At 54.2% G+C, this 69,646-nt stretch overlaps 3 protein-coding genes across 3 annotated transcripts; all 3 read right to left on the reverse strand.

Moving 5' to 3' along the window:
• Positions 1-19,634: 19,634 nt before the first annotated feature.
• LOC111151303 (keratin 16) lies at positions 19,635-22,317 on the reverse strand. The gene is made up of 8 exons (XM_022509196.1): positions 21,772-22,317; positions 21,246-21,328; positions 20,965-21,121; positions 20,710-20,871; positions 20,487-20,612; positions 19,965-20,185; positions 19,825-19,871; positions 19,635-19,720 (listed from the first exon to the last, which is right to left on the reverse strand). The coding sequence occupies exons 1-8, from the start codon at positions 22,315-22,317 to the stop codon at positions 19,635-19,637; spliced, it is 1,428 nt and encodes a 475-aa protein (XP_022364904.1).
• Positions 22,318-28,490: 6,173 nt separating this feature from the next.
• LOC111151304 (keratin 17) lies at positions 28,491-33,463 on the reverse strand. The gene is made up of 8 exons (XM_022509197.1): positions 33,032-33,463; positions 31,881-31,963; positions 31,325-31,481; positions 30,550-30,711; positions 29,785-29,910; positions 29,471-29,691; positions 29,350-29,375; positions 28,491-28,585 (listed from the first exon to the last, which is right to left on the reverse strand). Exons 1-8 carry the CDS (start codon positions 33,461-33,463, stop codon positions 28,491-28,493), a joined length of 1,302 nt encoding a protein of 433 aa, XP_022364905.1.
• A 2,164-nt stretch (positions 33,464-35,627) lies between these two features.
• On the reverse strand, positions 35,628-42,190 carry LOC111151355 (keratin, type I cytoskeletal 42). Its single transcript, XM_022509317.1, has 8 exons — positions 41,666-42,190; positions 39,788-39,870; positions 39,503-39,659; positions 38,184-38,345; positions 37,470-37,595; positions 36,980-37,200; positions 35,848-35,897; positions 35,628-35,725 (listed from the first exon to the last, which is right to left on the reverse strand). The coding sequence occupies exons 1-8, from the start codon at positions 42,164-42,166 to the stop codon at positions 35,628-35,630; spliced, it is 1,398 nt and encodes a 465-aa protein (XP_022365025.1). The 5' UTR covers positions 42,167-42,190.
• Between the last annotated feature and the right edge of the window lie 27,456 nt (positions 42,191-69,646).

Here is a 69,646-nt window from a genome sequence, read left to right on the forward strand (position 1 = left end):
AAAGCTCTCCGTCTGCACACTTAACCTGATTCGGTGGAACCCAAAAGAGGTTCCTTCCTTGCCAGCCTCCAAGGGAAATCTAAAAGTTGAGAGGGATAGGGAACCGACGACTGACAAGCTCACACACACAATCTAAGAAGAGACTTTTGCCAGCCCTCCTTGCCCCTACAGACCCTGGAACCCCAGCATGGAATAGAACTCTGATCTCCTCCACCTCCACCCTGCCAGCACCCAGGATTAGAACCCTGGCCTGGATCGTGGGACTAAGCCCTACAGACATGGAACCAGGCACAAATGGTCTAGTCTGGCGGTCACGACATTTTGAGGAGAGGCCGCTTTCGGGGGCAGCAGGAGTTCATGGGATGGGGGTTTGTCTGTTGGGCGCTGGACTCCTAGACAGGCTCTGTGTGGACACTGGTACCTGGCCCTCACTCTGGCTGCCCCAAGAAGGAGGGGGCAAAAGAGAAATCTAGGGCGGTGTCTCCTGTGGTTAGTGAGTCTCCCTGCCAGCCTGCCTCTGGGGACCAATGCCAATCCAAACAGGTGGGGTGGCTGAGCCAGGCAGCCCCCCCAACAGAGCCCGCATTGTGTACTGAGGATGGGCTGGGCACCCAGGGGATGGGTTCCTTTTTTTTTTTTTAAGACTTTATTTATTTATTTATTTATTTATTTATTTAACAGAGAGAGAGAGAGAGAGAGAGAGAAAGAGAGAGAGCAGCAGAGGGAGAAGCAGACTCCCTGCTGAGCAGGGAGCCTGACACGGGGCTTGACCCCAGGACCCCGGGATCACAATCCAAGCCAAAGGCAGAAGCTCAACCAACTGAGCCACCCAGGCGCCCCAAGGGGATGGGTTCCTAAGGAAGGAGGAGACCTCATGATATCCCAGTTCAAGGAAAGAGGCAACGCCCCTGTCCTCAGAGCCCAGTCTAATGGAAGAGACAGTCCCTGCCACCCGGAAGCCCCCAGCCTACAAGGAAAAAGAGGATACACATCAAAATTACTTAAGATGTGGACAAAGATAAGAAAAGTACAATCCCTAGGTATTAGTATCCTGGGACTGCCATGACAAATCACCACAAATGTGGGTTCAAGTAACAGAGGTATATTCTCTACTGCTCTGGAGACCAGAAGTCCAAAATCAAGGGGTCAGCAGGACCACCCTCTGAAGACTCTAGGGGAGAGCCCTTACTTACCTCTTCCAGCTTCTGGTGCTCCTTGCATCCCTTGGTTTGTGGCTATAACACCCCAATCTCTGCCTCCCCATCTTCACACGGCCCTTTATGTCTGTGCCTGTCTCTCTGTGTCTTTTTCTGTGTCTTCTAAGGACACTCATTCAGGGGAGCCTGGGGGGCTCAGTCAGTTAAGTGTCTGCCTTCGATTCCGGTCTTGATCCCAGAGTCCCGGGATCGAGCCCCACATTGGGAAATCCCTGCTCAGCGGGAAGCCTGCTTCTCCTTCTCCCTCTCTCTGCTGCTCCCCCTGCTTGTGCTCTCTCACTCTCTGTCAAATAAATAAATAAAATCTTTAAAACCAAAAAAATAAAATAAAATAAAAGGACACTCATTGGGTTTGGTGCTCACCCTAACCCAGTATGATCTCACCTCAATTCTTACCATAATGACATCTGCAAAGACCCTATTTCTAAATATGGTCACACATTCCAAGTTGCTGGTGGCCATGACTTTGCAGGGGACACTGTTCGAAGGACCCACTATACGTGTAACAGACCAGGACCTGTCCACATTGCAGGAGCAGGGGTGGACACTTGGTGGAAGCATGGCTGTAATGAGATGTGAGCAGGGCCAGTCTAGAAGGCTTCTGGGGACAGCTGGGAGCTCAACATAGAAGGACGCTATGGAATGGGGCAGCAGAGATACAGAATTTTCAGGTGTCCAGGCTACATTTCCACCACCCAATTTCTCTAGGCCCTTTACACACAGACAACTACTCTGGGAGAGAGCTCTTTTTTATATTGCTTTTAAATTTTTTTTAAAGATTTTATTTATTTATTTGATACAGAGACAGAGAGCGTGCACATGCACAAGCAGGGGGAGGGGCAGAGGGAGAAGCAGGCTCCCCGCTGAGCAAGGAGCCCAAGAAGAGCTCCAGCCCACATAACCTGAGCCAAAGGCAAATGCTTAACCAACCAAGACAAGCAGGCACCCCTGCTTTTAAATTTTTATTTTAAAATCATTAAAGTTGAGAAAATAATACAGAGAGTTCACAAGCACCCTTCACCCAGCTTCCTCAATAGGCTCATGTTACATAAATATTGAGCAACAGATGAATGGATAAAGAAGATGGTGGTATATATACACAATGGAATACTATGCAGCCATCAAAAGAAATGAAATCTTGCCATTTGCGACAACGTGGATGGAACCAGAGGGTATCATGCTTAGCGAAATAAGTCAATTGGAGAAAGACAACTATCATATGATCTCCCTGATATGAGGGAGAGGAGATGCAACATGGGGGGGTTAAGGGGGTAGGAGAAGAGTAAATGAAACAAGATGGGATTGGGAGGGAGACAAACCGTAAGTGACTCTTAATCTCACAAAACAAACTGAGGGTAGCTGGGGGGGGGGGGGCGGGGAGAGGGGGGTGGGGTTATGGACATTGGGAAGGGTATGTGCTATGGTGAGTGCTGTGAAGTGTGTAAACCTGGCGATTCACAGACCTGTACCCCGGGGAAAAAATATATTATATGTTTACAAAAAATAAAAATTTAAAAAAAAATTTTTTTTAAATATTGAGCAACTGTCAAAACAAATAAATTAACATTGACCCAATGCTATTAATTAACTACAGACTTTATTCAATTTTCTGGCTTTTCTACTAATGTCCCTTTTCTGTTGCGTGAAGGCACATGCCATTGGCTGTCAGTTCAGCTTGGTCTCTTCTGGTCTGTGACAGCTCCTCAGTCTGTCCTTATATTTCATGACCTTGACAGTTTGGAAGAGGTTTTGTAGGACCAAAATATCCCCCAGTTTGGGTTTTCCTGACAATTTTCTCATCACCGGATTGAGGTTCAGCATTTTGGCAAGAAAACCACAGAAAGATGTGTCTTTGTCAGTGCAGTGTCTCAGGTACAGAAGACATATATTAAATGGGTTTATTGATGTCCATTGGTTAAGGTAGTGTTTGCTGGATTTCTCTGTGGTAGCATTACTATTTTCCCACCGAAATTAATAAATACCTTGAAGAAGATACTTTGAGACTGCAACCATTCTGTTTCTTCTTCAAAAAATTTTTTTTGCATGAATTCTGTGTCCATTAGCAGTGGGAAAGAGCTCTTGATACCCAGTGAGCTTGAGAACCTCATTTTCCCTGGACTCCTTGAGGGACTATGACTTTTAAGAAACACTTCAGGGAAGGGGGTCCAGGCCCAAGAAAGGACTCTTTCTTCCTCTCTCATTCAATCCCAAAGCCCGACTGGCCCTCCCCAAACCCTCTCTGTACCCAGGCCACTGTCCTTGAAGACATACTAGCTATTTCTCTTTTTTTTAAGATTTTATTTATTTATTTGACAAACAGAGACAGAGAGAGAGGGAACACAAGCAGGGGGAGTGGGAGAGGGAGAGGGAGAAGCAGGCTCCACGCTGAGCAAGGAGCCCAACATGGGGCTCGACCCCAGGACCCTCGGATCATGACTTAAGCTGAAGGCAGATGCTTAATGACTGAACCACACAGGTGCTCCCATACCAGCTATTTCTGTAGCAATTGAGGTCCAGAGTCTTTTCCTAGGCCCCCACCAGCCTGGAGGAAAGAGGGGACAGTGTCTTCCCAGTGTCACAGGTAGAAAGTCCCTTTCCCCACCAAGTCCCAACCTTCTGTCTGCTTGTAGCAAGGGTAAAGTCTCCTAGAACTGAGGGCTGTCACTTCTAGGAACGATATACTGGGGCCTGAGCCTACCTGGAGCTCAATTTCTGCCTCCAGAAATTGTGGGTTATCATGGGGACAGGTAGAATTGCAGGCACAGGAGGTAGCTGGGAGCCTGGAGCACCTCCTGGAGGCCCCATGTCCCTGTTCCCCTAGAAAGGTCTGCCACCCACTGGTTTCCCAGGCCAGCCTGCCCATCTGGGCCTTGTCCTTGTGAGAGCCTGTGCTGACACAACAGATGGGCTGAGCCAAGTGTTTCAGTGTCCATGGCCTTGTCTGTACCTGCCAGCAGCTAAAGACGACAGGACAGACATCAACTGTCCCACATTATGGATGCAGGAGGCTCAGAGGTTGAGGTAATTCCCAAGGTCCACAGAGAGGAAGCTGGTCAGCCAAGATTCAGTCCCAGCTCTGCCTGGCTCTGAGCCTCTCTTTTCAAGGACCAGTCCCCTCCTGATAAAGGGTCCCTGAAAGTCGAGCCAAAGGTGGCCTCAGGGGACATGTAAACCAGCCTCCTAACTTTACAGATGGGCAAACTGAGGCCCCAGGAAGGAAAAGGTCATGTCCAAAGTCACACAGAGCCTGCTTTGCAAGTGCAAAAGGTTTAACAAGTGTTTCCCAGAAATCAGAGCTAGGTATGTTGCGAATACGTTGGGTGAAAAGAGCTGTGCCTGCACCCCAGAGTCACATTTAGTTTGTTAAGAATATGAAGGGTTAGGTAGCCAAAGCCCAGCAACAGATGGGTTCAACTAACCACCTATTAGCTACCTACTCACGGAAAGTAAGACTTAGATTTTCTAGCCAATTTCCCATAATGCTCACTGAAAACTAAGCTCCACCCCCTACAACCCAGCCCCCTCACCAACCCTATATCCCCAGCCATTTTTCAGCCTCTGCCTAATTCCTACTTCTGTCCTCTCTTCCTGCCCAAATTCTTCATGTTCTTTAAGACCAAGCCTCAGTTCAACATACAGATTTAAGATACGGTTTCTGAAGACTGTGTGGCATAAAATAGAGGAGAGATGAACAAAAGGGAGGGATAAAGGGAGGGAGAGGGGAACAGGAAATTGGTAAAGGTCTGTGAAAGGATGCATGGGATAGATGGGTGGATGAGTGGATGGGCGGATGGATGGACGGATGGATGGATGGATGGATGGATGGATGGGCAGATGTACAGGTGGATGGATGAGCAGGTAGATGGGCATATGGATGGATGGATGGATGGATGGATGGATGGATGGATGGATGGAGAGATGGATAGGCAGATGTACAGATGGATGGATGGGCAGGTAGATGGGCAGATGGATGAATGGATAAATAGATGAACTGGCAGGTGAGTGAGCAGATGGAAGGATGGCATGATTGAAAGGAAGGACAATGGAGGGAAATAGAAGAATGGAAGGTGGATAGATAGTGGGTGGATAGGTGGAGAAAGGATGGATAGAAAACAGAGGAAAGGCAGTCATCCCACCCACCCCAGGGTGGGAAGCATCCTGCAGGATCTCTCAACTTAGCTGCACCTTGGCAATGAATAGATGCTGAGCAAGAGAGGAAGTGAGGAAGGACATCTCATTTGCTCACCTGAGCAAAGACTTGGTGGCACGAAATGCTGGTTGGAGGAAAGGACAGCACCTAAGCGTTGCTACAGCACGGAGCTGAACTGCCTGACGGAACTGAGAGCAGGTCGGGGGGATACAGGTGGAGCTGAGGATCTCGGACTTTCTCCTAACAACACTGGGGGGACCGAAATTTCCACACATAGGAGTGACCCTGTCAGGTGTGTTTCATAAAGACCCCTTTGGTGTCCACATAGAACATACTCTGGGAGAAGGGACAGAAAAGGGAAAACCAAGAAGATGTTGCCTTGTCATTATCCAGGTAAGGGATGGGGTCGGCTTAGACCTCTCCTCTGCCTGGAAGGCCCATCCCATCACCTTGGATCACCTGGCTTTCCCCTTCTCAGCCTTCCCACTGCCTCTGGGTTGTGTGCCAGCCCCCAGGAGAGCTTACTATAGTGCCTGAGGGGGCCACGAAATGTCTCTCACGTAGTAGGTGCTCAGCATGTTAGTTTACTATAATTACTCCAGCCTGATGGCGGAGACAGAGCCCTTGTCCTTGGAGATGTCCAGTCTGATGAGGGAGGGCAAATGAGTGTAGAACTTTCTCTACTCTCCAAGGGGAGCCTGGAGCCGAGGAGCCACCAGGTGGGGTGGGTAGTACATAGAAGACTTCTTGGAAAGGGTGCGTTTGACTCAGGTTTTGAAAGAAGGAAGAGCCCTGCATGGGTGGAGTGGGGAGAGGGCAATCCCAGGCAGGGGCGTGGCTGTGGGAACTCCAGTGCCAGCGGTGAGTCGAGAGGAACGTCAGCACCTCAGCTGGAATGGCTGTGTCAGGAGTCCTGAGCTACAGGGTCAGCAGAACAAAAGGCAAGGGAGGGAAAGGAAAGCAGTCCCCCAGTAGTTCCAGGACTCATGAGTAGAAAGAATAAGACCTCCACCAGACAGAGGCTGGGTAGTAATCTCAGTGCCCTACTGCCCTCCCCCAGACTGAGCCATCATGTGGGACTGGGGAAGGTCCAGGGTCTCCCAAGACAAGGTTTCCAGGCAGGGCTCCCCCACTGCCCAGTCATGTGACCTTGGACAAGTCACTGCAGCCCTCCCAGCGAGTTTCCTATCAAATGGGTATAGGAGTTCCTACTTTGCAGGATTATTGAGAGGACTAGATTACTCATGGTAAGTGACCAGCATGATGCTTGGCACAGAGTAACAATTTGGCAAAAAGTTCTCTTAAAGTAAGCCCTAGAGTTTGACCAATGGGAGACAGGGGGTAAGCTTAAATGGAGAACAGGTGTCAAAACTCAGGCAAAGACAGAATCCAAGAAAAATGAGGGGCCCAGGATAGTGCTGGGCAGTGGAGGAGCAAGAGGAGGGAGGCCTCAGGGGAGCTGCTGAGGCCAGCAGGCCCAGGTGATGAACTGCTGAGTCTGTGAGGGCCCAGCCAGGGTGGAGTCTATGGGAATGGGCAGGCCCGGAAGCCTGCCGGGAAGAGTCATCAGGATGGTTTGGGTGTGAGGGGAGAAGGCATGGGAGCTGCTGTAAGGCCCACATTCTAAGGATGGAGGCCCAGCACTCCCTCCCCTGCCTGGAAATGAAGGGGACAGGGAAGCAGCAGCTCAGGGATTCCACTGAGGCCCCGAGGTCTCCAAAGCCCCACCAGTCACTCAGCATCACCCAGAGGCTGGTTCTTCTTCTCCCAGGCCTGCCTATCTGTGCAATGGGGCGACATCTGCATACACACACATACACACACACACACACACACACACACACACACACACACACACACACCATTATTTCTGCGTCACTCACCTCCAAAAGAGGGGGCTGGATCAGCTGATGATAAAAGACACGTGTACAATAAAACTGAAAATATCCAGCAACAGTCGAAGACAAATCAAAATTAGGTAATAGGGCACACTGATAAACATGTTTTGGTTGCAAGCAAAGGAACTTGAATTCGTTTCAAAAAGAGGCAATTCATTGACTCATTGTTCTCTCCCACTCTCCCCTCCAGCCCCAACACATACATACAAACACACGCATACACACACAACCCTTGTCCTTGATCTGCCTCCTGACTTCACCTGCACACGCCAGCCACCCCCGTGAGGCCGGGACCATAGCTGAGACAGCCCTGAACTAACCCTTCAACCTCACGGTCAGAGAGGATCAGCTCAGGACCCTGAGATCATGACCTGAGCCGAAGGCAGAGGCTTAACCCACTGAGCCACCCAGGTGCCCCTTGCACTAGAGTTCTCCCTCCAACCCCAGGGAGGGCTGATATGGAGAGTGGCCAGAATCTTATATGACCAACCCAGCAGGCGACCTGCCTTCTGTCCATGACCAAGGAAAAGGGATCTGGCATCAGAAGTAGGAAGGCACAGATTTGGCCCCTAACTTTACAAGCTAAGCAGCTACCCCAATGCGTGTCTACCGCCAAATTCTACGGAGGTAGCTGCTATCCCCATATGTCTCTGGGTTTCTTGGCAGCCAAGACAAACAGGAAAACATAATGGAATATGAAGCCTCACTCAGAAGGAAGCATATTTGAGCGTCCAGAGACAAAAACGTCTTCTACGTTCTGAGGTGTGAGAATAATCTATCTTCAGAGATTCTGAAGGATGTGAAGAGCTTCTGTTTACTGAGTCCCACTCTGTCAAGCACAATGCTAGACATTGCCACTGATACTCTCATTAAATCCTACAAACCCCCTTGGGGAAGGTGTTGCTGAATCTCTGTTATAGACTTAGAGAGGTAAAGGCAGGGAAGCTCCACTGGGAGCATATCCCGTGAATAGGTAGGTGCCCCCAAAGGTGCTGATGTGCTCCAGAAAGTCAGGTTCCCGAACCCTGGCAGCATGGCGGCCTGCCTCCTGTAAGCACCAAGTTCCGGTCCCTTCTCCTGGGTACTCACTGGCCAGAATTCCAACTGTCAGCACCGAAGACCTCTGCCTGGGGGCCTTCTCTGGCCACCAGAGCCCATTCTGCCTCTGCACAGGGCAGGCGGTAGTGCTGGAGATTTAACACCCCTCCCCTGCCTGACAGCCCCCTCAGCCTATCAGGATGGGAGGATAAACACCCCAGCTCCCTCGTCCCCTGGGAGGAACTCTGAGGGGGTTTTACTTCACTATCCCTAAGAATTACACTACAGTGGTCCACAGTGTTCGCTTGCTGGATCACACACCCTTATTAGCTCTCTCCCCTTCCCTGTCCCACCTACCCTCTCCCTAATGGTGTTTCCTGAGACTCCACCCAAAAATACTTTTCGCACTTGAGTTCTTTTTTTTTTTTAAGATTTTATTTATTTAAAAAAAAAAGATTTTATTTATTTATTTGACAGAGAGAGACAAGTAGGCAGAGCAGCAGGCAGAGAGAGAGGGGAAAGCAGACTCCCCGCTGAGCAGAGAGCCCGATGCAGCGCTTGAGCCCAGGACCCTGAGAGCATGACCTGAGCCGAAGGCAGAGGCTTAACCCACTGAGCCACCCAGGCGTCCCTCACACTTGAGTTCTTGTTTAAGGATCTGCTTCTGGAACCCAAACCAAGGTACCTGAGAGGGGAAATATATATATTAAATGTGATATATTTTGCTAATAGATAAAATATATTATCTTATATACATTATAATAACATAATAAATACTATAAATTGTACTAATATAAGAATATGGAGCACTTAACTTACAAAGAAGAGTACTCTTTATCATAAATTGCACATAGTCCATCCTTCATAGGATGCTTTCATCGATTTTTGCCAAATTCTTACAACCTGTAGTGGCAATCGACAAGGAAGTTTAGTTCTGACATGAATGCTCATTGAAGTTTTTATTTATGTTGAAGAGGAGGATCAAAGAGAAACAATACAGACGTATGCCCCAACTTGAGCCATTCATCAATGATGTGAGTAACCTCTTCGCTGAACTAGATTTCAAATACAGAAAGCAAATTTTCTTACAATTTTTGCCATTAACAATGCAACAGCTAGAGGCATGACACTCTTTTAAGATTAGTCTGTGTTAAATTGGTGCAGCCACTTTGGAGAACAGTGTGAAGATTCCTTAAGAAATTAAAAATAGAGCTTCCATATGACCCTGCATTTGCACTACTGGGTATTTGCCCCAAAGATACAGATGTAATGAAAAGAAGGGCCATCTGTACCCCAATGTTCAGAGCAGCAATGGCCATGGTCGCCAAACTGTGTAAAGAACCAAGATACCCTTCAACAGACGAATGGATAAGGAGAATGTGGTCCATATACACTATGGAGTATTATGCCTCCATCAGAAAGGAAGAATACCCAACTTTTGTATCAACATGGATGGGACTGGAAGAGATTATGCTGAGTGAAATAAGTCAAGCAGAGAGAGTCAATTATGATATGGTTTCACTTATTTGTGGAGCATAAGAAATAACACGGAGGACATGGGGAGATGGAGAGGAGAAGGGAGTTGAGGGAAATTGGAGGGGGAGATGAGCCATGAGAGACTATGGACTCTGAAAAACAATCTGAGGGTTTTAAAGGGGAGGGTGGGAGGTTGGGTGAGCCTGGTGGTTGGTATTATGGAAGGCATATATTGCATGGAGCACTGGGTGTGGTATATAAACAATGAATTCCGGTATACTGAAAAGAAATTTAAAAAATCAAAAATTTTTAAAAAAAAGATTAGTCTGCATTATTTTTAACATGTTTCCTTAAATTATTTAAGTCTAGATTTTCTTAAGTCTAGACAATCAATAAAACACAACATATCTAGCCCTGATTTGTAGCATTTACCATTTCCAAGGTGTGAATATCCTACTGCTTCACTTTGTGGGGTGGGGAAGGGTGGGCAGGAAGAGGAGGGGTTGTAGGGGGGCTGCCAAGGAAGAGTTTGACCACAATAGGCATGCGCACAACTCAGTACAACTCCAGGCCCGGAGCAGCCCCTTGTGGATGCGGGCTGAGTTCACTCTGCTCCTGCAGGAACTTGCCCTCTCTGCAAACTTGCTAAGAGTGAAATAAGTCAAGCAGAGAGAGAATCAATTGTCAAAAGGTTTCACTTATTTGTGGAGCATAACAAATAGCATGGAGGACAAGGGGAGATGGAGAGGAGAAGGGAGTTGAGGGAAATTGGAAGGGGAGGTGAACCATGAGAGACTATGGACTCTGAAAAACAATCTGAGGGTTTTGAAGGGGCAGGGGGTAGGAGGTTGGGGGATCCAGGTGGTGGGTACTAGAGAGGGCACGGATTTCATGGAGCACTGGGTGTGGTACAAAAATAATGAATACTGTTACTCTGAAAAAATAAAAAATTATAAAAAAAAAAAAACAGCAAGGCCAGGTGTCTGCTCCTCTGGAAAATCACCACAGAGGTAGCAGACTCCCTGATAACCTACCTACCAGTCATGCACCCTTAAGGAGGTCGCCCAGCCTCCCTGAGCCTCCATTTCCTCACCTGTAAAATAGGATGAATATGGTGCAGGGACATAGCAAGGAATCTTGGCAGAGAGGAGGCAGGAAGGAGCCATTTGCTCCTTAGGAGGAAGGACACTACCGTCTGTCCCCAGCCTTGCTGCAAGAATCAAATGTAATAACGGGTCCCCTTCAGGTAGATACTAACACCCTAAATTCACCAAAGGAACTGAAATTCAGCGATGAAGGGATCAGCCAAGGTCATACTCCAGGCTCAACCCCAGGTTGACCTCTTGCCTCCTTCCACTATTCCACATTACCTTCTGCGAGGGAATACAGTCTAACTTTAGGGTTTGTTTGTTTTTTCCCCTTTTGGTTATCACTTTTGATTTGTGTAGTCATATTGCTATCTAAATACAAAGTTAATTTAAAATCTATTAGATGGTATCACAGGCTACAACACAAATGAACCTTAAGGAACATTACGCTATGTGAAATAAGGCAGTCACGAAAAGGATTAATACTGTGCGATTCCACTCATGAAGTACCTAAAGTAGTCAGAAGCATAGAAACTGAAAGGAGGAGGGGTGCCTGGGTGGCTCAGTGGGTTAAAGCCTCTGCCTTCGGCTCAGATCATGATTCCAGGGTCCTGGGATCAAACCCCATATCGGGCTCTCTGCTCAACAGGGAGCCTGCTTTTCCCTCTCTCTTTGCCTGCCTCTCTGCTTCCTTGTGATCTCTGTAAAATAAATAAATAAAATCTTTAAATTAAAAAAAAAAGAAACAGAAAGGAGAAAGTTTGTTAGCGGGGGGGAGGGGCAAGGGAGAAAAGGGAATTGAGGTTTAGTGAGCATAGAGCTTGTGTCTGTTGTACAATATTGTGAATATATTTAACATACTGAGCTCTATACTTAAAAATTATTAAAATGGTAAAAAAAAAATCTACTACATGGTAATATAAAATTGGCAGCCAGGATATTGGTGTGTACAATCTGGTTTTTTATTCTTTTTCTTAAAGGTTTTTTTTTTTTTAAGATTTTATTTATTTATTTGACAGACAGAGATCACAAGTAGGCAGAGAAGCAGGCAGAGAGAGAGAGGAGGAAGCAGGCTCCCTGATGAGCAGAAAGCCCAATGTGGCGCTTGATCCCAGGACCCTGGGATCATGACCTGAGCCGAAGGCAGAGGCTTTAACCAACTGAGCCACCCAGGCACCCCTTTCTTAAAGGCATTTTAAGTAATCTCTACACCCAACACAGGGCTTGAACTCACAACTCCAAGATCAAGGGTTGCTGGCTCTTCCAAATAAGCCAGCCAGGCGCCCATGTTTTTAACTAGGAAACCAATGTGGTATTCAACAAATGAACTGATTTTCTAGTTCTTAAATTTTTTTATGTACTTTTTTTGTTCCTATACACACACAATTTTATAGATACGTGTAAAATTGTATGCACTCTTTTTTTTCTTTCCTATTTTCATGGATCTCTTCATTCCCTCTACTATCCATTACACCCACCTAGCCTCCCACTCTAACCCCAAGGTAACCTATGTTAATAACATATGCACCCTTTCATATTTGCAGTGCTCCTGTGTATGTACACACATATGCATTCACATAAATTCACACGTAAGTGTGAATACATACATATTCACACAAGTGAGGTCAGCATACTACCTGTTCTTTTCTGTAGCCTGCGCTTATTTCCCTTTCCCCCAAAACCTTGAAAAATCTCTTCTTGCCATCCTACACAGCTCCAACTTATTGACTGTGGTGGCTTCTTAATACTCCGTAGTATGAGCGAACTCCTATGTACTCAACTGTACACTACCTTTGTTTTCCTTTTTTGGTCACTGTAAATAATGTAGTGATAAATATCCTCACACCCATGCCCTTTTATTTCTATTTTTTTTATTCATTTAATAATGAAGCCCTTTGATCATTTGAAAGTCATCTTGGATGTGTACTCACACGCAACGAACCCAGAAAGGAGCCCGAGAGAAGAAAAACTCTGGGAACTGAACAATGGATGAATGTGTTTGGTTTTTGTATTTTTTTTTTTTACATTATCACACTATCCATAAGGCAGATAAAAGCTACCTGTTTTATGTGTAACTATCCTATAATCATAGGACAGGAAGGGACCCCGCGCCCCAGGGATGTGTTTACAGGGAGTCGAGTCAGAAATGGACTCTCTTTCTAAACAGCTGACATCTTTGCTTTAACACCTCTTGACTTGCTCCAAGCCCTGAGGGCGTCCTGGACTGTTGAGGGAAGGGGGGCACAGAGCTACATCCGCCCATGGCAGTGACCACACAGCACATCAGAGGAAGCCTTGGTGCCTCAGCTCTGGCAAGACCAGGCTCCCATCCTCTCACGGCTCAGGAAGAAACTTGCTTTCTCTTCCATGCAGCTCATCAACACCTACCATGGTGGCTGCCTTGTACCAACATGACAAAGGGCATGTGGAATCCAGAGAAGCCTGTCCTCAAGAAACATGCTTCTGGGGAACCTGGGTGTCTCAGACAGTTAAACGTCTGTCTTCTGCTCAGGTCACAATCTCAGGGTCCTGGGATCAAGCCCTGCATCCTTGGCCCCTCCCTCCTTGTTCATGTGCATTCACTCTTTCAAATAAATAAATGAAATCAAAAGAAAGGAAGGAAGGAAGATAAGGGAAAGGAAGGAAGGAAGGAAGGAAGAGAGAGAGAGAGAAAGAGAAGAGAAAGGAAGGGAAGGGAAGAGAAAGGATAGGAGAGAAGAGAAGAGTAGAAAAGAAAAAAGAGAAGAGAAGAGAAGAGAAGAGAAGAAGAGAAGAGAAGAGACTTGCTTCTGAGTCCATGGAAACCTGAAAGAGCAGAGGTCTGCAGTCCAAATCTAAGTCCTGACTCCACAAATCCTTACTGTGTCCCAGATGTGCTGGGTGCTAAGGGTTGTGGGGACCAGCAAAACAAAAAGCTTCATTTGTGTTTATGTCTCAGGGAACTGTCAGAAGGCCTTAAACAACAAGCCTCAGAGGTGGGAAGACAAACATAAGAAATGACTTATCTCAGACACTAGGAGGGACCCTGTGCTTTTTATAGCCCTTGGAAACAATGGGCCCAAAGAAGGCAAAACCTGACGCGCTTACCACTCATTTATTTACATCAGCAGATACACTTTATGGGCTATCATTAATTCTCACTCCAGCCATTGTTTTAGCTCTTTATGCAATTATCTAAAAGAATATTTCACAAACTTTGACACTAACTCAAGCCTAAAGAATCTGAGGGTGTGTTCAAAATAAAGTTACAAGGAACATTCGGGAGCACACAACCTCCTCATCACAGGTGCCATGATCTTAGGAAATGGGAAAGGCCAGGCAAGAGCAAAATGCTGGTCTGATTTGGAACTTGAATCTGAGCTTGGGGAATCCAAGCAGCAAGTCATTTCCAGAGGGCAAAGCTAGTTCCCTTCTTGAAGGAGAAGCTCACATTTCTGCCTTGATGCCTTCCTTTAAAAAGGGTTCATGTTTTGGGGCACCTGGGTAGCTCAGTGGGTTAAGCCTCTGCCTTCAGCTCAGGTCATGATCCCAGGGTCCTGGGATCGAGCCCTGCATCGGGCTCTCTGCTCGGTGGGGAGCCTGCTTCCCCCTTTCTCTCTGCCTGCCTCTCTGCCTACTTGTGATCTCGGTCTGTTAAATAAATAAATAAATAAATAAATAAATATAAATAAATAAAAACCTAAGGGGCGCCTGGGTGGCTCAGTGGGTTAAAGCCTCTGACTTCAGCTCAGGTCACGATCTCAGGGTGCTGGGATCGAGCCCTGCATCAGGCTCTTTGCTCAGCAGGGAGCCTGCTTCCCCTTCTCTCTCTGCCTATCTCTCTGCCTACTTGTGATCTCTGTCTGTAAAATAAATAAATAAAATATTTAAAAAAAAAAACATTTTAAAAGGAGTTCATGTTTTGTCTCCACACGATACGACAATGAAAAGGAGAAACATGCTTTCTTCTCAGGTAGTTTTACTAACTAGCTAGGAGACCCTAACAAAGTATTTTTTTTTTTCCCTTAATTAGTTGAAGCCTCACTTTCCTCATCTGTCAAATGGAGGCCTTTATTTCCAGAGTTCCACCAGTTCACTGGTGGCAATAGGCACCATGAAGACACAGACACAGACAGCTTTTTTAGCTAAAGGGTATTCTGCATCCTCTGCTCTGACGTCTTATTACTGAACAACTCATAAGCATGTGATCTAGTTCAGGAGTCTTTTAGCAACCAAGACCAGGACTCTATCTCTATGTGAGGGTCCTTTCATAAGGTCACCTTTGAAAGGGACAGATGAGTTCATTAACAACAGAGATTTTTTAAAAGATAATACTCCAATTTGGCGAGCAGGTTTTGAAACAGGTACTCTCATTCCCTGCTGGTAAATTATGTAAAGTGGTACCACTTCTCTTGAAATGAACTGGACAGTACAAGTCAAGACCCTTGAAATAGTCGTTATTTTCTCATCTAGTAATTATACTTCTGGGAATCAAGCCTAAGAAAATAATGCAAAATATTTATAAAAGCTTTATGCAGAAAGAGGTTATTGCTGTAATATTTTAATTTACAGCAACAAAAAAAAAAACAGTGGAAACAGCATTGAAATGTGGAACACTTTTAATAATATAGGAAAGTACTTCTCTTAAAATATTAATAAAATTGAATACAATGTGATATAGTGTGATTGTAGATGGATAGATAGATAGATAGATAGATAGATAGATAGACAGACAGATAGACCTGTAATATATATATATGACAGAAACTCACCAAAATGTCATTAGTGGTTGCCTTTGGGTGTTGGAATTTGGGGTTCAATCTGAGTCATAACCTCACCTATGGCCCAGAAGACAGTATCAATGACCATAAATAAGGACACATGTTTGCTGAACAACCAACAATGATCATGCATTACAGAGTGATGAATCAGGCTCAGCAGCCTTGAAAGATGAAAAATATTTTGCCAGGTATAACAGGGACTTTGCATCATTTATCACCACCCCTCCAAACACCCCTAAAATTAGTGTAAGTGGATAAAACATGTATTGGACAAAGAGAATAAGAGAAAGGATTATAGTAACAATATTTTGGGATCTAGAAAACAAACAAAAAAGTGTATTGGTACTTTTCCAGGAGAAGCCAGGAAGCAAGCAGATTCACACAACAGGACCCTGGGAAGCCTCTGAAATAAGAGGCACCAGGCACCTCTGAAGGTGAGGGCAGGTGGGCTAGAAACAGGAGGATAAATGGGTCAAAAGTCTGTATAAAAATTAGGTATACCTCCATAGCTCCTTTCTACCCCAACCCTACCTTATGCCAACCACTCCTCCTTTACCCCAGGAGAAACTGGAGGTGTACTCTGGAGTATTTACCCAGAGGGACTAAACCCTGAGGGACCAAGCACAGCTAGGGGTGGGGTAATAAACTGATTTAAGTCAGATTAACTGAGACTGAGACCCTCTCAGTCTCCTTCCTCCACATAGCTTCCTGAAAGCTGGTAGGCCAGGCAGAAAATTAGAGGCATCCTTCCTGAGGAAGACCCTACCCAAAAGAAAAGGTCTACATATACTGACATTTGAGGTTTCCCAATAAAACAACATAATCTCCACCAGATTGCTCTACAGTGAGACTCAGCAAGGGAAAAGCCCCTTACCATGTCCACACACACACACACATACACACACACACACTCACTCACTCACTCACATTCCAATCAGCTTCTTAGTACGTACTCTTAAATATTAACCAAAAATCAAGAAACACAGACTTTGAGGGAAGCTTCTGGCATAAATGACAGAGATAAGACAAATCAGGAAAAAGGCAGCTGAGAAGAAACTGAAATGATGATGGAAATGAAAGAATTATTAAAGCCATGATCAATAGCTCAACAAGGTAAAAGGAAATATTATGTCTTTTTTTTTTAAGATTTTATTTATTTATTTGACAGAGATCACAAGTAGGCAGAGAGGCAGGCAGAGAGAGAGAGGAGGAAGCAGGTTCCCCGCTGAGCAGAGAGCCCGATGCGGTGCTCGATCCCAGGACCCTGGGACCATGACCTGAGCCGAAGGCAGAGGCTTTAACCCACTGAGCCACCCAGGCGCCCCAGGAAATATTATGTCTTGAAACAACAACAAGAGACTATTTTTAAAAAGCATCCAGAGTTACTAAAATGTATCCAACTTTTTAAAAACTAAGTAATAAGATTGGATGGCAAAGTTTAGGGAAAGCTCAGAAAGTTGAAAAAAAAGAGAAGTTAGATGAAAAACAGAATGAAATACATAGCAAAAAGAAGAGTTCCAGAAAAATGGAGGGGAGGAAATTGTGCAATAAATAGGAACATGAATTTCTACACTGAAAGATGCTGTCAAGTGCCCAATCCAACAGATCCAACACAGCCACAGGGAGGCAGAACATGTGATAGCGCAGCCAGCTAGAGAGCAAGAGAAGAGCCTAAAAGATCTGGGGGAAGGGTCAGGAGTCAGATAGCATCAAATATCTAGAATCAAAACAGCATTAGACTTCTCAGTAGCAACACTGGAAGCCAGGAAATAGTGACACAATATTTTCAAAGTGCTGAGGGGAAAATTCTTTGCAACCTAGAATTCCATACCCAACCAAACTATCCATCAAGAATGGGAGTTAGACTAATGATGTTTTCAGACATGAAAAGTTTACACATCCTCTCTCAGGAAATTGCCAGAGGATGTGTTTCATGAAAATGAAGAGGGAAGAAAAGAAGAAGGGAGTCATGGGATCCAGAAAGAGAGAAGCAACACAGAAAGAAGGGATGTCCAAAAGGACAATGAAGGAAGATTTCAGGATGACAGGAGGCACAGAGAGCACCCAGAACTTGCTGGAGCAGGACAGTGGGCTCCAAGAGAAATACCTTCAAGAAGATAAAACTGATAGAATATTCAGTGTTTTAACATTTTAGGAGATCTATACTTCTGGCAGTGAACAAGGGAATACATTTAGGTTAGGTACACAGAAAACCTCAGCAAGTTAAAAAAGATATTTATTCCAAAGAAATGTAAAATAGTATAAAATATTTTTGACTATAAAGAATAGCTAAATAGTCATGATAATGTAAAATTAAACATTTCTCTAGTGAAAATATGGATATATTATTGAGAGAGTAGGAAGAAGGAGGGAAGGGCAATGTTGCATAAGAGCTGAATCCCCCTCCTTCACAGCAGGAAGTCAAGAAGTTAGAAGCTAAATTTGAGGGGCCCCGGGTTGCTCTGTTGGTTGAAAATCTAACTCTTGGTTTCAGTTCAGGTCACGATCCTAAGGTCATGGGATCAGTCCCCACATCAGGCTCCAGGCTCATCGTGGAGTCTGTTCGAGATTCTCTATCTCCCTCTCCCATTGATTCTCCTCCTGCCCAGACCCCACTCTTTCTCTCAAAATAAATAAAATCTTTTTTAAGAACTAAGACTGAAAAAAACAACCAAGAAATGGTTATATAAGCCTGGGATTTAGAAATAAGGCCAATGCCTAAAGTAATAGCTAGGAGCTGAAAGTGGAAGGTGGGAACAGAGGCACATGACACAGCCTGAGGATGGTTCTTTTCCATAAAAAGACTTATTATGTGACACATACATAACTTTGATTTTGTTAATTAAATTTTTTAAATATAGAAGGCACCCATAGCGAGTGAGAAGTGTGGGGCAGGATGGTTGACTACTGTGTGCAGAGCAGGAAATGATGGGAAAGCACCACAGTGGGTTGAAACAGAGGGTCAAGAGGTAAAAGGAACATCATGGGTGGTTAAACAGAGGAGTCCTGATCAACATCCTTGCTCTTGATCTTGACTGTATTCTTGCTAGAAGGGCCATCAAGCAGAAATGGGAATGAGAGAGATGGATAGCGAGGGGCCTGCTTAGGGGGCCGTGCCTAGTTCTTGGGAGAGAGGAAGCGGGTCTGAATGTGGGGGTGGTCATATGGGGACGAAGAGGAGGGCATGAGTGACAGATGTTTCCTAGGGGGCTTGTTGGCCTCGGGCCCCTGTCCAAGGGGAATGAGAAAGAAGAGGCTAATGCGGGTGATGAAGAGGAACAGGTTGGGAGAAGAAACTTCCGTTCTAACCATGGACCCCATCACAAAGAAGAAGACTCTGTTTCCCACCATCCAACACAGAACTTGTTGGACAAGTGTGAGGGGCCAAAGGGTAGAGTTAAGAGCTCAAGCTTTGGAGTCTTTGGGATAAAATATCTAAAAAGAGTGAGTGGCATTAAAAAAAAAAAAAAAAAAGCACAGCCTTCTTAACCAGACAGACCCAGTGTGAACAACAGTCACCTCTTACTATCTGCATGACTTTATGCAAGTTACTCAACCTCTCTGAATGGCAGGGTTATCTCCATTCCAAAATGGGCCTGACCACACCCACCACCCAGGGTCGCTGTCTGCTCCCGGGAGCTCCTTCCTGTCCTGTGTCCCCACCTCCCACGCCCTTGCTAGCAGAGGGCTTTTCTAGGAAGACCCTACTGATGCTTCTGAGTGTTGCTGTTTTCTGGACCCCTCGGGCTGTGAGGTCCCAGAAGGTCCCTGGGAGACACCTTCAATCCCCCTCCCATTAGGACCTCCCAATCCCCCTCCCAAGAACAGAGACCACACAGGTTTGCATCAACCAGAAAGTCAGCTTTATTAGCCCACCACCAGCGGAGGGGAAGGGGAGACAGCAGGGCATCGCACTGGGAGAACAAGGCCCTGGCCCAGGCCATCAGGAGGCGGGGGCCGGCGGGGGGGCAGGAGGCTCTGGAGGAGGCAGCTCAGTGCTTGGAGGCCTAGCCCTGGTTGAAGCTGGATGAGACCTGCTCCTTGAGGATGGGCCTGGTCTGGTGGCCGGAGGAGGAGGAGGAGGAGGAGAAGACTGTGGGAGAGAGATGAGGGGGTGAGAAGGGCATTGGGAGCTAAGAGGCCCCACACAGGGACAGCTGGGGTCTCTGAGGGGCCCAGGACCCTCAGGAGCCTTACCATTGTGGGAAGAATAGGAATGGCTGGACCCTTGTTGGGAGGAGAGGCTGTGGGGGAGACAAGACAGAGCAGTTAGCTATGCTGGGAACCGCTACAGGGCTAAAGGGTCTGGGGGACGGAAGTTGGGGGTGGGCACTCACTGGGCGTCCTCGCCCTCCAGCAGGCGGCGGTAGGTGGCGATCTCCTGCTCCAGCCGCGTCTTCACGTCCAGCAGGACCTGGTACTCTTGGCTCTGCTGCTCCATCTCACAGCGGAGCTGCGCCAGCTGCTCCTCCACGTTGCCGATCAGTCCCTGGATCTGGGACAGCTGCATGCAGTAGCGGCCTTTGGTCTCCTCCAGGCTGCCCTCCAGGGATGCTTTCTGTGAGTGGGAGAAAGAGAGTCAACAGAGGTGGTCACTATTGTCCCCCCAGGCCTCTGGGCATGTCTCCTGAGAGGTACATGGACTGTGACTCCAGCTGGGCTACTGATGGGCCAGACAATGTGGAGAAAAGTTACTCCATTGTTCTGGGCCTTAATTTCCATGTCTATAGAATGGATAGAATGATCCCTCTAATCCCACTCCTGGGTTGAGAGAGGCAGAACTGTACCTTGGCAGTGTTAAGGGGCTGGTGGCCCTTACTGGGGACTTGGGGTTGGGGGCTGGGCGGGGTCCTTCATACCATGCTGAGCTGGGACTGCAGTTCAATCTCCAGGCCCTGGAGCACCCTCCGGAGCTCAGTCACCTCACTGCGGCCACTCTGCACCAGCTCACTGTTAGAAGCCACTTCTTTGTTCAGTTCCTCGGTCTGCAAGAGCAAAGAAGAGCAGGTGGGAGACACTCCAGAGGTGCCCCCTGCTTGGGGCTGGGCAGTCCTGCAGGAGGATAGAGGACCCGAGCCCCACCTTGCTCAGGAACCAGGCCTCCGCATCTCTGCGGTTCTTCTCTGCCATCTGCTCGTACTGGTCACGCATCTCATTCAGGATGCGGCTCAGGTCCACGCCAGGAGCAGCGTCCATCTCCACACTGACGTCCCCGCCAGTCTGACCCCGCAGGGCAAGCATCTCCTAGGAAGGGGAGGCGGGAGGTGGTCAGCTCAGCTGACCCCTTTCCTGGCTCCTGAGCCAGCCCCGGGCGGCCACACCAGCAGCAGCCCTCACCTCCTCGTGGTTCTTCTTCAGGTAGGCCAACTCCTCCTTCAGGCCCTCGATCTGCATCTCCAGGTCGGTCCTGGCCAAGGTCAGCTCGTCCAGCACCCGGCGCAGGCCGTTGATGTCGGCCTCCACGCTTTGGCGCAGGGTCAGCTCGTGCTCGTACCTGGCAGGACAGAGGTCAGGGCATCAGGCTCCATCCAGGAGGCTTCTGAGGCTCAAGGCCAGTGGCCCCAGCGCTTGCCTCCTGTCCTCTGCCCCACACTCAGCCCGCCACGGTGGTTGCTCACTTGGTCCTGAAGTCATCCGCCGCCAGCCTGGCATTGTCGATCTGCAGAATGGGCTGAGCATTCTCGATGGTGGCAGCGATGATCTGCAGACAGGGTGGAGGGACAAGCCTGTCAGCCAAGCCTGCTGCTCAGGAGGGGAAGAGCAGAGAGGGAGGAAGGTATCTCCCCACTCTCGAGGGTTGCCCGGCTGGCAGGTGAGGTCCTCCAGCCAACCTGGGTGTCTTTTCCACCCAGCTCAGGGTGTGTGGAGGGATGTCCCCCAGTCCCTCCACTGCCCCCCGCATCCTCCATCCCAGGATGAGAGAAGCTGAGGGTGCAGAGGGGATAAGAGAGTCAGAGCTCCAGACCCAGCTCAGACATCTCGATGCTGCCACCAATTCTGAGTGGCCTGTGGCCTCTCCCCCGAGGTGGGTCAGTCTCCCTGTTTGTAAAATAAAGATGCTAGAAAGTGGCTTCTTAAGGGCCACTGCAGCCATGACCTCTCTCAACGCTCCACCTCCCAGCGCCGCCCACCTGCCCTGCACACCTTGTTCCGCAGGTCCTCGATGGTCTTGAAGTAAGGGCTGTAGTCCTTGACCTCACTGGGCCGCTGCCTCTGGTACCAGTCCCGGATCTTCACCTCCAGCTCCGTGTTGGCCTCCTCCAGGGCCCGCACCTTGTCCAGGTAGGAGGCCAGCCGGTCGTTGAGGTTCTGCATGGTGATCTTCTCATTGCCGGAGAGGAAGCCGCCATCGCCACCACCAAAGCCACCACCAAAGCCAGCACCGAAGCCAGCACCAAGGCCACCACCAAAGCCAGCACCCAGGCCACCACCATACCCTCCACCAAAGCCGCTACCCAGGCCCCCACCAAAGCTGCTGCTGCTGCTGAAGCCGCCACCGTAGCCGCCCCCCAGGCCACAGGCACCCCCGGAGGAGTAGCGGGAGGAGGAGACCGACAGGCCCCCGTAGGCGCTGGGGGCCCGGCAGGACCCTCCGGCCAAGACAGAGGACATGCGGCTGGAGCCACCGCCGATGCCACAGGAGCCCTTCATGGAGCTGGAGGAGGTGAACTGGCGGCTGCAGGTGGTCATGGTGCTGAGGAAGGAGGTGAGTGAGGGAGCGAGCAAGTCGGCAGCGAGGAGAGAGAGGTGATCAGGAAGGCTGGGAGGATGCTGGGGCTGCTCAAACCCCAGGAACTTTTATACACACCGGGGCAGGCGGGGCCTCCCAGCTGCTGACTTGCGGGCTCCCCTCCAGATTTCATCACTCCAGGTCCCATCCAACTCCCCACTCCGGATCAGGATTATTCAGCCCAGGGTCGACTCACTCCACTGGGTGCCGCTTGAGTTCCCACCCAGCTCTGGGGGTGTGGGGCCGAGAGAAAAACACACAAAAGCGAGTCGGTCGTGACTCAGGCTGGGTGGCGGGAACCCGGCTCTCGTTCCTGGAGCCTCAGGGCCCAGCGGGGCCTTGGCACAGCCTTGTGACCGCCGCGTCCCCAGGCTGTGAGTCAGCCCAGAACAGACTCCCTGCCCCACAGGACAGCCTTGACAGCAAAAGGCCCCAGCAATCAATGCCGGCCCAGGGTGTCTTGGAATGTGTTGTGGGGGTCCTACTAGCCCAGCTCTGGACCGGAGAGCTGGGGTGCTATTCTCACTCTGCTTTGCTCACTGTGTGACCTGACACCCCTTGCCTCCCCTCTCTGGGTCTCTGTTTCCCCTCAGGGAAGTGACAAAGCTTGGGCCAGGTGATCACAGAGACTTCTCTGATTGTAAAAATTCTCTGACTCTCTTTCCCTTATTGGATCCAATCCCAGTTCCAGTGGCTGCCTTTAAGCCCCCAGGATCCTCAGAAGTGTTGGGTACCATGGAACCAGCATGTGCCATTGAGTCAGATAGGCAGCGGCTCCCCACACTGCCCCTTACAAACTACACGGCACAGGCAGTCCATCTTGTAGCCCCTCTGGGCTTCGGTTTTCTCATCTGTAGAAGGGGAAGACACGCCACAGAAGAACATGCACACAGGACCCCCCTGGCTACTCCCTGATGGTGGCTCTGCCCCTCAGCTTCCCCATCCTTCCTTTGCAGCCAGCTGCCCCCTTCCTTCCCTCCTCACACCCACCCCTGCACCCTGGTACCTCCCTTCATCTATACCCCAATACTCCCATCTTTTGAGCAGCACACCCCCAATGTATGCCCTACTTAATCATGGATGCCCACCACAAACAGCAGTGGGAGGGAGTCCCCATCCTACCAGTAGTGCCCTGTGTGACTCCAAACCCCAATGGGGGCCCTGAGTCTCCACACTGGATCCGGGGTTCCATTCCCAACAGTTTTGTTTCGAGGATTCACAGATTCCGGGTTGGTCATTGAGTGGAGGAGAGAGGTGTCATATGGAGCCCTATGTGTGTACCACATGGTTCCAGCAAGGGAAATATTCCCACCACAGGTTCATAGACGAGGCAGCTGGGAGGTTAAGTGGGCTTCCCAAGACACCAGTCAAGGGGGAGTTGAGGTTTGGACCCCTGCCTATCTGCTTGCCCAGTCAAGCCCTTCCCGCCATCCTGAACCATCTTCTCTCTCTATGCATCGCCAACATGCATGATTGTATTGAATTAACCCTGTGAAGTGGGGAGGACAGAGGAAGAACCAGAGGGAGGGAGTGGTTCGCCCAAAGTCGCTCGGCTTTAAGCTGCGGAGCCAGGACTAGAACCCCAGACTCAGGGCATCTCCACTTGCCCATGATGCCTTGCAGGCTGGGACCAGGTGTGTCCATTCTCATTCACCTCCCCACAGCACCAGGAGTAAGCTCTGCCCACGGTGGGCATGACCTTGGCCTGAGGGCTGGAGACAGGATTGGGGGCATCTAAACCCCAAAACAAAAGCCACCTCAGGGCACTCTAGGGGTAACCCACAGAACGGCCACTGTCGCTGCTCTGACGTGCCTCTGTGGGCTTGCCTTAGCCTGGGTGGGGCTGGCAGATACTACGGGAACCAGCAGACAGGAAATGCTCCCAGAACATCGTGCCCTGTCGGTCACTCGGCTTGTAGGAACAGGGCCCAGAGATCTGAGCAGAGCAGGTGCCCAACACACACCTCCAGGGCCAGTCTTGGGAGACAGAACCCAATGCTCCCCTCTCCCAACCCCCAAAATGGGCAAATTGGGTCCTAGAAGCTTGGACAAAACCCCTAGTGTCAAGATGGGCCTGGAGTTCGGGTCCAAGCACAGACATATCACGCTCAGAAATAAAAAGGACCTCTGAGGCCACTAAAGACTACCGAGCCCCAAGCAGAGAGAGTGAAAAAATGTTCCGGGTTAAATAGGACAGAAATGGGAGCAGAAAATCAAACCGGGTTCCTGAGATTCACAAGTACTCTCCACGGGGTCTCTGGGAGCTCCTCCTTCTCTGCCCCAGAACACTCTCCACCTCCCTCCCTTCTGATTAGAGCCCTGCCCCTTCCACTGTTCCTGGGGTCCAGGTGGCAATGCCAGCAGGCCCGGAGCTGATGGCTGGGGATCCACGTGGGCTGAGAAGCTACGCAAAGTAGCCGGCCAAACCATCAAACCACTCAGACAACACCACAGACCAAGCTCCCACTGTGTGCCCAGCACCCGGGGCGTGGAGGTGGGGAAGATGGAGCAGGGCCCCTTTATTCCATGCCGACGAAACAAACCTACTTGAGGTTGCTGAGAGCCGGGATTGCTAGGACTGTGGGCACAGGGACTCACAGCAAACTGGCATCTCTCCTAAGAATGGGTTCCTTCCCCCTTCCCAGGCCTCTTTCCTCTCTCCTTCACCCGCCCCATCTCAGGTCTGAGGTCATCTCATACCTGAGTTGGCTGGGAAATATTATTGGCACGCCTCAACTCGCAGTGATTCCCCAACCTGACTGATCACCGGGATCCCCATTTAGATTCCCAACCTGCTCTGACCCACTGTCTCAGCATTGCCCAGGACAAGCCTGATCGTGGGGACGTTTTACAAGCTCCTGGGGAATTCTGCTGACCAGCCAGGCTTGGAAGCAGGATGCAGCCTAGGGGGAGGAAGATGGGGGGGGAGGCCCCCAAGGAGACTGAGAGGAGAAAGGGGGCTGCTGCAGGGCCCCAGCCCATGGAGCTTCAGGGCAGGGTGAAGAAAGAGGTCCCCAATGAGCCAGGACAGAGCAGCAAGCAGGAGCCAGATCTGGGCTGGACACTCAGTTATAAAGAATAAGGCAGAGAAGCCACTTATGGACAACCCCAGACAGTACAGGCCATGATGGGGTACATGGGGGCTGCCAGGAGGGAGCAAGAGTGCCCAGTCTGGGCTCTGGCCCCACGACTGGCCCCAGGATCTGGGCGAATCTGTAAGTGTCCGATGGCGGGCAGTCCTTTCAACTCTCCCCATGTTACACACCGCTCTTCCGAAGGTGGGGGCAATAACAGCCTATCGTGATGGTCTGCACAACCAAAGGGCCCTCGAGGGAACGCTCAGGGGAACCAGCTCGAGCTCTGTTACAGCCTTGGCTCTGGGCCCTGGCTCCAGTCCCTCTGCTCTCCTCCACCTCCCACCCCACCCCCTGCATAAGAACAGCAGGAGGATCACCAGCCCCAGCGTTGTGCCCTACCCACCACCTCTAAACCGGGGTCCTCCAGGGTCCCTCCAGGCCAAGGCACTTGTCTCCTCCTTCTGCCCAGGCCCAGTGCAGAAGCACAGAGGGACGCTGTGTCCTGGACAGAGTGTTACTGCCACACGGCCTCCTTGCAGAAAGCGGGGCCAGCTCACACGGTCAGGGTGTGGGCGTGGCAGAGGAAGAGTCACAGTGTCTGGCTCTGGCAGGCTCTGGGCCTGGAAATCAAGTCTGTGTGTCCATCACATGAGAGTGGGTAAGTCCGCTCCAAGGGCAGTCACAGACTGGTTCACTGATGGGGGAGGAAGATTTCATGCAAGGCGATGGGTTGATGTGGAGGAACTGTGGAGCCCCACAGCTGGGTCCCCCAATCTAGCCACAGGCACGCATCCCCAGCAGCCCAGGTTAACTCGGGGCCCCTGGACAAAAAATTCCAGCCACCGAAATTCCCCGCACCATCCCCAAGGGGACCATGGGTATCAGGCCCCAGTCACTCCATCCTGTGGCCCTGCCTGCCCAAGTGTGGGATAAGCACTCCTGGAAAGAGGGGAGCTTCCCCTTTCTGGGCCCTGGACCCTCCCCCGGGGACCCACATTCTCTTAAACCACACACCCACTCACTTTGTGGGCAGGGGCTTCTGACCCAGCAGAAGGGTGCTGTCCAGGGCTATCTTTGGCCACTCCCACACTGTGACCCCTCCCCACTCACCTCCCCACTCAGTAGGGTGGGCCCCCAGACTCTGCAGCGAGAGAAGACTCCTGCCTAAGAGCCTGGGTCAAGGCAGGGGGTGGGGCTCTCCTCTCCTCTTCCCAGCACAATCTGGACAATGGCTGAGTCATGGTTCTTTGGAGCCTCAGTGTCCCTATCCACACAATGGGGCGCCTCTTCCCAGACCCTCCCCGCTTCCCAGGACTGTTGTTCAGATAAATGAGATCACCCTCCAAATGAGCCATCCTCAACCCAGAGCTGGTTCTTCTGGTTGTGGCTGGAAGTGTGGCGGGGCCTGGTGGGAAGCACGCCTCCCCCTGCCCTTCATCCTTCATGGGCAGGCATCTGGGAGACACCAGCCTCTGATGGAGCGGAGTCTGAGCTCCCAGCCTGCTCTGAGTCTTGTGGCTGCCCCTGCAGACCCGGGCTTTGGACTCCAGCCAGTCGTCCCCACCGTGGCAGGAAACTCACTGTCCTCATCGTCCCCAGATCAGGGCTGGAAGGACCAACAGCTGGGGCTCATCTCTCTCCTCAGTCACCACAGCCTCTGAGGTATAGGAGCAGGTCGGGACCTGTCCAAAGTCCCACACCCACCTACTCACCTCATAGACCCTGCTCTTATACCACTGGTCCCCAGCTCAGCACCGCACCCCCTCCCAGGCTTCAGGGGCTCATGCTGATCCTGCCAGCCCCCACCTCTCATCTCTAGGTACCAGGAGGCCCCTGGTCCGATTCTACAACAGAAGACAGCCCCAGGCCTGTCAGCGAATTGGGGTGGGGGTGTCCTTCCTCTCATTAACCTTTTCCACTCATCCTCACTTCCCAAAGAAAACCAGGAAGGCTCACCCTGCCCAGGGGTTTCCAAATTTACTCAAAGAAAGATTTCCAGGTATTGGGGCTCCTCCCCTACGGGCTCACGGCCTGCCCCCAGAGTGAAAAGGGCTGGGGCCCAGAGGGTCCTGGGAGGGGCTAGACAGGACTGCCCTTCCCTCCTTCCTCAGAAGGCAGTTTCCCACCCTCCCCAAACTCCAGGCTACCAAGGAGGGTGGTGCCTCTCACCCCCCCCCACCCTGGCACACACCCCTCCCCTGCCCTTATCCTGACCATTTGAGGAAACATCCCTGAGAGAGGCACACCCATTCTTCCATACCCACCCGGGGCCCATAGCCTTCTCTAGAAGCAAGGTCTACAGTTCATATTCCTGAGGTGAGACAATGGGAATACCCTGGGGGCCCACAGACCTCTTTGGGGGGTTTTCTGAGACTCACAAAAGAACTTGGGCCCTGACCACCCAGCCTGCCTCCCTGCCTTCCCTATGCTCACGCCTCTTCCAGGAGAATCCTGACTGTCCCCCCACCCCCGCCGCCGTCCTTGTCCACCCCTGCCCCCTCTTGGAGGGGGCGTGTCCCACAGGACTTCGGGAGAAATTGACTGGATGCGTCATCCTTTAGGACTCTGGGTCCCATGACATCTCCTCGGTCATTTATGAAAGAGAAAATGAAGTTCAAGGAGGCAAAGCCACTCCCCAAGGTCATGGACCTTTTTACAGGGCAAGAAGAGGTCACCTGAGACCTTCGCAAGTACGTTGGCCCCACCCTGGGTCTAGCACAGCCTAGACCGCCCTCCCAAGGATCACTGACCCTTTGGAAATACAAATTGGCTCCCCAAGCTCTGCCCAGACCTACCTACTAGGATCCTAGATGACCCGTGAGCTCCAAGCCAACAGCAGTTAGTGTCCACAGACTCTTCCCCCCACCCTCGTTTGCCCCAATACACCCATTGTTCACGAGGGCCCACCTCAGTGGCCCCAATCAGAACACATTCCATATCTGAATTAACAAGCTTTATTGGTCAGGCAAAGGGGTATGGAAAGGGACGGAAGCCAGGAACCGAGGCTGCAGGGCCAGTAGGGAACTCTGGGGGGCTGGCCATGGGAAACAGAGTTCTCAGCGGGTGGTCTGGTGGACCTGCTCGCGGGAGGAGATGACCTTGCCATCCTGGACCTCTTCCACAATGGTGCGCACCTGGCGGGTGGTCACGGCTGCAGGAGACAGACCGTCGGAGGTGGGTGGGGACCCAGAGACCCTGGCTCACCTCCCTGAGCAGAGCCAGCTCTCTTCCCCACAGCTGCTTGCTTGCCTCTCAATATGACATCCAGACACGTGTTCCTCCTGCTCTTGCCCTCTTCCATCCCATCCCTGTGCCCATGTATGAATCCCGCCTCCCAGATGGCTGGTTTGATCCCGACCCACTGTGTCCTTTGCAAGACTCGGCACTGCCCAGTGGACTCTGTCTCCTGTCTCCTGTCTCCCCTATCCCCAGAGTGGGATCTCCAAGACAAGAACCAGGTCCGCATCACCCCCATTGGACTAGATACCCAGGGTCAGGATCTGATCTTCCCCATCAGACCAAGATCTGGAGGACAAGGACCATGTCCCTTTCTCCCATCAGACTAGAGATCCCAGGGACAGGACTGCTTTTGCTCATCTGCAGGGTCTCAAGAACAAAGACCATGAGACCATGTCCCTAATCGCCCCATCAGAAGAGTGTCCACAGAGCTAGGACCTTGTCCATCTCTCCCCATCGGACTAGGATCTCTAGGGTAAAGACCATCTCTCTGCCCAGCCCCCTCATCTGATCCACCTGCGCATCAACCCTGAGCCCTAACAGGTCATTTCCCCCATCCCTGCTGAGGATCAGCCATCATTTCCTGGAGCTCCTGGGGACTGACGCCCCCTCCCCCGGCAATATGCAGATGGGTTGCCTGCCCTATGTATGCCCACCCTCAGCTACCGAGATCCTTACGTTCTTTGGGCTTGTACTGAGTCAGGCTGGAAAAAAAAAAAAAGACGGGAGATTAGATTTGGGTCTGAGAGCTACACGCCCACCCCAGGCCCCCAGTCCTGGCCCCCAGCCTCCAACTCACTGGGCGTCCTCGCCCTCCAGCAGGCGGCGGTAGGTGGCGATCTCCTGCTCCAGCCGCGTCTTCACATCCAGCAGGATCTTGTATTCCTGGTTCTGCTGCTCCATCTCGCAGCGCAGCTGAGCCAGCTGCTCCTCCACGCTGCCAATCAGCCCCTGGATCTGGGACAGCTGCATGCAGTAGCGGTTCTCCGTCTCAGCCAGGCTGCCCTCCAGGGATGCTTTCTGCAAGAAGGTGGGAGGATCAGGGGTCAGGAAGAGTGGTCAGTGCCCCCTCCAGGGTCCCAGGTGCACCCCGGGCTTGGCAGCCCCCCCTACCATGCTGAGCTGGGACTGCAGCTCGATCTCCAAGGCCTGCACAGTGCGCCGGAGCTCGGAGATCTCGCTCTTGCCGCTCTGCACCAGCTCGCTGTTGGTGGCCACCTCGCGGTTCAGCTCCTCCGTCTGCAGACAGGACACAAGACAGTGCAGCGTTAGCTTGGGATCCCTTCTAGTCAGACGACCTCCACGGGCTCCATACGCTCAGCGCAGCACCCATTCCATGCCCACACAGGCACCTGGGGCTCTCCTCACTCCCCATGACCCCCCTGGACGTGATCACCTTCCTGAACTTCCCCGGGCCTCTCAGGCCTCCTCCCAAACGTGACCTCCCAAACGTGACCGTGGGAGCAGTGCCTTCTCACCAGCATCCCACTTCCCAAAGCCCAGAAACCTTTGAAATGATTCGAAGATTTATCTTTAGTTCCTCCGAGTAGAAGGCACTAGAACGGGCAACTTGAGGACCAGCTAGGATATCAACCAGTCCCTTGGTGGCAGTCCCTGGCCTCTTAGAGAGGTGGAAGCTCCTGGGGTCTTCACCCTCTGGCTTTATTCCTGGGGGGGGGGGCTCTCCACCCCACCCTCCACTGAGATCCCAGCTTTGGCCAAGCTCCCGGCCCATTGATGCAATGGGTGGCCCTGTGAGATCCATGCAGCTCACTGAGGATAGGGAACCCCAAGATGCCAGGTACTAGGCATCAGCTGGGGACTCAGTCCTTGACCCCCATCCCCTGGGAGAGGCCTCTGGCCTGCAGCAGCCCCCACCTTGCTGAAGAACCAGTCTTCGGCATCTTTGCGGTTCTTCTCCGCCATCTTCTCATACTGGTCGCGCATCTCAGACAGGATGCGGCTCAGGTCCACGCCGGGAGCAGCATCCATCTCCACGTTGATCTCACCGCCCACCTGGCCTCGGAGGGCGTTCATCTCCTGCAGGGGCAGAGGTTGTGGGCATGGGCATTCAGGCCTGTGTTGATCTCTTACTTCCAACCCTTCCCAGACAAGTGCTCCAGACCCCTCCCCAAGGAGCCCTCCTTCACTCTGCCTATCCTCTACCCTCTACCCCTCCTGTTGACTCTTGTTCATCTGCTCTGTATGGGCTCTGCTTCCACCATCAGACTGGGGGTTCCCTGTGGACAGGTTCTCTGTCTCCCCCATTAGACTGAGGGGTCTCCAAAGAAAAAATCTAATTCTTAGGTCTGTACCCCTAAAATATCCCCTCTAATTCCCAAACTTCCACATAGGGTCCAGGTTCAAAGGTTTGAGCTGGAACAAAGAGACCTCTTCAATCACCCCTTGTCCTCATGAGGAAGGTCAGGATGGGCAGAAGAGGCCTCTTCAGGCCCTGGGAGGGTCCCCAGATGCTGGGCAGAGGGGTGGTACATGGAGGAGGCTACCCTCCATGGGGACCAGGTCACCCTGTAAGGTGACCAACCCTGGAGCACCTGCTCTGAGCTCTTCCTATGGTCTCAGCCTCGGCGCACCCCCAGAGCTCTGCTGCCCCCTCCGTAGCCTCTTTGACCTGCTGCCCCACCCCCCTCACCTCCTCATGGTTCTTCTTCAGGTAGGCCAGCTCCTCCTTGAGGTTCTCGATCTGCATCTCCAGGTCGGCTCTGGACAGGGTCAGCTCGTCCAGCACCCGGCGCAGGCCATTGGTGTCAGCCTCCACGCTCACACGCAGGGCCTGCTCCGTCTCAAACCTGCAAAAGGAACCAGAAACTTCGTCTTGATGCTTGGACGTGCAGGTCCGTGTCCCGGCCAGCACCCGGCCTCTGCCAGGGCTCTAAGAGCTTGGGAGGGTTGATGGGGGCGGAGAGGGGGCTTGTGGAGTGGCAGCATACTGCAGCCCCAGGGCCCTGGGACCACGCAGGGCAAAGTCCCACCCTCACGCAGCTTCCAGCATCTCTCTCCTCTGCCTCCTGCCTCCCCTCCCCCTCCCCGCCTAAGCCCAGTGACCTTCAGAATCTCCTGCATTTGCCACATCCGTGACTAAGAGGTGGACTCCCCCAACCCCCAGCTCCTAGCCCTCGTCACAGCAACTGTAGTCCTGGGGTGGGAGGGGTGCCCCAGTTCCAACCAGCCCACTGGCTAGGGCTCACTTGGTCCGGAAGTCATCAGCGGCCAGGCGAGCATTGTCAGTCTGCAGGAGGATGTTGGCGTTGTCCACAGAGGCCGTGAGGATCTGGGGAGACGGGAAAGCAGTAAGGTCATTGGGAGGGAGAAGCTCAGCCCAGCCCTAAGTTACAAGAAGGATCTTCCTGCCTCGAGGCCAGGATGTGGCTGCCTTCTCCGGGAAGACTCTCTTCCTGCCCAGCCTCTCACCTTTGCCGGCAATCATTGTTGGCTGAGGCGGGGCCGGCAGGAGTCTGAGGAGCCGAAACTTGCCTCTTCTCCCTGCCCACCCTGACCTGCCTCCCCCAACAGAACCCCTCCACTAGAGCAGGCAGCCAGCTGGGAGTGCCCAGCTAGGAAGAGAAGAAAGGCCCCCGGGGGCAGAAGTTGTCCCAGAATCCCAGACAGAAAAGGGGAGATGAACAACCCCCTCATTTTACAGTTGGGGAGATTGTACCCAAGAGGCTCCCCAAGAAGGGATCCTACAGGACCCCTCACCAAAGAATAGTTCCACATCAGAAGTCATGACCCCTGCTAGGCCCTAACCCCAGACTCCAGCAGGCAGCTCTGCCTTTGGAGGTTTGCTGAGCCCCATTCTTGAGGGGGCAGTGGGAGGGATGGAGAAGCCACAAAAATCCCCAAATAAGGCACACAGACGCCTTCCTTAGGACCTGCCCCCTCTCTCCACTTCCTCTTCCCAGCAGGTGCCATCAGGAGCTCACTAGACCCCTCAAACAACCATCACCCAAAATCCCCCTCTTGCTTCAAGAAGAGAGGTACCCACATATCTGGCAGCTCCATGGGCCCAGCCTCTATGTGCATCCACTCATCTTATCCTACAATTAAGTGAGCTGATGGCAACAAGCCCAACGATGAGGAAACTGAGGCTCAGAGCAGCTCCATGAGACCTGCTTGTCCCTGGCTTAGCTGCCGCCCCCCAAAAAGGGGAATGTGGGCCACACTGTGACTCCAAGGTGGGCTCCCAGAGGCCAAGCCAGTCAGAGCCACGCTGTCCTAGAGCCCCTGAGACCCTGTGGCAGCTCTCCCACCGGCCTAACTCCAGGCCACGGTCAAGGGAAGGAGATGGGAGAGAAGTCATGCCCCTCCCAAGGGTCCTGTCCCCCCCAGCAGGCCGTACCTTGTTCTTCAGGTCCTCGATAGTCTGGTAGTAGTGGCTATAGTCACGGGCGGGCCCCGGGGCCTGCTTCTGGTACCAGTCCCGGATCTTCACCTCCAGCTCCGTGTTGGCCTCCTCCAGGGCCCGCACCTTGTCCAGGTAGGAGGCCAGCCGGTCGTTGAGGTTCTGCATGGTGGCCTTCTCCCCACCCGCCAGCAGCCCGTCGACGGCCCCGAAGCCACCACCATAACTGCTCCCAGAGCCAAAGCTGTAGCAGCTGGAGTAGCTGTTGGCCCCGAGGGCGCTGCCCAGGCCCCCGGCGGACCCCAACCGGCAGGAGCCAGCCCCCAGGCCACCAGACAGCCTGCAGGAGGTGCGGGACGAGCCGCCCCCCAAGCCGGAGGAGCCCTTGATGGAGCTGGAGGAGGTGAACTGACGGATGGTGGTGGTCATGGTGGCAGCCGGCGGGCTCGGAGCAGGAGGGCTAGACAGGAGCGAGGCCCAAGATGCGAGTTGCTGCTGGCGCTCGCCCGCCTTCTTTATAGGCCGCCAGGTGGGCGTAGCGATTACAACAGGCTCGCTCCTCTGTTTCCATTCCCCTGAGCTTTCATCACCGCTGGCCACACGCCAGCTCCCAGGTGGCTGTGGGCCCCCCTCCCCTCCCACCATCGGGCCTTTGCCTCACTTCTCCGAACCCTGGTGCTGGGTGTCTGCCTTCGCGTGTGCGTGTCTCTGGTCTCGGGCCTGTCACCTGTGATTCAGGCAGGCCCTCCAGCTATGCTTTCCCATGACCTAATACGGAGAAGAGGAGCAGCAGGACGTCACCGTCACCAGGCCCTCCCAGGCAGCTGCCACCCCAGCCCGGCCCACCTGGCCCCGGTGTCTGGTGGGGAAACCGGTTGGGGAACCAGGCAGCCCCCAGCTCTGAGGCCGCTCTCCTCCACCACAGGCCACACCACACGCAGTCCTGCCCCTGAGCTGGTGGCCGGGGAGACAGCGAGGACAGAGACCCTGCCCTGCCTCGGAAATTAGACCTAAGCCCGCTGGGCTTACGGAACAATACGGTGCCTCTCAGGTTACCGTCCCATTTTACAGATAAGGAAACTGGGGCTCCAAGAGGGATGGGGCCCCACTGCCCCCACCTTACTGCAGAACTGGGCTGGCGGGGCTGCTGCACCTTCATCCCCCACTATGCCACGGCCCCTCACGCTCCCCTGGGGCCCGACACCCTGCCCCCGCCCTCTGCAGAGCCCCAACACCAACAAAACACTCCAGGAACTAGGAGTCCACCCACCCATTTCTCGGACACTGCCCCTAACCCTGGAAACCTCAGTGACCCAGCCTCCTCCTGTGACCTTTCCCCACCAGCCTGCTGCAGGGGCGAGTCCTGGGCCAGCGTGGACAAAGAAGAGCATGGCCGTCGATGGGGACCCGGCAGGCTGGGAAGAGAGCATCTTGGTAAAAAGGGACGGGAAAATGATGAGAGCCATGTCGCCTGTCACCCTTACCTAACCTTCCTATACCTGAAGAGACCTCCAGGTGAGGTGAGGGGTGTATACCTCAAGTCCCAGCCAGCTGGAAATGTCAAGGACACTGTCTAAATGTCTACCTGAGAACCCCCAGCCAGGCTCCTCTCCCAAGCCTTCCCCAGAGGCCCACCCAGGCCCCTGATGGGGACCCTCAAGACAGGCCCTGTGCCACCCAGCTCCGCCTTGCCTTGCCCACCACTCCCAGCCTGGCCCTGGGTCCAGGGTCCCCGCGGGCCTGCTGGATGGAATGCAGTCCTGTCTCAGACTGCTGATGGCTTCCACTTCCCCGACAGGCCCAGACAGCCCCTGCCAGCAGCTGAGAGAGATTCCCCAACAGCCCAGCAGCTGCCAAGCCACCAAAGCAAACAGGACGCCCCCCACGCTCACACACGGAGTGGCCACCCCACCTCACACACACCCCGAGTGGGGCCGAGCTGGCTTCCAGGGCTGGCTCTGCCACTGCCACCCCCTCTCATCCATCAACGCTTTGGACCACGCCTTTGGAAAACCCCCTGCCCAGCCCCCCCCCTCTGATCTTGAACCCAGACCTGCCCCAGGCTGAGGTAGGGAGTTCCTTATAACAGGCGTGGCTCCCCAGAAAGTCTGTGGGGCCCTCCTAGGGACCAGCCCGTGGGGACCCACAGCAACCCACAGACTGATTCTTAGAAACTTTCCCAGCCTGATGGGCTTTCCCATCCCTCCGCCCTCGCTCTGCTGCTTTCTTCTCTCTGGCCCTCCCGGGAGCCCCAGGCCTGGAAGACGTGGTCAGAACAGATTGGCAGGTGACAAGTGACATCCAAACACTCCATAAATCATCCTCTTCCCGGAGTCCCTCAGCACACACTGCCTTATGCCAATGACCAGACCAGATCACACGAGACATTGAACTTCAGGCAAAGCTTTACTAGCAGTCACTGGGGCAATTCCAGGAGGCCCCCTGAGGGAGGGGTTGCAGGAAACAGACACAGGAAGGCAACAGCTTTTGGGTGGTGGCCCAGATGGGCACTCAGGGCGCGGCAGTAGCATGCTGGGAGCCCAGGGAGATGGCTGCCTCATGACCCTCTCCCTGTCACAGGTGGAAAGGGGCCTCAGTGAGTTGAGCGGTGGACCTGCTCTCGGGAGGACACCACCTTGCCGTCCTGGACTTCTTCCATGATGGTGCGCACCTGGCGGGTGGTCACTGTGCCTGCAGGCCGTGGAGGAGGGGACACAGGGAACTTCAGGCCAGAGCCCCTCCCCCAGTCTTCCACACAGAAGGGTCCTCGACATCTCCCCACTCCTGCCAAGCCAGATGGGGCAGCCTCTTACCTTCCCGGGTGGGCTGTGAGATCAGGGAAGAGGAGTACTGCGTGGCCAGGCTGCAGAGAGGGAAAAGGGGGCCTGTCAGTACAGGGGTGCCGGCACAGAGCCTGGTCCCCTGGAGGAGGAGCAGCTGGGAAGGCCTGGGGTGAGGGGAGAGAGGTCCCGGCAAACGAGAGAGAAATCACAGCTGAGAATACATGGAAAAGATTAGCAACCATAAGGGTCAAAGGGCACAGGCCCAGTAGACAGGACAGAAGAAAGGGGACACCCCAAAAGAGGACCCAGAGGCGCTTTGTGGCTAACCAGCGTTTTACAAGGAGAAGCTGAGAGAGAGGTTTTCCCATATCCCAAAGGGCCCAACAAATAGACTCTATTAAAGCTTGCGAGACTGTGGTTAGACTACAGGCTGACCTCACTATCGTCAAGGAGCAAAAAGCTGGACGGCGTGACTTAGTGTGGAGACTCCAGGACATTCTCAGTCACTGTACGGCAGGGCCCTGATCTACCCTCCCAGCTCTAACCAGATCACCACCCACCCTTCTCTTCCTCCTGTCCCTGGTAATGGCGTCACCAGCCACACAGTCATCAGAACCAGAAAGCCAGGGTCATCGCGCCCCACTCCCTCATGTGCTCACTCACCATGTGTTGCCTCCCGCCAGCAAGCCACGCTCACCCCCACATTTAGGCAACTAGCCCTGCTGTTCTTACCTACCATACATCCTCCTCACACACCACCTTCCTGTCCCGGCCCTACACCCCCGCCTTACAGTAGGGCTGCCCTGGCCTAACACTGCGCTCCAGCCTCCCAACAGGTCTCCCTGACCCCACTGGGGCCCCACTGATGCATTTCTCCCTATGCAGCCAGAGTGGATGTTCTAAGACATCTTGACAATAGCACCACTCCTCTGTGCAAAATCCCTCCGTGGCTCCCCACTTCCCACGTGATCTAGCCCAGATGCTTTCATTTGGTCTTCAGCGCTCCCCAACAGTGGGGCCCCAGTCAGTGCTCCCCGTGTCACCTCCTGCAAACCTCTGTGCCTGCTGGCCTCTGCCCGTGCTGTCCCCTCAGCACCAACGTCCCCGCCTAGATGAAGCACCCCCAGCCGAGCCAGGCATATGCCCCAGTGCCCCCGCTCACTGGGCGTCCTCGCCCTCCAGCAGGCGGCGGTAGGTGGCGATCTCCTGCTCCAGCCGCGTCTTCACGTCCAGCAGGACCTGGTACTCCTGGTTCTGGCGCTCCATGTCGCAGCGGAGCTCGCACAGCTGCTGCTCGATGCTGCTGATGAGTCCCTGCAGCTGGGCCAGCTGGGCCCCGTAGCGGGCCTCGGTCTCCGCCAGGCTGCCCTCCAGCGAGGATTTCTGTGGGCCAGTGTAGACATGGCCGGGTGAGACCAAGCTGGGACCCTCCTCCAGGGTGAGGACCCAGAAGGGGGACCCCCTCCTCCAGTGTGGGCTTGTGGGTGCTGCCGACGCCACGGGGCAGTAAAGGGGGCAGAGAGGGGCCCATGTCACTGAGTGTGAAGTGACAGGCTGGGTGGGGAATTCAGGTTTCTCTGAGCAGACGTCTGTGAGGCTGGGCCCATCCCGGGGTGACGGGTACAGGCCAGGGAGGGGGCCGGGGGTCCTACCATGCTGAGCTGGGACTGCAGCTCAATCTCCAGGTTCTGCACTGAGCGGCGGAGCTCAGTGATCTCTGTCCTGCTGCTCTGCAGGGCCTCGGTGTTGGTGGCCACCTCCCGGTTCAGCTCCTCTGTCTGAAAGGCAGGGTGGGTGACAGGGACTGGAGAAATTGCAGAGATGGGGCAGAGGACAGCATCCGCCCCTGAGCCCTGACCTCCCAGACTGCCTCCCTCCTCCCTCCTCTCCCTGGCCTCTGTGGGGCTTCAGACACACCAGCACCCAGAAACCCTCTGTGCCTACCAGCCTTTGGTCGATGGACCTTGCTTTGTATTTGATGCTCCTACTGAGCACTGCTCAAAGACAGGAACTGGGTTTTACTCCATGCCCGTTACTGTGCTGGGCCCTGTAGCTGCTCAGTGTGTGTCTACTACGGGCATGAGTTATTCTTCCAAAAGCATACACACCTACAAATGTGCTGGGAGAAGTCCTAGACAGAGATGACGAGATCTGGACCTGTTCCCTGAGCCACGGTGCTGCTTGTGCGAGCTTGAGGCCTCTCTGAGCCTCCCATTCTGCATCTAGACATGAGCACTGGGTCCAACTGGTTTCCAAAGGTCCTTCCAGCTGGGACAGCCTGTGGATCTACAGGTTTTCCAGCCCAGCCCTGACACCCAGCACACGTATGCACACATGTGCACACTTGCTCACACGCGGCCACCCACCTTGCTGAAGAACCAGTCCTCAGCGTCCTTGCGGTTCTTCTCCGCCATCTTCTCGTACTGGTCGCGCATCTCATTCAGGATACGGCTCAGGTCCACGCCGGGGGCAGCATCCATCTCCACGCTGACGTCCCCACCCACCTGGCCTCGGAGGGCATTCATTTCCTAGGCAAGAGGAGAGCAGGATTTCACCAGGGCCATTCCAGGGAGAGACCCTGGGGCCTGCCTTCTCTGCCTCAGGGAGATGGGTACAGATGACAGACAGACAGACATAGACGCCTAATGGTTCCTCCCCTTGAAGATGGAGCAGATGTTACCTTGTCACAAACACGCAGGGCTGCGAATATGGACCATCTCCCCCAACGTGCACTCGGGGATGGACTTTGCCCCGTTCTGATATGTGCTGGGCAAAGAGAGATGCTAACTCCCCAACATGTTAGGGGATAAGTCAGACAGCCTCACGGCCCTGACTGCCTGCCTTATCCCCTACCACAACCACACAGTACGGGCACAAGGAAAGCAGCCCCGTGTTGGTAACAGCGCAGAGCCAGACCTCATTAGGAAATGTTAACTATTGCAGGGATGCAATCCCTATGACCAGCCTCAAAGTCAAGTGGAAACACTTTCTGGGCTCCTGTTACTCAAAGATTATTCTCCCCCAGCTCAGGCCAGCCCAGAGATCAGCTGAGAAGGAAGCGGCAGGTTCATTAGTCCTCCTACAGGGTCTGGGATCCCCATCCTTGTGTTGAGCCTTAGGATCCCTAGGACCCCAAACTCTATGAAAAAGGGAGGTAGGAGTGGTGGCAACATGGTGAGGTCAGACCTGGGTGTGAACATGGGTCAGATAGACCTGTGTGGCTTTGGGTAAATTCCTTAACCTCTCTGAGCTTGTTTCTTTACCGGGAAAGGGAGGGAAGAGCACCCCGCACCCAGCGCCAATGTCAGTATCAGCTGAGCTAATTGCCATGAATCACTTGTAATGTGCTGAGCAGATTTGGGCTGTTGTTATGACTATCACTATTACAATTAATTGGAGTAATTAGCATGCATGTTCTTGGGCTGATTTGCTCATTAGATAGTTAACTGCCACCACTCGGTAGACTGTGCCTTGAGGGACAAGGGAAGTATCTTTGGGGGGAGAGGGACCTCCAGGCTTCACGCAGGGCCCTCCGAGGGTCTCCCAGGGTCGGCGCCAGAAACCCACCAGAGATGGGAGCTGGATTGAGGGCGTGGCCCCAGCCCGGGAGGATTTGGGGGCCAGGGCCACCAATCCCCTTGCTCCTTGTAGGAGTCTCTCCTGCATTCCCCAGGGCCCACCTCACCTCCTCATGGTTCTTCTTCAGGTAGGCCAGCTCCTCCTTGAGGTTCTCGATCTGCATCTCCAGGTCGGCTCTGGCCAGGGTCAGCTCATCCAGCACCCGGCGCAGGCCGTTGGTGTCGGCCTCCACGCTCATGCGCAGGTTCAGCTCCGTCTCGTACCTGGAAAGGGCGGAGGCATGAGCCAAGGGGGGGCCCCAGGACACCCCCTTGTACACACAGATATTTCTGGTGTGTGGAGCCCGACCCAGCACCAGCCTCCGGGGGCAGCCCCGGAAGCCCAGACTCACTTGGTGCGGAAGTCATCGGCTGCCAGGTGGGCATTGTCGATCTGTAGGACCAAGCTGGCGTTGTCGATGGTGGCCGCCAGGATCTGGGGGGCATAGTGGGCAAGGTGAGCAAGAACCATGGGAAGGCCCGGCAATACCCTCCTTGCTGCCCTTTGAAAGTGAGCCAACTAGAAGAGATGAGGGTTCCCACAACCTCCCCCTTTGAGCACCCTCTTGGAAGGCTCCCAGGATGGTGAGGGCACCGGTAGCCATGAGGCCAGGACAGAGACCCATACATAGTCACCCTCCCCTGCCCAAGCTGGAGGGACCTCCCTCTCTTTTCTTCAACTAAACTGACCTCTAGTCTCAGTTGCTACCTCCTCCAGGAAGCCCTCCTCAACTCCCCTCCTCCCGGCCCATCCTCTTTCACAGCATTTCTCCCAACTGTGATTCTTCCGTGACTTCTTTGGTTATTTCCTTCAACGGGCTCTGCGCTCCAGGCGGACAAGACCTCATCGGTGACCATTCTTTTCGGAATCCCTAGCCCTGGGCAAAATACGCATCCCGCAGTCACCCCCCAGGAAACATTAGTTTAATTAAGCAACTAATTAATGAATGAATAAGATTATGACCAGCCCCAGCTGAAACCTGGAGCAAAGTTTTCTTTTCCCACAGGGTCGTCAGAGAGGTTTAAAGGAGAACAGGGAAGGAGCTCTAGAGGGAGCAGAGGGTCAGTTATTATGACTACGGCTGCCACTGCTTTTGTGAGAAATGTCAAGAGGCTGTACTCAAGAGCCATGTGGGGGGAGGAAAGAGGAGGTCTCAGTGGAGGCAGCAGATGAGCTAGGAAGAATCCAGACATTTCTAAGGCTGCAGGCTGTTGTGCAGAAAGAAGTCAGAGGAGGCAGCCCCAGCAGGCCCAAGTAGCCCCAATAGCCTCTTTATGGGCCTCTGAGCCCCCGGAAGGCCCTGTGACGTGACCCTGGGTCAGACCCTGTTTCCAGAGCAAGACCAACCCAGCCCTCGGTGGCCTACAGACCTGCCTTCCCCCCCACTTCCCTGCTCAGGAGGCTGATAGGGCCTCGAGAGGGGCCCTTGGGAAAACCCCCGAGGGGTGCGGTGATTCTGAGGGGCGGAGGCCTGATGCTCCAGGCACTGGGGGTTGATGGTGAGCAGCTGGCTGACCCCAGAGCTTGGAACGCTGACTCACCAGGGCTCCCCTGGGCTTCCCACTGCTCAGACCAAGCCGGGTATCTGATCTGGCACTCCCAGGAGCTCTGCTTCCAGGGGGCAATTGCAGGATTTCCCTTCCTGGCTGAGGTCCCGGGCAGGAGCAGGCAAAGCCCCTCACAGGGCAAGCACGAGACCTGGTTCTGCACCACGAAAGAGCAGGCCCCAGCCCGCCCTCCCCCCAGACATCTCCACACTTCCTTGAACTTTCACCTGCCTCTGGGGGCTGCAGCACCAGAGGACCCTCCAGGAGGAGGCTTGTGCGGAAGACCCAGATGCCACATTCACAGAATCAGAATGCCAAGGCCCTGTTCTTGGAGGTCATGAGCATGTGGGTGTGTTGTATTCGCCTTCAGACTAACAGAGAAACGCCTTCCCTTGGAAGCTTCCAGTCTGAGTGGGAAGACATAGCTCCCTCCCTCAGGGACCCCCAGAAAGACCAGTATGGACAGAGTGAGGAAGACACACAATGAAACCAGCTAGGAGAATATGCCAGACTCTGTGAAATCAGCACAGTGAACAGGGCATAGGGCATAGACTGAACCTCCTCTAGGAGGTGAGACAGGCAGAGAGCCAGACACAGAGGGTTCAAAGTTGGGAGGGATCCCAACTTTGCAGAAGGTCCTAAGGACAGAGGGCAGAGGGCAGGGAGCTGCCCGGCCCACACACCTTATTCCGCAGCTCCTCGATGGTCTTGAAGTAGTGGCTGTAGTCGCGGACGGGCGCGGGCCCCTGCTTCTTGTACCAGTCATGGATCTTCACCTCCAGCTCCGTGTTGGCCTCCTCCAGAGCTCGCACCTTCTCCAGGTAGGAGGCCAGCCGGTCGTTGAGGTTCTGCATGGTCTCCTTCTCGCTGCCCCCAAGCAGGGCGTCCGAGGAACCGAAGCCAGCGCCGAAACCGGAGCCAAAGCCCGCGCCGAAACTGGATCCGAAGCCCCCACCCAGGCTGCAGGTGTAGCCCCCGCCATAGCCGCCCCCCAAGCCCGCCGAGAAGCGGGAGGAGGTGACAGACATGTTGCCACAGCTGCTGCCTCCCAGGAGGCTGGGGGCCCGGCAGGCGCCCCCAACACGAACGGAGGACATCCGAGAGAAGCTTCCACCAGGCACACACAGGCCCTTGACAGAGCCGGAGGTGGAGAACTGGCGGATGCTGGTGGTGGTGGCAGTCATGGTGTCCACAGGTCAGGAGCAGGGTCTGGTCTGGACAGGGACCCCAGGCAGCCCTTTATAGCCAGGCTAAAGCGGGGCTGGGCCCCCCGGCCCTTGAAGTCAGAGCCAAAACCCCAGCCATGTAATTTGCTTCTGTACCAGCCACCCAGGGCCTGGGGCTCAGGCCGGACATGCTGAGTGCATTCCCTCGGGGGGGCCCCCTCTCCTGCCTATTCCTGGCCTGGGCAGGTGGCCTCTTAGCGGCCCATTGTCTGTTCAGAAACAAAGGTGGTGTTGGAGCCGCAGCCCCGGGGGAGGATGAACCTCCATCCTCAGCCACAATTAGGCAGCTGAGCTCATTCTTGGGGGCAGTCCGGAGAACCCAGCCCTAGGAGCCAGCTGGGCCTGGAACAAGGCTCCACAGGCCTGGAACCCAGAGGCTGGTCTGGCCCCCCAACCAGCATTCCTGGGCCCCAGGAAGAAGGGTGGAGAAATTCAGGGTGACACCCTCTCCCAGGCACAATGTGGCCCTGAGAGAGCCCCCAGGCCGAGGTGGGGGGAATCCACCTCAACCCCCAGCTGATGAGTCCACATCTGTGGGAGAGGGCACAGACCCCGGCCTGAGGGATCTGGATCTGAGGGGAACTGACATGGCTGCTGGCCTGAGGGAGCTTTGGATCCAAGCCTTACAGGAAGTCAATTCACAAGTCTTGATTTCCTCATTTGTAAAACGAGGGTAATTCCTGCCTCCCGCGGTCTTTGAGGGAATCTAGAGAGATGGGGGCATCAGGAAAGCTGGGGTCAGGGCTCTGAGACCAGAGGGGACAGAATGAGGCAGAGAAGGAAAGCCACTCTAGAGGGGCCCCCAGAGGAGGCAAAGCAGGGCCCATGCAGCAGGCTGCTACGGCTAGCGCTGTGCCCCGGGGAAGGGCTGCCCCAGCGAGGGAGCAGTGCCATCCCACATCCTGGCAGCTGGCACCCGCCCGCGCCCAACAAGAGATTACAGCCTAATCTCCTCGGCGCTAACGATTTAGGCGCTGCCGGGACACTGACGTCTGCCCCAGGCCCGTCTGAATGGGGAGCTTCCAGGGGTGGCCAGTGCCTGAGGGACAGGCAGGGGAGGGCGAAATAGGCTCCCATGTGGGTGGCCTAGGCTCTCAGCCCACACACGGGGACAGGGAGGGAGTTGGGTCTACCGTGCAGGCCAGAGCACCCATGCTGAGGCTGGACTGTGGGAAGGACTTCCTGCTTAGAAATTGGGGGTCCTCTCAGGGGAGGATGTCTCCTGGCTTGGGAAGTGGAGACAGCGCAAGCTATCTGGGAGAGAGGGGACGAGCCCCAACCTAACCCTGCTCCGGCCCTGCCTGTGAATTCTGGGGGTCCCCAGGGTTGTTAGGGTGGGAGGGTGGAGAAGCGGCTCCAAAGCCAAGGTGAGGGGGCAAGGTCAGACCACCAGGATTCTCTCATGAGGTGAGACATCAAGAAGGACTTCCTGGCCATCCAAGATGGTCTGTGGGGAGGACCCGGGGTTCCCTGAGTGGGCCAGAGACGGGCCCTGTACCAGCAGCTCACCTTGGCACAGAACACCCAATGCAGACTCTCCCATCCCTGCGCAGCCACGCCCACAGGGAGCCCTCTCCCCCAGGAGCTACCTGACCTGCTCCCTCCAGGCAGGCCTCACTGGGTGTCTGCCTTCCACATGGAACCTGAAGTTGAACCCCCAGCTCAGCCCTCACCCTGCCTCCAAAGCTCCCAGACCTTAGTCTTAAGTCTCAGTTTCAGGGAGGAGAGAATTTATGAACCTTCCTTCCTCCCTCCAAAATCACCAAGGCCTCACCTACCAGCACCACCATCTGGTCCCTCAAGCCACCCCCCGCCACCATGACCTCAGACTGAGTGCCCCAGTCTGGGCTTGTTTCCCCACCCTGGTGACTCCCAGGCCCTTTGTCTCTGCTCTTTGGAGGGAGAGCCACTGTCTGTGGATCCCTGAGGGCACCCCAACCCAGAAAGGCCTCACATGCTGAGTGAAAGGGCAGACTTAGACCCCAGAAGGCCTCCTTGGCCCTCTGGAGAATACGACTATATCTGGCTTAAGCAGACCTGGGCAGCCCTCTTACACAGCTCTGGGACAGCCCTCGCCACATCTTCCCAGCAGTATGGAGAGGAAACTGAGGCAAAGGGCCCTTGCAGGGCAAGCAGGAAGGAGGGGCCAGGCTGGGGGGGCCCGGCCTTAGCAGCAGAGCTAGGGCCTCAGCTGCTCCCACTCTCCCCGTGAGGGGGGGAAGGTCTGACAGGAGCTCGCTGGAGGGCTGCACAGAGGTCTTCTCGGCCGTGACGCCTCCTGCCTGGGCTTGTCCTCCACCCCCGGCAGGGAGAGGCCCCTGGCAGCCAAGCACCAGACCCACAGGCCCCTGCAGTCGTCAGCAGCTTGGCCCACATGGAGGATGAGAAGAAGAGCTCCAGCCCCGGAAGCTGCTGGGGGGCCAGCACAGTGGCAGAGGGGACCAGAGGAGGAAGCCAGAGAATGGCTGGGATCACCCCGAGTCCCCCCAGAGTGCCCTCATGCCAGCCGAGGCTTGACTAACCCCACAGGCCCTGGGGCTCCTCTCCAGAGGTTGCTGAAAAACCAGCGTGCTCACCAGTGCAGTGGAGACAGGCCTTGCCTCAGATTTGAGCAGAAACACGGGGGTGGGGAAAGGGTCCCTGGAACCACACTCACCCCTGTGATGTTGATGGAAGCCTCCGAGTGTATCATAATCTGGGGGCCCCAGTATACGCTTGGTGTCCCATAAATGCATGTTAAGGGGCGTCTGGCTGGCTCAGCCAGAAGAGCATGCCACTCTCTCGTTATCCAGGTCATGAGTTCAGGCCTCACATTAGGTGTAGAGATTACCTAAATAAATAAATTAACTTTAAAAAAATAGACACATATTAATACTGACCAAGGTCATTCCACATCAGCCCAGCTGACCTTGACTCCAATAGCTCCCCCAGCAAGCATTAACCGTTACCCTCTAGGACAGTGCCCACCCCCCACCCCACCCAGGACCCAGGGCATGGCCTGAATGCAGCGGGTGCTTGTTGTATGGTTTGGAAGTTGGAGGCTGGGCCCTGACTGGGGTAGAGACAGGGACACAAACAGGAACCATGGCCACCTCCCCTCTCCACCAAGGAAAAGGGTGCCTAACAGGTGAGGTCAGAAAACTGAGAGGCCTAGGAGTCTAGGGGTGGGCTCCCTGCTGGGACCTTGGCTTAGCTGATGAGGAGAGGGCCTCAAATCCTTCAGGGGTCCCAAAGACTTTCACTCAACCCACAGACACCTGCTGCTAGGGCACCTGTCCGCTCCTGTCCACATACTATAGACACTGAGAACTTCTCACCTCTCCTCTGTGGGAACCTCACTTGGGATGGGAGAGGCAGGACCACCGAGGAGCCCACAGGCCCCTGCCTGGCCAACACAGCCTCAGCAACACCTGCCCTCTGTGGGGGAATCCTCCTCTTCCTCCACCTTCTCCTCAGCCTCTGTCCCAAGACCCAAGGCCCCAGGACCACCCCACCCAGATCCACCAAGGGAAGATTTCTGTCTAGCTCCAAGGAGAGCCCCACCCTCCATGCCAGAGGCTGTGGGAGATGGGGAACATTCTTGGGGCTCCTGAGAGTCTTCTCCCTGTTAAGGGACTCAGAGTCAGGGGGTCCTCCAGTGCCCCCTTACACACAGGGATGTCTGGGTGCTCCCTCCTCAGGGACAAGCAGATGCAGCCGCCTCCCTCTGACTGATTTCCAGGAATCACCAGCCTCGGGTGGACCCATCACAGCACCCAGAACACCTCCCCTTTTCCAGGCAGGGCCATATTAGCTGCCCAGGGCCCTCCCCAAAAGGACCCAGAGGCCTGAGTGGCCAAGATGGGACTGAGGCAGGAAGACAGGGCAAGGAAGGAGGGCAGGAACCACTGGGAATGGGTGGAGAGGAAGTCTGGGGCGGGGAACCCGGGCCTGAGGGAGGCATGTATGGGAACTCTAGCTGCTTCCCACAAGCTAGAAGACTCCAGCCTGACGGGACTGACTTCTCCCCTCAGTCCTTCTCCCCCCCCTTCCCTCTTCCTCCCTCCCTGTCCTTCCTCCTCTTCTCTCTCCCTCTTTCCACTCTCCCTTCCCTGGCCTGAGGGCAACAGCCTAGGTGGGTTCCCCTTCTAGGCCTGGGGCTCACATCCTCTCCCCACTTTACCTTGCAAACTGGCTGAGGGGGCCCCAGAGCCTGAGGGAACAGAAGTCAGATCCTAAAAGGGCTTTAGGCTCCTTCCCGCCTCCCAGACCCCAGGCTTCCAGGCCTCCCCACCTGCCCACTCTGTTCTTCACCTGAGACGCCAGTCGCTCCCTATTAACCCACACCCACTGGTACCTATTCTTTAATGTTCTAGAGTGCTGTCCTCCAGTGGCAAGTGTGGCCCAGTCTCCCAGAGAGAGGCTTTGTCCCTCCCCTCAGACTGGACATTTCTCTACAGCAGCAGCAGTGTCTCCCCTGTCAGACCGGGAGCTTGCTCAGGATGAGGGCTGTGTCTCCCTGTGGGCGCCCAGGGGTGCTCTGAGCATGGCCTGCTTCCTTCATCCTTCACTTAGCATGGCCAGCAGGATGGGGGTGGGGGTCTCTTGGCTTTTTGTGTCAGTGCTGATCACCCCGACCACCACACTATGACCCTGACCAACAGGGGAGGAGGAACAGTGCAGGGGGTGGGGGGCAGGAGGGAGTGGAAGATGACCTGGGTGGGAGGACCAGGGAGGGAGGCTTACAGAGAAAGGAACAGGGGGAACAGGTAAGAGGAGAATGGGAAGGACCAGGGAGGAGGATTAGGAGAGAGAGGATCAAGGGGGAGGACCAGGGGAGGGAGGAAGAGGGGAGGAGGTCCACAGAGGAACATCAGGGAGAAGAAACAGGAAGGAGGATGATGAGGCCCAGGGGAGAGAGGAGGAGGGGAAGAGGACCAGGGAAGAGGAGGAGGACCAGGGAAGGGAAGATGAAGGAAGGAGGACTAAGGGAGAGAAAATGTTGAGAGGAGGAGCAGGAGAGAGAGAATCATGGAACAGTGGACAAAAGGCAGGTAGGAGGAGGCAGAGGGTCCTTCAATCCCAGTGTTCCCAAATGAGGAGGTCCACATGAGGAAGGAAGGTCCTCTGTCCTTTCCAAGGACAAAACAGGAGTACAGAGCAGGAGCACACGTGTGCAGAGGCCTGGGCTCCACGGAACACACTGCCCACCCGCCCCGCCAACCTCCCACCAGCTCCTCCCCATCAAGGCTTGTCCCAAAGCTTCCCCAACCTGCTGGCCAGAAGCCAGCTCCCTCTGCTAAACCTCGCAGCCCCCTTGTCCTGCTGCCTTGCCTCGGGCCCTGGGGCCCTGGAGGCTTGTTATTTAACATTTCCCTAGCTTTCCCCAGCAAGGTGTTGTCAAGAAGGAACCCCAGCTCCTAATCGTCAGACCCCCCCCCCCCAGGGTCAGGCACATATTATCTGTGATTAGCAGCCCAACTCCAAGGACCTGAGGTCAGTGGAAACTCTGTGTAGCCTTGGGCAACTCATGTCCCTTCTCCCAGCCTCAGCTGCCTCCCTCATCTATAAAACGAGGCCACAAGACTTCCGTGACAAACTCGTGAGGCTGAGATGAGGTAGTAAGTCACAGCAGCTGGCACAGGGCCTTGCTTGTACCAGGGACTCAGTAAGGGTTCAGTGACTCCAAAGCTGGCCGGTGAAGCCTCCCAGAAGTGGGGTGTAATCCTTCCCTTCCTGTGCTAGGCAGAATAACATACCCCAAATATGCCTACCTCCTCATCCCCAGAACCTGGGAATATGCACAAAACATGGCAAAAGGGACTTGGTAGATGTGGTTAAGAAACTCACAATGCAAGGCGCCTGGGTGGCTCAGTGGGTTAAAGCCTCTGCTTTCAGCTCAGGTCATGATCTCAGGGTCCTGGGACCAAGCCCCGCATCGGGCTCTCTGCTCAGCGGGGAGTCTGCTTCCCCCTCTCTCTCTCTGCCTGCCTCTCTGTCTGTCAAATAAATAAATAAAATCTTTTAAAAAAATAAATAAAAAATAAAAAAAGAAACTTGCAATGAAGGGGCGCCTGGGTGGCTCAGTGGGTTAAGCATCTACCTTTGTCTCAGGTCACGATCCCAGAGTCCTGGGATCAAGCCCCGCATTGGGTTCCCTGCATGGTGGAGAACCTGCTTCTCCCTCTGCCCTTGCTCCTGCTCTTTCTCTCTCTTGTGCACAAACACTCTCTCTAATAATAAATAAATAAAAATCTTTAAAAAAGAAAAGAGATAGTAGGTGCATATAAAGGTTTTTTTAAAAACTACAACAGGGAGACCGTTCTGGATTATCTGGTTGAGTCTACTATCATCACAAGGGTCATTGTAAGAGGAGGGCAAGAGGGTGGAAGTCAGAGCAAATGTGACAACTGGCACAGAAGTCAGAGGAAAGCAGCCATGAGCCAGGGAAGTGGGCAACCATTAACAGCGGGAAAAGGCAAGGAAAGATTCTTCCCCAGAGCCTCCAGAAGGAGCACAGCCCCGCCAACACCTTGTAGGACCCGCTTCGGATCTCTGACTTCCAGAACCATAAGCTAACAAATGTGTGTTGCTTTAAGCCCCAAAGTCCATGGTAATTGGTTATAGCAACACTAGGCGACTAATACACTCCCCTAGCCCATGCTAGCACCGACAGGTGCTAGCCACTCTCACTGGTGTTAGAATTATTTGGAAGTGGACCTGTTCCCTTTCTAGAATTATAATCCTTCCTGGCCAAAAGTTGGGCCCTCTGTTCCTCTCCGGGCCCAATACAAGGTCTAACTCAGCATTTTATTTTATTATATAATACTTTATACTTTATTGTGTAGTATATACAGCAGGTGTCCAGGCACGGATGCAGGCAGCAAGAGCCCAGACTTGGACTTCATTCAGCACCATTGACTGGGTTCATTGTGCGGCAGTCACTGGGCTGGGTGCTGAGAATTCCACCCTGAGTCAGCCCAGCCCTGCCCTTAATCAGCGCGGGCCGGTGATAGAGAGACAGATGCACAAACAGCCAGCCCATCACAGCCCAGTGTTTTCCGTGTGTTGATAAAGGTTTGTATGTACAAACCTCGGGAGGAGCTGAAGGAAGGCCGCTCAGGATGGTTTCACAGGGAGGGACTACAGAGCTGGATTTCGAAGCCAGGGCAGGGCTCTGTAGGCAGAGAGGACACGGTTGGGGGGGAATCGTCCAGGCATAGGTGGGAATGCACCGGGTGGGCTGGGGATCCCCGGGAGGCCCCAGCTTCACCCATGCTTCCAGGAAGGCCCCACAGGAACGAGAAGGAAGTTGGATCTCGTAAGGAAATGCCTTTGTTCAGCTACTCTTAGGTGAGCACCTACTGCATGCCAGCCATTGGCCCAGGCTCCGGGGGCATGGTGATCAGAACAACAGTCTTTGCTCTCAAGAAGCAGACATTCTAGCGAGAGACATGGGCAATCATCAAACCAGAGAATGATATGTTCTCCAGGAAAGCACAAAGGGAGAAGTCGAGGTCAGGGGGGCCAAGGAAGACCTCTTCTGCATGACATTCAAGCAGGAAACTGAATTAAGGAAGGAGCCAGCGATGGACAGGAAAGGCTAGATTATCTGATTGAGTAGTTGAGCCCACTATCAAGGTACACCTCTTTGCAGACTAGAAAAAAGGGCCAGTGTGGCTGGGGTAGGGGTGGGGTATCAAGGGAGAGAATGGAGCTACCTAACACCAGAAAGGGGCAGCGCCATCCCCACAGACCAGTGGTCCTCATCCCTGATGCACAGGAGCTGGGCCCATCTGGTGCTCGTGAGAGACGGGTGGGCCGAGGGCCTGCCAGGGCAGGGCACAGCCTTGTCAGTTTTCATTTGTTTGTTTTACTGCAGACTTCCCACAATCCTTAACAAGCTCGTGTGCATTTGGGACTGTCCAAGGGGAGATGAGGGAGTTGCATTAAAGAGTGAAGTGTTTCTCAAACTTACTCACCCAGGGAGCCACTTCCAGGAAGAGCAGGAAAGGCTGGGGTTCCGTGGAACCCACTTTGGGAATCTCTGGGCCAATTCCTAGGGTAATGTCAGTGGGAGAAACGACTCAAACGAAGCTGGAAAGGCATGAAAGGCACACTAAAAAGTTTGGACTTTGTCCTGCAGCTCTAGAGAGCCTCCCAAGCTTTGCTGTGCTCTATTTTTAGTGTGTCTATTTATAGAGATTTTAGTCATAGAAAAGGGATCTCATCAATGCCTCAGTTTCCCAGTTAGTTATATCTCTTGGAGAGCCACCTCATTCTGTTTAATGCCTCACGAGCATGAGCTGTAATTTATTTACTCCTGTCCCTACCAACCACCTCTCTGGTCACCAGGATTTTTTGCTTTTACACACAACAGTGACACAAACCTCCCCAAACACGCAGCACGGTGAACTTTGGCAAATGCCTCCATGGGGACGATTTTAGCAGTGGGATTACCAGGTTAAAGGGTTAAGTCCATCGCTTACTTTGAGAGCCACTGTCAAAGGGAAATGACAGACAGGGTTTGCTTGAAGATATTCTAGCCTCCTCCACACAAGATGCCGGCAGGAGAGAGAGGGGACAAGAGTGGCAGCATGTGGACAATTCTCAAACCAGGTGATGGACATATGGTTGTTGGTTTGGGGGTTTTGGTTTGTTTTTTAAACATTTTGTTGATTTATTCATTTGACAGAGAGAGAATGAGCACATGAGCAGGGGGAGCAGCAGAGGGAGAGGGGGAAACAGGCTCCCTGCTGAGCAGAGAGCCTGATGCAGGACTTGATCCCAGGACCCTGAGATCGTGACCTGAGCTGAAGGCAGATGTCCAACGGACTGAGTCACCAGGGGTCCCACGGACGTTGGTTTTGCTCTTCTCCCTACTTTTGTGTATATTTCAAATTTCCCACAGTACAAAAAAAAAAAAAAAGTCTCCTTGTGAAAGTTCTACAACTTCTCACTCCCGCCAGCCATGTTGAGAGCATGTCCCCACACATCCACCAGCACAGGGGCTCATCAAGGTTCAAAGCTTTGTCTGTCACTGTTGTTTTTCCAATGTTTGTCTTTTGGATGGTTGAAGTCCTCTCTTGTTCCAGTTTCCATGTTTTTTTTTGTTTGTTTTGTTGTTTTTTTTTTAAAGATTTTATTTATTTGACAGACAGAGATCACAAGTAGGCAGAGAGACAGGCAGAGAGAGAGAGAGGAGGAAGCAGGCTCCCTGCTGAGCAGAGAGCCCGATATGGGGCTCGATCCCAGGATCCTGGGATCATGTCCTGAGCCGAAGACAGAGGCTTTAACCCACTGAGCCACCCAGGTGCCCCTCCATGTTTTTTTTAAAAGATTTTATTTATTTATTGGAGAGAGAGAGAGCACAAAATGGGGGAGAGCCAGAGGGAGACACAGACTCCCCACTGAGCAGGGAACCCAACACGGGAGCTTGATCCTGGGACACCAGGACAGTGACCTGAGCCAAAGGCAGATGCTTAACCCATGCTGAGCCACCCAGGCATCCCTGTCCCTATTCTTTATTTATTTTTCTGGTGGGGTCTTTTCCTTCCAGACTTGGGTGAGCTTTTCGCAAATGTGGGAATGAGGCCTTAGGCAATGAGTTGCAAATGGGCTTTCCCAGTTGGCAAGTGGTCTTCCAACTTTGTTGACAGTATCTTTTTCCAACAGATGATTTCCCTTCGATCACATTCGATCATTGTTTCTGCGATGCATCTACGTAGTTTGAAGAAGGGGCTCACTTTGGGAGCTGAGTGAAAGCTCCATGGGGGCAAGGGCCAGCCGTGGAGATGAAGCGATGGCCCCGGGAGAAAGATGGTAAGCGTGAGGACAGGACACTATGGCCAGCAGGGAGACAGGCCAAGCGGGGGAGGCAGCAGGATGACTCCACACTTTCTGGGTTGAGCAGGTGGGAGGATAATGACGCCACTGACTCGGAGAGTCAGGCTGAGGGAAACCAAGGTTCAGAGGAAAAAAACAATTCACTGCTCTCTAAGCATTTACCACCCCATGTGGCCACACCTATTTACCTGTCCCCTCCTCCAGACACAGGGAGGGACCATCCCGGACCTCCTTCTTCTCTCTGTCTCCAGAAACAGAAACAGCAGGTGGTGCTTGGTAACTATAGACATTAATGGATAAATGCATAGCCTGAGTGGGAGCTACGTCTGCATGAATGGAGATGTCAGGAAGCGGAAGGAGGCATTCACAACTCAAGGGACTTCCTCTCCCATCATGCACCGCCCCCCTCAAGGAGTTGATGGGGTTGGCCACCTCATCTGAGCCAGCCACACCTGGCTGTGCCCACCAGCTGTCCCAAAAGGCAAGCGGCTACATATGGTCCTGAGGACTCTAGACTGGCTGAGAGGCCTCGCTGGACACCAGGCCAGGAAGTCCATACCTGGAGGTGAACCAGGGAAGCAGGAAACCAGTGAGGTCACCAGGGAGACTGCAGAGGCAGAGCCCTGGGGCTAGAACCCTTGGAGAACCTTCTAGAAAGACTGGCTGGCCCAACAGACCAAAGTGTTCCAGAGGAAGACCTCCAGGGCCGATTAGGCGGGCCAGTCACATTTCTGGGGCTGGTTTCAAACTCACCACCGGGAGACCCTGATCAGGGAATGGAGACACAGTGGCTAACCAGGCAGCAGGGGGAGGGGAGAAAGGGGCTCCCACCTCATGAGGCCATCTCTTCTCACCCCTACGTTTGGCTGCTCCCAAAGGAGAAACTGGAATGTTTCTATCAAGACTCCAGGCCTGGGGCTTTCCAAGAACCATCCCCTGTTAAACCCCGACTCCCAGACGCGCAGGCTGGAACCTCAAATCTGTACCGGGAGCGCCCTCTGCTGGCCGCTCTGGGTCGTGCGCCTCTGCTCTGCGGTCCTGGGAGGTGCGGCCCCGGCTGGAGGAGGTACTGGAGACAGCCTCCACCTACCTGCGCTTCACACCAGCCCCGACTCACCATCTTCGGCTCCTCCCTTTCCAGTACCCTGACCCCCATGGCACCAGGGGCCCAGGGTGGGCCATTGTGTCCATCCCCCTACCTCTAGGCCAACGGACACGAAATTCCTTTCTAAAGCTGACCTGCCCCTCCCTCCATTCTCTATCCCAAAAAAACTTCCCCGCATCCGGCCCAAAGCCCTCCTCCCCACCCCCAGCTTAGGTCCTTCTATTAAACCACTTACCCAAAGTCAACATTCCTACCCAGCTTCCCCCAGCCCCGAGTGTGAGGTTCTCTAGGCCACGCTCCCCTCGGTGGGGACCACCTGCTTCCTGCAGCCGGGTCCCAAGACACAGCCGCTGTCCTTGGCTGGCTCTCATTGGGAATACCTCACTCAGAGTGCGGCGCCCGCGCCGTTCACAGTGCGTCTATACGAAAAACTCTGTGAGTGCCCAGTGTGCACATCAGTGTCCCTATGCGGGCGGCACTTTGAGTGCTCCCCACCGGGTGGGGTCTTTGCAGGGGACCTGGGCGGGGCTTCTCCCGCTAGTTCCAAGCAGGTAGAAGCTCGCGTCCGGCGCCCCCAGAGGGCAGCACTGAGCCGCTCTGGCGTCGCCGGGAACTTGATCCCATACGCACCGGCCCTAACCCTAACCCTAACCCTAACCCTAAGGATTGGGGAACGGAGAGTGGCTTCAGAACTACAAAGAAAACAAGGAAAGACTTCTGGGCTAAGGGATGGCGTGGGACGGGACACTAGGCAACGTTTCCAAACCTGAGTGGTGGGTGCACAGGGGTTTGTTGTACCTTAATTCTTAAACCCTACCCCTATTTTGTAGATATTATTTTTAATCTATTCAGAAGTACTTTTTTAAAAATAAAGAATCATCTCCGGGCTTTCTCTAGGATGGGGAAAACACCCCTCCTCTGAGTAAATAAACCACCAAGGGCAAAATTGAGCCTTCCAGCTCCCTGGGACTCCACAAATCTCCCGCGGTGGCTGTGAGTTTCCCTGGGGTTGACCATGGCCTTGGGGGAGGGGAGAACAAAGCTTTTCCTCCTGCAGTGGGTCTCCCACCAACCTCCCTTCAGTATAAACGTTTACACACAGCTCACACACACATTCACACACTCATCAGACACACTCACAGCTGACATACTCACAGCTCACACACACATGGGTCACCTGCTCACAGACCGGCATATCCAGACTCAGACCCTTGCACACTCACACACATTCACATTTACACATGGCTCACACACATTCACTTTCCTTCTCACATAAATCGCACCCCCAAGCTCACACTTACACACTCATGCATCCACATACATGCACCCAGACTCCCACATTCATACCCTTACCCACAGCTTTAACATAATCACACTCACATACGCTCATAGACTCACACATTCATCAGCACAGACATACACGTACTCTCACACATGCATAGATTCATACCCACATACTTATATACACATTTACAGACTCTCACACTCACACTTCCAGTCAGCTCACACAGATTCTCACACTTACACTTCCAGTCAGCTCTCATACACATCACACAGACACATGCATGCCCACTCACAGACACACATACACACGCACACACACTCATATCCACACTCACACATTCAGGTAGACTTTCACAGCCTTGCACACTCACACACATTCACAGACCCCCACACTCACATTGTCACGCACTCATGGACACCCTTGTGCCCTTTCCAGCTTGGGTACACTCCCACAGCCTCTCACTGCTTTGTTTTACACACTCTTTCACACACTCACAAAAAGCAGCCAGTTGCCACTCACACTCTGGCCCATTCACCTTGAGTCGTCCCAGGCAAAGAGAAGGAGCTTGGACCCTCTTTGCTCTCAAGAGAGATTTCTGGGATCTTCCCAGGAGACCCAGTCCCAAGGTAGAGAGATGTTTCTCCTCAGACTGAAGGAAGTAGTTCATGTGACAGCCCTTTGCGAGTCCACACGCCTCAGAGGGAGTCCCCAAACTTCCTGCACCCATTCATTAGTTCAGTCTCTCACAGCCTGACCTACATGAGGGAGGGCGTGTGGACATGACAGGGGACCCACATTGGGCCCCGATCTTGGGGAGTTCTGTCTCCAGGGATCCTGGACCTCGTGAGCGGACTGAACAAGAGCATTATGGAGACTGAGCAGGCGTAACTGTGGAAACACCTGGAGGGACCCCCGTGACAGCTCCAGGGGCAGGACAGCTGGAGAAGGCATCTGAGCAGGACCTGTCCACATGGGGGTCACAGGTAGACACTGGCCTCCCAGACAGGGGCCTGGCACCACTGGGAAAGAGTGAGACATCCCGGACAAGGGGAGTCAGCCAGGGAGACAGAGACGGGGGGCTGGGCTTGGAGAGACTGGCAAGGGCCCGTGTGTGGAAGGCCCTGGGTGCCATGTGGAGGAGTGTGGCCTTTCTCTTCAAGGCCACAGGGAGCCCTGACCTGGTGTGCAGAGCAGGAGAGGACATAGTGCTCTGCAGAGGCTGACAGTGTGTGTCCAGAAGTTTCAGAATGAGCAGGTGCCCTCGGCCCCCATCCCAGAAACACATCTGGTCCCCAAACCACGTCCACTGGTCCAGGGAACCCCCACAGATGCTTCCCTAACTTGTGAGTGACAGAGGGTCGGAGACAAACACACAGCACCAAGAACCTGACACAGTCTTCGGGAAAAGACGCCAGTTTTTCCCAAACAGCCTGCCCCAGCCAAGCCACTGGCTCTACCCCAGCCAGAAGTGAGGGGGGTGTGGGCACCCCACAGTGGGGAGCAAGGGCTGGGGGGCCTGCGAGAGCGGAGCGGGGGACAGCTCGGGGAAGGCGCCACGTTGGCTCCCCAGCCAGGACCCATTCCTGGATGAGTGAAGGTGGGGCTGCTCTGTCCACACATTCCAACAGCTGCCACACCCTTCCAGCCTGTTCTCGCCTGTTCCCACGATTTCCCAGGCAGCCCTGCACCCAGCACCCAGTGCCAACTCCCAGAATCCTTCAGGGTTCAGGATCCAGCTGCAGGGACTCTGGTGCAAATGTCCAGAAGCCCACTTCCACTGGGACAACTGTCTCCCCACAACATATACACACCCATGCACACACGCACACGTGCACACACACACACATAGAACTATCTTCATCCCCAGGACACAGATGGGGCTTTCGGGGAGCTGAGGCACCCCTTTCCTCTGCAAACAGCACTACCACCTGGGACAAAGTGCTATCCTCTTGCTACAAGGCCCTGGACAGAGGAGGACAGATGACAGCCAAAGTCCCTAGACAGTCCCTGAGAACAAGGTGGCCCCACAGGGCCAGCCCAAGGGCTCAGCCAAAGGAAGGCTGGAGGGGGGTACCTAGGGGTCCCTGCCCCAGACATATCCCAGGCAATCCTGCCCACTACTGCTCAGCAATGGGCTAATTGGAACCACACCGCGCCTACTCTACTCCCCCTCTCCTGACCCAGGTCCGCCCGCTGCCTAGAGCCCAGCCCGCTGCCCTTCACAGGTGCAGGTGTGACATCTCAGCTCATCCCCGGGCCTCTCCTCCCACAACTCTGGTGTCACCCTTCCTGACTTTGCATACAGGACAGAATTCCCACGCCCCCCTACCCGGGCCCAGGGCCAGGGCCCGTTTGTTCCCACCGAAGCCTGGGAAGTGATTTCTGCAGCCCGAGCTGCCCTAGGCCCGCCCAAGGAGCAGCCAGTCCCTGCCTGCTACAGGGGTATGACCGAGGAGACCAGCCCAGGTCCCACAGGCCGAGCTCAAAACTGCTGAGGGCTGTAGAACAGGATGACAGGTAGGCAGGGGGGCCCCCCAGCCGTTCACTGGAGTGACTGAAATGCTCTCTTCACCAGCAGACTTCAGAGGAAGAGGGAGAACAGTGGGCAGAGTCCCCAAATCCCAGACTTCAAGTTACCACCCTGCACCCCCATCAGGAGCCTGGCCTGACCTGCAGAGGCTAATGAGGAAGCTGCAGAGCTGGGCCGGGCTGAGCTAGGGGTGTGGAGGTCCCTGGTGGGAAAGAGGTGGGATCCCAGCAGAGCCCATCTCAGGGACTCAAAGCACTTCCTCGATCTCAAAGTCACATTCGGCCCACCAAGACTCCAAGGGCCTTGCTTCCCTTTTACAGGAGAGGAAAGTCAGGCCCAGAGAGAGGAAGAGGATTGTGGGCAGAATTTCACCACAGAGGAGTGGGGGTACTGACCTTGGTTGACCCCTACATGGCCCCCCTCCCAGCCCCAGGTGCCAATACAGAGGGCCCAGTGGGAGTACAGAGGAAGCAGGGCCCCTGTGGGCATGGGACCCCGCTCGGAGCCTCTGCCCTAGGTCCCCACTGGGCACCCAGAGCGCCAAGCCGGTGAGGACAAAGCCCTCGCTCAGAAACTGGGGACAACAAAGAGAATGTAAACCTGCTGCTCCCTGGGTTTTGTGGGGCCCTGGCCACCCCCCAGCTCTCAGATGCCCTTCACTGCTCCACCAACATTTGCTGAGCGACCGGCAAGACCAAGGCCCAAACCACAAACAGTCTTAAGCGTCAGCCTCCAACTCTCCAAGTACAGAGGCAAAAGGAGGGCATGGTACTTGGGGTACCCCGGTAGCCTGTTGTGGGTGCTGGGCTTTCACCCACCCCTTCCAGCCTGCACCCCACCCAGCAAGGACTTGCAAGGCAAGCAGTTCCCACACCCCATTCCAAGTGGGGGCCAGATGTGTTCCTTACAAGGCTGTGGAGCTGAGCCGGCTCAGGCAGGCGGGCCCCCCTCCCCCACCCCAGGCGGGGCACAGAGCACCTGGCTTGGCCAAGCCCGGACGCACCCCGCTTGTGAGGAATGCGGACGCCGCCCGGGCCAGCCCTGGGAGAGGTGCCACCCCCTGGCTCCCGGGCCGGCCCTGACTCAGCCTGGGTGGGCCGGGAAGCTGCAGCTTCAGCAGGTCTCTCCCACTCCGCCCTCCCCACCTGGCCCCTGGGGGCTGAAGCGGGGGATGGGGCCTGAGAGAGGGGCCAGGAGCCGTGACAGCACCCACCAGGCCTCAAGGTGGAGAGGAAAGGCAGGGACTGTCAGACTCGCCCCTCTTCTGTGCGACCGAGGTGTCTACCCATTTCAGATGGCAGGAAAGCTGGGGGGGGGTGCCCCCATGTGTCTGACCCCGTGTGACTCCAGCGTGAGACCTGCCATTTTTCTAAGCCTCAGTTTCCTCCTCTGTGAAAAGGGCCAGGGCTGAGGTGGTGGGGAAGCTACGGCTGAACCTTGAAGCGTCTGACGAGCCGTGGCAAAATGAACGGTAGCTAAACCAGGCCTGGAAACTTGGGGGAGAGTCCCCCCAGCTCCAGGAGGGTGCTTCCACTCAGGGAGGAAAAGCAGAAAGACCCCAGGGTTCCACCTCTCCCCAAGTCCCAGAAGCATCTGCCAAGTCCCCAGGGAACCTGATTGGGTCCGTGCTCCTTGCAGAGCTGAGTGAGTCCACCAGTCCTCTGTCCCTGTCATCCAACATGGATATGCCCAACTCCCTGGGACAGCGGCTGGGTGCCTCCCTCAGCTAGGAGATCCCCAATAGCTGGGGCCACGTTTCTCCCAAAGACAGGGGATGCCTCGGGACGGAGACTCTGTCTGCCTTTCACTCTCTCCTTGCATTCTCTGACCTGGACTGTGAAGACCAAAGGCCAGTAAAGGCCAGAAAAACTGCTCTTCCCTTCCCAACGCCAACCCCACAACCCTAGGCCCTGACGTTCCTCTGCTCAACCACCCAGCCAGCCCCCAGACACGATAGACCTACCTCAGACTGCCCCCCCTTTGCCTAGACCTGGGGGCCAGCCAACCTCCCATCCTTCCCGCGCCGGGGAGGAGGCCTATGGCCCCCAGCCGGGACAGAGGGACCCTGGCAGGCAGACCCCCCCCCCCCTCCCCTGAGCCCTTCCCCCCACCCGGCTGGCCCTGGAGGGTTTTCTTCCTCAGCCCTACACTTCTCTCCTGTGTTCCAGAACAGCCCCTGACCTTTCCCCTCCTAAGGCCTGTGAAGTTCAGGAACTTCACAGGGGCTGGGGTTGGGGACCACACAGTCAAAGGCCACTGGAGCAATAGCCCTAGGGGGAGCCTGAGCTTGGGAAGGGCCGGGATGGGTCTCCAGCTGCTTCTTGCCTACCTCCCCTCCCCCTCCGCCCCAGCCAGGCTTCCAGCTGGTGTGCAGGCCCAGGTTGGGGTGTGGCGTTGGCAGGACACACAGTCTCTAGTGTTGGGTGTTGTGCCTCGGTTACCAAGGAGGGAGGCTGGCTCCCCGCTGTGTTTGGGCCCCAGGCTGAATGTGTGGGTGGGGAGGGAAGGCAGAGGATTTGGGGTGTGGAGCCCTCACTTTCCGCTCCCGGGGCCTGCGGGCAGGGAGGGCCCGCTGAGACTCGCAGCTCGCTGGGCAGACTCAGACTTGCTCCCGGCCCACCTTTCTGCTGGCTCTGGGACACGGCAGGCCAGGTAGAGCATGCTGGGGGGAGGGCAGGCTCCTCTGCCGCTCCGATTTGGGGCTGAGGGCCTGGAGCCCCAACCAGGCAGGCACTGCAAGGTCCCGACCCCCAGGACTGACCACGCCACAGCCCCATTCAGGCAACCCAGGAGAGGGTCCTAGGACCAGGTCAAGTCACTTGAACTTTGGTTTCCCCATCGGGAAAGTGTCAGGGGCTAACCCGGGTAGTCCCTGGGGGGCCCCCTGAGTTCTCTCCCTTCATGAGCAGAGAGATTGGGGAGTCAGGCTGTGGGTCAGGAATTGTGGCCAGCTGGGAGCCCCCAGCCCTGAGGGCTCCTCCCACCTCTTTGCAGGCCCAATGCCCAGCCCCAGGGCTGGCGCCCTTGAGGTTCTAAGGGGTAGCTGAGCGCAGGAACCCAGAGCTGTGGCCAGGAATGGTGTTAGAGAAGAAGGTCCCCCTTTTCTGCTGTCCCTGAAGGGAGGGGCTACCCTTGCTCCGTCTCCCAAGAATGGCCAACCAATAGCCAATAGAATCTGGGCCTTACCCCTGGTGACTTCTCACCAGCTCCCTATCACGGCCTCGGTCCCCTGCCTCTGTGCCTGGCTCTCTGCTGGAGGCTGGGGGCAGGCAGGACTGAGGTCCCATCCCCGTGTCAGGGGCACAGCCTGTGCAGAAGGCCGCAGACAGCACCAAGGCAGGCCCCAAGAAGACGGAGCAGGGAAGGTTTCCACAGGGGTGGAGAAGCTGAGTCTTCAGGCCTGGGGGTTTCCAGGGGAAGAAAGGGAACAGACTCGAGCATGTGGACAGGTCATGCCACAAAGAACACAATGAGGGTGGGCGTTTGGTGGTGGGGAGCCTAGAGGTAAGGGCAAGACGGGCGAGGAGCTAGTCTTTAAGGGCCTTGTGGCCAGGATGAACCCCCGGAAATAGGGGTCCTCACAGGGGAAAGGGAAAGACGTGGCCCCAGGTGGAAGAAAGCCATCACCACACAAACAGACACCGTCCCTTGGCCCCGACTGAGGCTCTGTACCCACCCACCCCCCGGAAATCCCAAGATCTAGATCTCCGCTTTGGATAAACATATGTGCTCATAATGCCAAGCCAATCCAGACCTACCCTCCAAAGCCTTAAGTTGGGAAAACAAAAGAGAAAAGAGGCCTGTCTGTGCAAGTGCCGGGGCTAGGCCACTGGGCCTGGGGAGGGGGCCTGCCTAGGACTGCCAGAGCTGGGAACTGAGGGTCCTGGGCAGGAACAGCGTCCCCTTACCCCACACCATGTGCCCACGGTGAGAAGAGCTGCACCTCCAGGGGGAATGAGGCCCCTTCCTGAGGCGCTGTCCCAGTTTAGGCCTGCAAATGTGGGAATCCCAAAATGACCAGATCTCATTTGTACTCAGGAAGCTGAAACTCCAGATTTGATTGGGAAGCCTCTCAATCTTTAAGATTTAGAAACTGATTCCAAAAGAACACCCATGTAAGCCAAACAGAACGTGGGAATGGGAGAGCCTCAGAGCTCTGGGGACCTGAGCGCAGTGATCCCCTTGACAAAAGGGTAAGGTAAGCTGAGGCCCAGAGGGGGAACAGGCCTGTAGACAGGATCAAGTCAGACCAAGGCCTCCGGAACACTCAGAACAGCACTAACCAACCCTTCCCCTGCCCGCACCATACAGACCGCAGCACAGCTGGAGGGAACGGGCTGCGAGGCCCTCATTGATCATTCCCCCGACCCACCATCAGACCTTTGCTCCCCACACGGGTGGGTCCCAAGTTCTCCTGTACCCTCCAGCCTGTCTGACCTTATGGCAGCCAGAATTCTTCTCCCACTCTACAGAAAAGGGAAACTGAGGCCTGAAAGGCCAGACCATTGCCCAAAGTCCTTCTATGACAAGTTCTAGAAGGTGGGGAGGGGACTCTGCTCCTGCTTGCAGATCCCTATAATTCAGACAGCAGCAGGGAGAACCCAGCTTACAAGGCAGGGAGGGCAGGGGTGAGTCAGGCTCAGGGCTTGGCAGGTTCCGAGCAGCCCCAGCACAAGGCCATGGCCAGAGAAGCTGGCCTCAGCCTCTGCCTCTCTGGGTCTGAAGTGGGGGCTCAGCAGGAACCCAGGTGGCCGCAGGGTCAGGAGTGATCATAAGCCATGTGAAAAGGTGTATCAGCGAGAGGCAAGGGTGCTGAGGACCCAGAATTTGAGCAGCCCCAACACCCAGGCCCACCCAGTGACCCCTGAGTATCCCCTCTCTCTCGTCTGGCACTTTCTGCTGTCCCATCCCTTAGCCCACTTCTAGCCCTAGGCCACAGCCAAGTGTTTTAATGCCAGCCTTCGGGGGTTGGAGGAGAACACGTAGTAAGGAGAAGCACCCCCTTCTAGGTTGGTTGGGGCCCCAGAGGCCCTTGGGCCACCAAGAGCTGTTGAGGAGTCACTCATGTTTTGAGCTCTGTGCCCATTCCACACTAGGGGACACGGGACAAACAGGACGTGGGCTTTCTGGGAGTTCACAGCCCAGTGGGAGAGGAAGACAAGTCAGGAGAAGCTGGGGCCTTTGGAGCTTCAAAGGGTAGGCAGGAGGGAGGGAAGCAGCCTGGGAGAGGCTCTTAGCAGTGGAATGTGGGGGGAATTCTTCGCAGAATTGAAATCTGGTCTGTTTCAATGCTTTATTTGTATCCAGAAAAATGCACAGATAATTCACAAATGTACAACTCAGTGAGTCTTCACAGAGTGAACGCACCCGTGTAACCAGTACCTGGATCACAAAACAGTTTGAGCACCCCCCCCTCCCACCAGGGTACCCCCTTCCAGGGCTGACTATTATCTCTGGCAGCAAAGATTGACGTGGCACACCTTGGGCTTTATGAAGCTGGCTCACGTAACCTGGCTTCTTCTCTGTCTTCTGGCTCAATCTTACAATGGCAAGATCTTCTCATTGCTGTAGGAAATTCTACTGAATGACTAGCACATTCCAGACAGAGAAACTTGGGGAGCCCAGCCCAGACTCGCTCCCATAGCAAGTATCCAGATTTGCAGACTCTAGCAGCCCTCCTCGTCATCCAAAAAGGGTCAGGGCTTAACTTCAGACCTGCTCCCAGGACAGGCATCAGCATCCCAGGAGCTGCACCCGGCCCTGCAGCCCACAGTCTCCCCCAACACCCCGAGTCCTCTGTCCTGTCTACCCACTTCCCAGATCCAGCCTCCTCCTTCCCTCCAAGGTGAGGAGAAAAGGTACCAGAGACCTATGCTAATGTAGTAAATGTATGCAAATAGATCCAGACTCCCTGAGTCAACTTGGACAGTGGCCAGAGTAAGTGGAGAGCCAGATGTCCAAACTCCAGGTGGAGTGATCGCCCCCCTGCTTGCTGACCTCAGGCTTTCCACTAGTTCCTGAGATGCACAGCCCCACTCCCAAACCCTCACCCTGAGTGGTGGCCTCCTGCTCTTCCTAATTCAACTCAGTGGGAGCTGCCCAGTGGAGGTGGAGAGGGGGACTCAGCCCCTGACCTCCAGGAGCTCACAGTAGAACAGGGAAGGGAACACCAACATAGCCACCACTCCCCAGGTGGAGACAGGTGGGACCTGGAGGCCCAGAATTTTGGGCACATCTCGAGCCTCCATTTCTGGCCAAATCCCAGAAGACCATATTGATAACTGGGAGACTTCTTTTTTTTTTTTTTTTTTTTTTTTAAGATTTCATTTATTTACTTGACAGAGAGATCACAAGTAGGCAGAGAGACAGGCAGAGACAGAGGGAGAAGCAGGCTCCCCGCCAAGCAGAGAGCCCGATGCCTGGCTCGATCCCAGGACCCTGAGGTCATGACCTGAGCCAAAGGCAGAGGCTTAACCCACCAAGCCACCCAGACGCCCCTTGGGAGACTTTTTTTAAAGCCAACATTGATGAGGAAAAGGTCCAAGGGAAGTTTTGGGGGTGAGAGAAATGTTCTCTATCTTGACTGGAGGTGGTTCCTTGGGGTCAAACTCATGAACTCCACACTTAAAACAGATAAACATCTCACCCCTCAATAAAGTTCAATTTTTTATGAAGTGACCAATGAAATTGCCCATTGTTAGATGAAAAGGGCTGGGGTTTCCTTAAGAGGACAGAAAGGTCACTGCAGAGGCATGGATGTGAAAATGCCACCAGTATATCACCAAGGAAGAGTGGGGACGGACATCCTTCACTGAGAGCTTTTGTGAGGAGTGGTGGAGATTCAGGGAGCAAAACTGGAAGGAGAGTGTCCTGCCCCACTCCTAGGGCTGCTGGACACAGGGGTCCATGGACCCCTCTTGAGTGCTCCTGAATGGTCGACCCCAGTTAGCACTAATTGAACACCTACTATACGCCAGACACTGGTTTGGGACTTTAGCTAGACCCAGGGTGGCCCGGCCTAAGAGCAAAGAATGGTTTTTACGTCTTTAAGTAACTTTATAAAAGATTAAAAAACACAGTATTTCATGACACGTGAAAACTGCATGAAATTCAGATTTCGATGTCTATAAAGATTGATGGGAACATGACCATGCCCACTCGTCCATGAGTTTTTTCACACCTCAAGGACAGAGCTGAGGACTTGGCAACAGAAACCATATGGCCAGCGAAACCTAAAATACTCGCCATCTGGCCGTTTCCAAATCAAGTTTGCCCATGAAGGCTATAAAGCGGAGATTAAGAACGCAGTGTACGAATGAGGAGGAATGAGGGTGCCACACAGCTTTGCTCCCCAGCTGCGGTTTGCACCCACTCCCGGCTGACCCCGCCTCTCTCTCCTGCGGATAAACCTAAGCTTCCTCAGCCTTGCACCAGGCCGAGCAGCAGTGCCCCCTGCCGGCGGTCAGGGACAGGCCGGCGTTCCCTGAGCCCCGACTCTTAGCGTCTGCCGCCATCTGGTGGCCTTTACCGAAAGCGCATTCGGGAGCGCATCCGGGGTGGGGTCTAAAAGAGGGCGGGGCCGGTGTGGCGCGTTTCCCCCGACCAAGGTGCAAACTATTCCAGGCAGGGATTGAAGCCTACAAGCCAGTGTGTGCTGAAAACGTTTCACCTTGCCCCTGCTCATCTGATGGGTGACAATACAGGGGACAGTGCCCAGCAGGGTGCCTAGATGCTTACCAAATGTTTGCTGACTGTGGGTCGGAATCTCCAGTTGCTGGGGAGGTGAGCAAAGACCAAGGGCTGTGGCCACAGGGTGATAGGAGAGGACGGGAAGGTCGGCTGACCCAAGTCTCCCCGCCTATGCATTTGCCTTTGCATGCACTCTTCATTCTTTCCTACCTTCACTCCTTATTCATTCATTCATTCTTTCAACAAGCTTTTCTTGAGCACCAAAGGAAGTACTTGGGTGACTGCTGGACACTGGAGAAACACCTGAGAAGACAGTGTGGTCCCTGCTACAGAGCTGCCAGTGTCGTGGAAGAGACCAGTAATTTCAGAATGGCGGGACGAGGTACACTTGGGGGTAGCAGAGACGCCTAAATCAGCAACATCTAAGGCGACCTGACCTTGTGGGGCATCAGGAAAGCCTTCCAGTGCCTGCAGAAGGGGTGAGCTCGCCAGACAGAGAGGGGAGAGGCATGTGCAAAGGCCCAGTATGCCTAGCAAGCTGCTGAAAGAAGCCTGAGAGGTAGGAACACTGAAGGTAGAGAGAGGGGTGAGGGGCAAGAGGAGGCTGGAGGGAGACAGGGACTGGGCCAGCAGAAAGGCGGGGTTGAGTGAATGCCAAGTTCAACAGGGGGCCACTGCAACATCTGGGAAGAGGCAGGCCACTTCTGTTCCGTGGTCATACCTATTCCATGACTGGGCAGCTCTGGTGGCTGGAAAGTTCTCCCTCATTCTGGGATGAAATCACACCTTGGAACGTTCCCGGCCCACAAGCTCCTGTCCTGCTGGGGGACATACGGAGTAGGCTCCCTGCCCCCAGCCCAGCCCCTCACCTGGTCACAGCCTCACTGGCTATTCCCCCTGGCCGAGGCAGCCCCAGGGCAAGTGGAAGGGCTGGAACCGGGCTCCAGGTACAATCCCACTCCTTCCTCTACTGGCTGTGTGGCCTTGGGCTGGTTCCTTAAGCTGTCTGAACCTCGATTCTCTCCTCGCTAAGAGCAGGGGAACACTGCTCAGAGTTCACACCGCAGAGATGCTGCCGGTGAGAGGGATGGCGGTAGGAAGTGCTCAACCCCTCCCCCGTGCTCCCCCAGCGCACTAGATCCTCTGTCACCTGGATCATGGAGGAGGATGGTGACCAGGGCGTGCTCCTTATTGGCCACTTTACTCACAGTCCAGTACCCGAAACTTGGTGGGTGCCCAACAGCGTTTAGCGGAATGCATGAGCCATGACTGCGGTGACTACAAGCAAATGACTGCGGTGACTACAAGCAAACCCACAATAGCCACTTGGGACACAGGCCGACAATCACAGATGGTGACAATACCCACAGGTCTCCAACTTGGCCAGCAGTACCCTCACCCCTCCTGTATCCCACCGCACCGTCCCCCACCCCCGGCTTTCTGTGTGCAGAGGCCCAGGGCTCAGGAAGACCAATCCGCTGGGAAAAGGAGCTGGAGGAAACCCAGGACGCGGTCCTGAGCGCTCGTGGCGCCCTCTGCTGGGCGGGCCTGGCGCAGCCTCTCCCTCCCTTCCCCAATGCCGTCAAACCCCCGCCGCCCCGCGAGGGACCCCACCAGGGAGAGAGGCTTGACCTTGGGGCGCTCCCCTGCCCCCATACACCCCCTCGCCAAGGGAAGCAGCAAACCATCCCTGGCCCTCCACGGACATCTCTGTCCTTCCTGTCTCCTCTCTCCTGCTCCTCAGCAAACTTACTTCAGGCATCCCTAAATCCCCACCATCCTTCCCTGCTGTCTCGGTTGGTCTCAGAATAGTCTAACGCTGGAGCAGGAAACAAATACATATATAGTTACTTATTATTAACTGCAGCTCCCACTGACCAGGCACTTGTAATTTGCCAGTCCCTGTTACCCTGCAACCGCCCACCGTCCAGGGAGGGCAAATGGTCCCTCTAGAGGGGGGCAGCTTTACTCAAGGTCACAGCGCAAGAGTTTTGAGAAGCCTGGTGTTTTCCATCAGCTTGGATGGAGTTCATCCCTCCTCACTAAAGGGAGTAAGTTGGGCCTTGAGATGGTGCAGGGCCCTCTGAGGCCCCATGAGCCTCACCTTGCCCCTCCTCTGGGCCACACTGAATTCCAGGAATGCAGACAACGTGGTGAGCCTCCCATTGATTTGGGGGAACTGCAGGGAGCCTGGGAGAGAACAATAAGAGTAATCTTTATGTGTATTTGGACTCTGTGATTGGCCTGTTCCTGGTACACAGACGACACTTGCCCAAGTCTGCAATGCAGACCCAGGACCCAAACCTGCTGACTCCCCACCCAGTACTCCTTCCACCCCACCAAGGTCTCTCCTGGAAAAGGAACCGCAGAGTAAACTAGGGGAGGGCCCGGCACAGGAAACATAAGCACACACTCAGAGCAAGCCACCAGGTGGTGTCCCCCACCTCAGACCTACCGCCCCGAACCCTAGAGAGAGGACCCTCCTCCAACACCTCAAGGAAACCGGGTCACCTGTCCGGGCTTTGGTCCCTGAGGAGCTGGAACTTGGGGACTCCCTTCTGTCCCGATGCCCGGTCTATGCTTCCATCTTGTGGCCACTTCGGGAAGTGCGCCTGTTCCACCCTAAAAGGGCCGCCCTAAATTTTGCCCACTCAGGTTGAGCAAAACTGAACGTTGTTTCTGGGACTTCATGGGATGTAGAATGGAACAAAGCACAGCCCGTGGCCTGAAGCTCACAGCCTAGCAGAGGCGCCTCCAAATGACGTCTCCGAAACTGAACTCAGCGCCAGGTACCGACCAGAATAGGTCATGCAAAGGGTTCCAAAAGATGGAGGGAGCAAAAAAAAAAAAAAAAAAAAAAAAAAAAAAAGATGGAGGGAGCATGGTCTAGAGGAGGCACCTAGAGAGGCTGTGGCCAGCAGGTAGGATTTGACAAAGTGGGTGTGAGGGAGGCACCCCAGGTGGAGGCGCCGGCCTGAGCAAAGTCATGCAGACAGGAGAACCTGGGTTCTAAGAATCCATTTTGTCCCAAGCTTAGGGCAGATGTGGAGAGGGGAGGGAAAACTCATTTGGGATGAAAAGGGGCAAGTCTTTGGATGGAAATCTATGGAGTCTGTACTAAGGATTTTAGGACTGGGGAGCCAAAAAAGGTCTTAGAACAAGGGTGGAGCTTGAGCAGGGTCTCTTCAGGAAGAAAAAAAAATTACTGCAGGGGACAGGAGTGAATAGGGCAAATGGAAGAGGTTTCCGGGCAGCAGAGACGGTGCTGGGAAAAGAGCAGGGACGACGTTCAGTGCTGAAGAGGGTACTACGGACAGCTAGACAAGTCAGGGCCAAGCTGGAGAGGAGAGGACTTGGCTTTGAGTTGCTACCCAGAATCCCAGGGAAGGGGCACCCAGCTGACTCTTCCGTGGAGCCCGTGATTCTTGGTCTCAGGGTTGTGAGTTCAAGCCCCATGTTGGGTGTAGACAGTACTTGAAAAATAAAATCTTTGATAAAAGGAAAAAAGAAATCCTGGTGAAAACATCTTTAGGCAACTAGAAATAATACATGAATAAAAGTAGAAGTAGGGACACCTGGGTAGCTCAGTGGGTTAAGCCTCTGTCTTCGGCTCAGGTCATGGTCTCAGGGTCCTGGCATCGAGCCCTACATTAGGGAGTCTGCTTCGCCCTCTCTCTTTCTGTCTGCCTCTCTACCTACTTGTGATCTCTGTCTGTCATATAAGTAAATAAATAAATCTTTTTTAAAAATAATAAAATTATATTTTTTTTAAAATGCACCAAAGTAGGGAAAAAATGATGTAACATCCCCCCATTTGCAAAGTCAATAATTATCAACTCATCGTCTTGATCTCCACTCCCGACGCACTCCCTCCCTACTCCCACATCATTTTCTTTCTTTTTAAAGATTTTATTTATTTATTTGAGAGAGAGAGAGAGAGAGACAGCACAAGAGGGAGGAGGGTCAGAGGCAAAAACAGACTCCCCACTGAGCAGAGAATTCAATACCGGGGACCCCAGGATCGTGACCTGAGCCCCTTAACCGACTGAGCCACCCAGGCGCCCCTCCCACATCACTTTCAAACAAATCCCAGACAGCATAGCATTTCATTCATAATATTTCAATAGGTAGCTAGCAGATACGAGCTCTTTTTCCTTAACATAACCGCATGCAATTATCACACCTAAAATAATGAGCCATCATTCCTTAATGAAGGAAAATTATGTCTCTGCTCACAATCCTTCTGGCACCAAATGAGTGGATTTTCCACGCCAAGCAATTTCAATGCTAACTCCCCAGAGTTAGCACAGACCGCGTGGGCTAAGGGATCCAGTCCCGCAAGTCCCACTGCCCCCCACTGCAGAAGTTGATCCCAAGCGGTGGGCCCTCGGGTTAATGAAGAGGCCAATTTTAAGCCACACACTGGAGCGTGAAAACTGAATAAGGCAAAGGGATCCCAGCCTCATGAAGGGACCCAACCTTGAAATAACCACAAGCCCTAACTGAGCAGTTACAACCAGGCACAGTTCCTTAGATTGCCAAAAAAAAAGGGAAAATTCCACAGGTCCTCATACTCCCTCACTCCGCCCTGTAACAGAGGCCCCTCACCACCACCTTCTCCTCCCCACCCTCCTCCCCCTCCTACTCCTCCCTGACTGTCCTCTGCTGCCCTCTGCTGTCCTGTCCTCTGCTCCCAAACTTCTAACTCTTCTGTTCGCCTTGGGTGAGTTCTTTCATGACCAGCGCTCCTGGCCCCCACCCAGTTGGAACACCCCACGTTTGGTCCCCCCCCATCCAATTGGAGTGCTCCAGAGCTACCCACAGTGGTCCCGTCTGGCTACATTACAAATCAGGGGTTCTCATAAGCCCCTCCTAGGGTTCGATAATTTGCTAAAACGGCTCACGGAACTCAGGGAAACACCTAACCATGACCCATTTCTTATCAAGGACAAGATGAACAGCTAGATAAAGAGGTACAGGGCACAAATCTGGAAATGTCCCCAC

The sequence above is a fragment of the Enhydra lutris genome, unplaced genomic scaffold (assembly GCF_002288905.1).
Source record: "Enhydra lutris kenyoni isolate GAN:26980312 unplaced genomic scaffold, ASM228890v2 scaffoldscaffold26, whole genome shotgun sequence".
NCBI lineage: Eukaryota > Metazoa > Chordata > Mammalia > Carnivora > Mustelidae > Enhydra > Enhydra lutris.

Coding starts and splice junctions, on each gene's coding strand:
- LOC111151304 (XM_022509197.1), bottom strand. CDS start 33,463: ATGACCACCACCATCCGTCAGTTCACCTCCTCCAGCTCCATCAAGGGC. Junction 31,964..33,031: donor TCGAGGACCTGAAGAACAAG/GTACGGCCTGCT, acceptor CCGTCTCCCCAG/ATCCTCACGGCCTCTGTGGA. Junction 30,712..31,324: donor TGAAGAAGAACCATGAGGAG/GTGAGGGGGGTG, acceptor CTGCCCCTGCAG/GAGATGAACGCCCTCCGAGG.
- LOC111151303 (XM_022509196.1), bottom strand. CDS start 22,317: ATGACCACCTGCAGCCGCCAGTTCACCTCCTCCAGCTCCATGAAGGGC. Junction 21,122..21,245: donor GCGGATGACTTCAGGACCAA/GTGAGCAACCAC, acceptor CTGTCCTGCCAG/GTACGAGCACGAGCTGACCC. Junction 19,721..19,824: donor TTCCTATTCTTCCCACAATG/GTAAGGCTCCTG, acceptor TCTCTCCCACAG/TCTTCTCCTCCTCCTCCTCC.
- LOC111151355 (XM_022509317.1), bottom strand. CDS start 42,166: ATGACTGCCACCACCACCAGCATCCGCCAGTTCTCCACCTCCGGCTCT. Junction 39,871..41,665: donor TCGAGGAGCTGCGGAATAAG/GTGTGTGGGCCG, acceptor TATGCCCCCCAG/ATCCTGGCGGCCACCATCGA. Junction 39,660..39,787: donor GCCGATGACTTCCGCACCAA/GTGAGTCTGGGC, acceptor CGCCCTTTCCAG/GTACGAGACGGAGCTGAACC.